This window comes from Oryza brachyantha, chromosome 3 (genome assembly GCF_000231095.2).
Source record: "Oryza brachyantha chromosome 3, ObraRS2, whole genome shotgun sequence".
NCBI lineage: Eukaryota > Viridiplantae > Streptophyta > Magnoliopsida > Poales > Poaceae > Oryza > Oryza brachyantha.
The window spans coordinates 9,901,748-9,962,098 of NC_023165.2; the positions used below are offsets into that span (position 1 = coordinate 9,901,748).

The following is a 60,351-nucleotide window of genomic DNA, read 5'->3' on the forward strand; positions in this document are numbered from 1 at the left end:
TGTTTAGTTCCCAAAAACTTTTTCCAAAAACATCATATCGAATCTTTGAACATCTAAATGAAGCATTACATATATATATTAAAACTAATTATACAATTATGGAGGAAATCGTGAGACGAATCTTTTGAGCCTAATTAGGACGTGATTAGCTATAAGTGCTACAATAACCAACAAGTGCTAATGACGGATTAATTAGACTCGAAAGATTTGTCTTGTGGTTTCCAGGCGGAATCTAAAATTTGTTTTGTAATTAGACTACGTTTAATACTTCAAATATGTGTCCAAAAATTTGATGTGATGTTTTGCAATTTTTTTTGCAATTTAAACAAGGCCATAGTGTGTTGTGTGTTGTTTAGGCCGATCAGTTTTTTTCAAGTAGAGAGAGGTGGATCACCTATTAAGGGAGGAGGTGTTCAATGGCTAGGGCATGATGTTTGATATTTGATCTAACTCCTTATTCCTAAAAAATCACATGATCCTTTCAATGCATCGGAGAGTTGTATAACCCTAAGGACCCGAAGACTCCTTTTGAACACATGATTCTATTAATACCAAAATTTGGTAAAATTATTTTCAAAATATGTGAATAGGAAAAAAGGATCAGAGTGCCTATCAACCAAAATCATATGGATTGGAGAAATACAAGAAAACTATAGGAATAAAATCGATAAATAGACGAATATGTAGAGATATGGGTAGACTATAAAAATGTCAAATAAAATATTTTTTCTACTACGTAAACCAGTAAAATGAAGAACAATACGAGTAGGCTATATCTCTCAACGATTTGGCTCGACATGTCTTATGTTCTTGAGTGGATTGTTCGATCTCCTTCCCTAGTAGGAGGCCTTGTATTTATACCATGGGATACGCTTTCTCCAATTAAAACTCAGGACATCCTGGTCGTATACAAGTAGGATAATCTTGTTTATACATTGATCGGACTACTCGGTAATCTTAGTTATCAGATTATCTTTTGTCCTTCTGTACCCATATCCATGACTAGTGATTGTCTTCCGTATAATATTAGATTTACAGTATTCTCAATGTTTATCTCTATGACTATAAGCTATGGTGTATCTAATACTATGACAACTGTTAGGATAGTTATTTTACTGTTTTTGTCATGCTTATCGCTATGCTAAGTATCAATAATGATCACTAAAGACATATTCGACTCGACAACATGTAAAAGTGGATATTACATATTTGAAACACCTAGAAAATCATCAGCAAGTCTACGAGTACTCCAAACTGAAGAGAATCACTTGTCCCTAAGGGCATGTACTTGCTAGCTCTTTGTTTCAGCTGATTAAACATACGCAAAACAAGAAATGTAGTAGTTTTTAAATTTTCTTTAAAACAACTTCTACATAAAAAAAATTATATGAAACATACCATTTTTTTATTTGAAAACATGCTTCATATAACAGTGAGCAGCCAATGACGTGCGCGAGTTTCTGCAGCGATAAAACGTACCCCTATCCCTTGCTTCTTTCTATAACACAAATCTCTGTCACGATTCAGGGTGGATCGCCACTACAGCACGCTAGGTTGACGAAAGAAAAACTTCGCGCTGCCTGAAAAGCCACCCAATCCAATTCGTATAGATATCACTAGATGAGACCGCCTGCGACTGTGAGACGCGGCAAGCCTGAATGCTGAGGCAGCTGCAAGCCACGGCCCACGGAGAGGAACGGAGCCACGGACCGTTACCGGGTTCCCGGGTCGCGGAAGCAACGACCGGGACCAGCCACTAACCGTTACCGGGTTCCCGGGTCGAGGAATCCGCCTAGCCGGACCCGGTTTCCTCCTCCCCTCTCCAACGTGCGAGCCGTGAGCCTGCGCCGGGCCGGGCCCACTCCACGTCACCCGTGTATATCATCAGCACGGGGGCGAGGCGACCACCTGCTCCCGTCCCCCGTGCGCTAGAGCCTCGTGCACCGGTCTCCTACCCGACATGGTGGGCCCCACGAGACAGTGACTAGACACCGGGTGCACGGGGGAGCGCGACGCGACGCGAACGCTTCCTCCTCTATGCGCAGTGGCATGGCGCGTAAATACGAGCGATCTGGGAGCCCAAAGCTTTTACAGGTACAAGACGAGCCCCCGCACCCTCTCCTCTCCCTCTCTCTCTTCCCTTTCTTCTTCCCTCCCTCCCTCCCTCGCGCAGCAGCAGCGGGCGGCGCGGCGCGGCGCGACGCGACGCCGAGTGGCGCATCCTCCCGTCCCGTCCCGTGATTTGGCTGCCTCTTCGCCGCCCGTGGCAGGGGGAGGGGAGGCATGGGAAACGCGAGCGGGCGGGAGGAGGACCCCGCCGGGGAGGGCGACGTCGAGGACTCGGGCGGGGACTCGTCCGTCCGGTCCTCGGAGCGCGGCTTCCCTCCGTACGGCGGAGCGGGCAACAACGTGCGGCGCGCGTGCTCGGTGGGCGTCGTCGGGGGCGGCGGGGGCGCCGGATCGCCGCCCGGGAGCCCCGGCCGCTCCCTCTCGCCGCGGATGTTCGTGCCCCAGGTCAGATCACGAGATCCCACGCCCTCTCCTCCGTTTGGTGGCTCGTCCGGTTGGCCCGGTGGTTTTTTTTTTTCTGGACGCGTAGTTTGCCGGGGATGTGGGTCGGGGTGATGTGGAGGGTTCGACTGATTAGGTTGGTCTGGCTAGGGTCCAATGCGGGGACTGCTTGTGATCTGGAGGTGTGCAGGTGTCTCGATGTTATCAGAATTCACTTGTATTTGATGTTACTCCTTATATAGATGAACTGTTTGATCTCTGTGCGATAACAGGCTGAAGCATGTACCGTCACGGGATGCCGTTTATCTGATTTGGATAATTAGGTGCCTGCTTGCTAGTTTATATGACTATTTGTGACTACAATGTAGCAGAGAGATCTCCTTCAATTTAGTGTTACTCAATCATGCTCACAGGCTGTGATTTGTTATTTCTCTGTGGTAAATCATTTGAGATTAGATTTCTTTGTAAACTGTGCAGCCCAACAGGGAGCCATGGACGCTTCACTGTGCACAGATTGTAGTGTCTTAGTCTTGTAATTGAGGGACAAATTGTTTTATTTGTAATTCTGGTACATGCTTACAAACGAAATGATTATTTCTACAATTATCAACTATTCCTTGTGTTATGATTAATTTAGATTTTGTAACGTTAATGAGGGAAGTTAGTGGTGGGAATGATGTTTCAGTGGGTTCATCTCAACTGGTTTACTCTAAGCTTTCCTTTTGCATATTGCATATCTGATTTATGGATATTATTTAAGTTACCATTTATAGTACTATCAGATAACAGCAATACATATTTGGTTATTTCCAAATGAAATGAGCTTGGTTTGTACATTCCTATGTTAACTTTTGTTTAAAAAATCAATGTTGTATTTTTGTTAGGTTGGGGCCTGGCTACAAAATGTATACTTCTCTAATACCACAGGTAGATTAGATTGATTTTTAAGTTCACCTTCCTTCAACTTTCCTAAAGTACAATCTGTTGTTCCTGAAGATGGATAGAAACCTGAGTTCTTTTAATGATGCATTTCGTTGTGTTCATTTTACCCTTTAAATCTAAATCTCTGGTCCAAAACATATCTATTTTCAGCCCACTCATCTATTCATGTGAAGCAGTGAAATATTGGTAGCATGTCCCTCCTCTCATGAGTGCAACATTTTGCAGCACCCATACACAAACAAAATGCTTGATCATATGAAATGATTTCTTACTGTTGCGGTTCATAAAACACTGCTAAGGTTTAAACTAGATCTATGAAACTTCTTTAAAAACTTTAAATCCAATATCAATATATAATAACCAGTAAAGGCAACTAAGATGGTCTATTTATTGTTGCTGTAGTCATTTGTATTGAACAACAAATGCTGCTATTTAAATTCCCTTGGATTACTGAATGCTGTCAGAGTGTCACTATTTTAATTACTATGATGATTTCATATCAGTAGCATATGAGCAGCATTGCTGGTTACAGATCAACAGATTAGGTTATGATTGACTGCCCCAAATAAGTAAAATATTTAGTCTTACCTAGAGTGAGTGAATCCTTTTTCTTTTCCCTTCTTTTGACTGAAGTCTTTCTTCTTTTCCTTGAAACTAGCAAAATATCCATGCTTTGCTATGGAACTATATTACAAAATGTTATAGGATTTTTTTATCAACTATACTAAATACTAATATCACTTGTTTGAACTAAATATGGATATGGACTATTCCATAATATCAGAAAATATCATGAGCTAATTTACAAAAGAACTGTAGAAAGCAGTGGGTGGCACCACTAGAGACATTTAAAGTAGTATGGAAATATATTACAAAGCGTTATAGGATTTTTTTATCAACTATACTAAATACTAATATCACTTGTTTGAACCAAATATAGATATGGACTATTTCATAATATCAAAAAATACCATGGGCTAATTTGCAAAAGAACTGTAGAAAGCAGTGAAGTGGCAGATTCACTGCCACCAGCAGTAGGGACATTTAAAGTAGTATAGAAAATAGTTCTGCATAGTTCTTTCTTTTTATCTATTTCGTCATGACATAACAGGCTAATAGCAGTCCACTCCCTTGCTTCATTTAATAAAGACCAAAATTATGTGAAAACCCCAGATTTCTTATTAAATTCTCTGTTATTTTTGAATTGCTTTCAAAATTCTTTTGCTGCTAATCGGGCTGTTTCTGTTCTAATTGTTGGGCGAATGCAATGTTATCTGATCGTCCGATTAATCGCGATTAATCGGGCTGATCGGTCCCCTGACCTCGATCAGGGCATTCTAAACGATCAGGCCGATCAGGTTTCTGATCGTCCGATTAATCGGCGATCAGGGGCGATCAATCGGCCGATCAGATGCTCCAAACGATCAGAATGTTTTGGGACAGCCTGAAAAATCTTTTGTCACTTAGAATTTTAGTTGGACCGGCCCATTATTTGTAGGGTTTCTTTCTCTCAAAGCTAAGTACCATCTAACCCTCAAATAATATCTCTATTGTTGCATATTATGGTGTACATTAAATAGTATATAGAATTATTATGTTCCGGTAAATATGCCGCACTACTGTACCGATCAGCCTCGATTAATCAGACTGATCGACGATTAATCGTCCTGATTGGTGCCATGGCGATCAGGTCCGATCGGCCGATCAGACAACATTGGGCGAATGTCGGTTCAACTTATTTGCTATACTAGCAACAGTGGTCTTTCTTGGTGTATTTTCATAAAATATGTATTTTATATTCTTATGCAAACTCTGGATTTATATTCTTATGTTTCTGTATTTTTTATTTATGTTTTTTCTGCAAATTGGACTAGTCTGTTCAGTTGTTGGGAAATCATATTTCAATTCATTTTCCTCTCATGGTGCTATGGTTCTGACTTCAACAGGTTATATTATTTCATTCTTATGGCTTCTGTAGTATGTAATGCAGATTCTTTTGAATGCAATGGCTGTAGATCATAGCTTGTAGGACGATGCTTGTCATACAATAGTATTTTATTTTTGGACAAGCTTATATCTTGAGTGCATATATTCCAGACCATTTTTAGGAAAACTGAACATATCCATTGGATAGTATTTGCTATAGTTTTTAGTAACTCGTGCAAATCACACCATGACCAAATAGAGTTATCAACACTGATGGTTCTGGGCATGCAATTGGGTTCAACTACTAGGCAGTGCTGCATGCTAGTCATTTGTTAAGAGTCTCTACGCATCTCCTTGCTCCAAAACTCTCTGGTATACTATTATCCAAAGTGGCGGATCTATAAGTTTTCTACAGCCTGGGCAAACACGTGTGTTTGATTTTAGACATTGTTGAACACGGAAAAGGCAAAGCCATCCTAATGGGGTGATCGGTCAGTGAGCCCGGGCAGCAGACCAGGGTTGCCAGGCCTTAGATCTGCCTTTGGTCCAACATAAATATCGTCATTTGTTTTGTTCAGAATGGTTAGTTTGCTTTAATGTGTTGGTATAAACTTTGTCAGCATATTGACTACTACTGTATTGCAGACACCTGTGCCTCCACTCCAAAGAGCAGCTGATATAACTCCAGTGTTCAACCGGATACTAATGAATGAACAAGAAGAAGACTTTGATGGCCCCCCTCAAAAGGAAATTCCTGCCTTGATCGTGTGGACGCTTGGAGGAAAGAATGTATCTGTTGAAGGATCCTGGGATAACTGGAAATCAAGGTACAGCAATTAACTATATTATTCCCTTTTGGTAAAAGAGTACTTTCAGAATGTACCAAACTTGTTTCTCATAGTGTTTATATATACGTTTCAGGAAACCCATGCAGAAATCTGGGAAAGATCATTCGCTTCTGTTGATACTTCCATCGGGAGTTTACCGTTACAGATTTGTTGTAGATGGAGAAAGGAGATGTCTTCCTGATCTTCCTTGTGAAACTGATATCATGGGCAATGCTGTTAACCTTCTAGATGTTCATGTGAGTATTGTTCTTTTGCACTGGAGATCTGAATTATGGCCACGGACAACAGAAAAGGCTTGTTTGGCTATGAAACTGATAGTTCCAATCATTTGTTATGCCTTTTAAATCCATGGATCAGGTTAGAAACAATAAAATAAATGAAAAGGCACTAGGTAGTTTTTGGGCTGAGCACCCAAATGCCCAGTTCTATGAAGTTCTTTTCTGATTCATGTGTAACAGCTTTTGATAAACACCTTAATTTTGTTGTTGGTTGAAATATCTGCACTTGCAACACATAGAATTTTACATAATTTCATTAGCCACTGTTATTTTAGATGAGTCACTGTTCTTTCGAAACAAGTAAATTACTACCTCTGCCCCCAAGAGACTTCATTTATATAAAGTCCTTTTGGCACGGAGGCAGAATGACTTCACCAGGTAATAAGGAATGCAGAATGACTATCTCTGATGACACTTAACAGTGCAATATAGAACTCTTTCATGACATCTTCCTATTTTGCCCCTAAAGTTATGTGTTGTGTTGTTAATGGTGTTATCGTATATGCAGGATTTTGTCCCTGAAAGTGTTGAGAGTGTAGCAGAATTTGAGCCTCCCCCATCCCCCGATTCTAGCTACAATTTCCAGGCACCTGAGGAAAAGGACTTCTCAAAAGAGCCACCTTCTCTTCCATCCCAGCTCCATCTCGGTGTTCTTAACTCACAGAACTCGGAAGAAAGTTGTGCACGGCCCCAGCACATAGTCCTCAACCACCTCTTCATCGAGAAAGGCTGGGGCGCCCATCCACTGGTGGCCCTTGGTTTAACCCACAGGTTTGAGTCCAAATATGTAACCGTCGTCCTGTATAAGCCCATTGAACGATAACGTAGTCACCCCATGAAGTGGAAGTTAGCTTGACAACTCACTGCGGAACCAGCAACGTCGATGCCTCGCTTCCTGTAAAAGCACTTCAGGTTCAGGAGTATTTCCGATAACTTGCAGGAACTTTGGTTGGTGTTGTACATGATGTATCATCATGATGTCTGGCCTCCTGGTCTGTTTACCTCAGAGGGGCCAAAGCATCCTGAGTTTTTACATATCAGCATTTCGTTGTTCTCGATGCTCAAGGTATGAAATGTGTAGAAAATACCACTTAGAACCGTGGAAATCCACGAAATCATAGGTGCCAGAGTTAGATCTTGTGATCCATAGATTCTTAATTATTTTGAACGATCCTGTTGTTTGTTCTTATATGTAATAAAAACAGAGTTGCTCATTTACTAATGTGTGATTGTGTGATTTTTCCGACCTAATGTTGTCAGGCTCAAAAGGCAACTGAATTGTTCGCGCTGTCATTCCGTGCAGCTCAGCTGGAATGCTCTGCAGCTTGGTCACTTCGTCAGCTGCTGTTGTAAGAGCAAAAGGAAAAAAAATAATAGTGCGATCAAATTTGTGCACGCACGCACGACTGCACGAGCAAAGAAAGGATACGAGCGATGGGCGGTGACACTTCCCAGTTCCCCCCACCTGTCATGCCTCTAGAACCGCTACTTGCAGAAGCGTGGCAGTTTTGGTTTGGTTCAATCAACTGGGAATTCTAGAAGGGAACTCTAGAAGGCGTGCCTGCAGACGGCGCACCACCGGTGTTGGGAAACAGTTGGCGACGGTAAAAGCACCAGAAAAGGGGAGGCAATGATGGTAAGAAGTGTCAACTCTCTCCAGTCTCTCGCATCTACGGCCCCCTCCACGATGCTCCTGCTCCATGCTGGTGCCCCTCCCACGTACAGTGCCACGGTGAAAAAAGGGCAGCAGCGGGAGCGCATCCACGTGGGGGTGGTAACCAAGGAGTCCAGCCGCGGCAGAGGCAGAGCAACCCAACCCAATCGATTGGAGTCGCAGACAGAGATGTCAATGGGGAATTACCGTCGGGGATCAACACCTCGTTCCCGTCTCCGTGAAGATAAATTTTTCCCGTCCCCGTCCTCGCGAAACATCACGGGATTTATATTGAACTCATCCCCGATCACTACGAGGATTTTTTCACCGTGGTTTTTCCCGTGGCTGTCGGGCGGCCAACGTGGTGGGGAGCGCGCGTTGGGGGTTGGCCGTCGGCCGGAGAGGCAACAGACCGCCAGTGGCGCGGCGGCCAACGTGACGGTGGGGGAGGGGGAGCGTCGGGCGGGGAGGCAGCGCCGCGGCGGTTGGCCGGCACGGTGGGTGTCGGTCGTCGGTGGATAGTGACGGGCGGCCGGGCGGAAGCGCAGGACAGCGTGCTGGGGCGGCGAGTGGGGGGCTGGCGCGGCGGGGGGCGGCGAGTAGGAGGACAGCCGGTGCGGCGGCCAGCTAGCGCTTCGCCCTCCCTGCCTTGGGCGTCGGCCGTCGGGCGGGACTGCACGTCCGGCGTCGGGCGGGACTGCACGTCCGGCGTCGGGCGGGAGCGCATGCTGGCACGGTGGGGCGGCGAGTGGGGGGCCGGCGCGGCGAGAGGCTGCAAGTAGGAGGGCGGCCAGCACGGCGACCGGCCGGTGCGTTGGCCTCCCTACCTCCCTGGCGCCACTGGATGGGTTGGGTGTAGGCATGCAGCCGGTGGAGACGGGAGTCTAGGGTTAGGTTTAGCCTTATATACTGTGTCTTCTGGGCTTTAATTCTTTGGACCAAACTATATAAATAAAGTCTATATTACGCCCCTCTGATAGTACATACAGGTTCCCGCGGGGAACGGGGCGCCATCCCCGACAGGGATGAATTTGCTATCATTTCCATTTCCATGGATACTAAAATTTAACCATCCACATTCTCTAATAGATAAATTCACCACATAGAATCGAGTATCGGGTCTCCGTCGTCACCTCTAGTCGCACACGATCATTTTAGCGTCCCCGCAGTGGCTGGCTGGCGGCACGCCCATCAATGATGCCTGTCTCCTCACGCCCTCCGTCTGCCGCACTGCCCCGGCCTGTCTCGAGCGCACGCACAGTGCACCCGTCCTCGCGCTCTCTCCCACCACGCTCTGTGCTATCCTCTTCCTCTCCTCTCCTCTCCTCTCCTTTGCTCCATCTCTTTCACCATGATTTGGTCCGGCCCACCGTGGCGCGCGGGGGCTGAATGAACCACGTACAAATAACTCGGTCGGCAGGGGCCCCTCGACCGCGCGCTCGCTGTCGCCATCGGTCGGGTCGCCACTCGCCATCTCCTCTCTCTCCCTGTGCGCGCGTGTGCTGCTGCTCCCCGGGCCGCGACGAACGCGGCGGTACGTACGCGGCTAGTACCAGGTTGGTGTAGCGTAGTGTAGGTGTAGCGCAACGGGAGCAGCGTGCAGCGTGGCGCCAAGGCAGCGGTGAAAACTTGTTTCTGGTGGTTCCTCGCGCCGCGCCTTCTGCGTCGAAAAGGTTTGCGGATTTGTTGTGGTCTCACGCCTTCTCACTTTTCAAGCGAAAATCTCGCCGTGAGTAGGTGCTCTAAAAATCACAAAAAGCGAATAGTGACATGCCGCTCTCTACGCTGCAATTATTGGTGCGCTCCTCGTTCTGGCAACAAATTACCGTCGGCGTTTCATATGAGCAAGTAATAGTAGGTGGCAAGTGGGCTAAATGCTTATTTAAAAGAAAGAGAGAAGAGTATAGAGAAGAGAAGTGAGCTGTAATCTTAAAGCAGGTACAATAGCAGGCTATAAGCTAGCTATAAACATACTTTAACTAGATAAGAGTAGAGAGAAGAGAGGTGGACTACTAATTTGTAGCCAGCTACACATAGGTTCTAAGACAAAATGTGTGTATGACATGTGAGACCATGTATTGATGTTTTGTATGTAACTATTGTATAAATTGACTATTAGATTGACTATAGATGAATTAGAGCCAGTAGTTGGCTATACTATTGAACTTGCTCTTATAGTCAGCTTGAGTACAAGAACCAAAAAGCTATATAAAAAAGACATGTGAATCCTATATTAATAATAAAGAGCTAACTCCTACTTCATATGAGTAGGATAAAAAAAGACTAAAAAAAGTCTTATAGCCAACTTATTGGCTATATTATTAGCCTTGTTCTAAGGTTTTAGAACCGGGTAGCCGTACTTGAGATAGATATGTTTTACCACTACTGGATTATTAGATTATGATATATTGTCCCTGTTTTAAAATGTAAATGGTTTAATATTATTTAGCAAAATATATGATAATATACTATGGCATTTCTTAATAATTGAAAATGGATAAGAGCAAGAGGTTATCTGGAGATAAATAAAATGAATTTAGAATGAAAAATAATTGATGTAATAAATAGTACTGTGAATAGGATTAAAAACCTTATATTTTGGTAAAGATTAAAAAACTAAAAGTAACAACATTTTAGAATACATGGAGCAGTAATGATTAACGTCTTACCATCTAGTCAACACGTACGTTGTCCGATATATTATAGCCGTCGATCTGAATGTTTGGAAGATCTCAAGCGACCAATGAACTCGGTTGTTAGAGCAAGTTCAATAGTATAGCCGACTAATAACTTTAATTTATATATAGTCAATTTATATAATAGTTATCTACAAAGCATATAATATTATATTCCACTGTTATACACACTGTGTCTTAGAGTCCATGCTACAGCTGACTATAAATCCGTAGTTCACTGGTCTTCTCTTTTATCTTCTTAAAATATATGTATAGTCGGCTTATAACTTGCTATTGCACCTGCTCTAAGCGGGCTATCCCATGAACTCAGATATAAACTATTTGAGGTTCTTGCTCGAGTTGACCCACTTATCCTTATAATCATCACTCCTGTATGGTTGCCCGACTGCCTTCGATCGTCTCCTCTATATGCCCCATGCTAGATTGCTGGCCACTAGAGCACATCTGCACATGTCCTCCAACTTCCATGCTAATCAGTATAGGTCCAATATGTAAAGGGAGTGCAAACCAGAGCACACCTCTGTTAAGCATGCCCTCATAGTATATCATTATTGATATTTCTACCGTTATAGATTGTATATATCTCGTAGCCGATCAGTCGCTCGACAATCAACAATAATGCAATCAAATATACAGAATGAAACACCAAACCATTGAAACGGATAAATAGAGACATCATTGAGTTTTCTCGCATCTTTTCATAACCTTTTTCTACAAAAACCTAATGTTGATAATACCTCTCCCAGACCCCCCCCCCCCCCACCCCGAACCGTGAAACCATACAAACCAATTACCCACCCGGCCACCCCTGCTGCTTTGGATAATAGATAATGCAATTGTATTTTCGAAAGACACATCGAGCCATATATGGAACATAACCTGAGGTTATTAGATATGCACGAATTTTAGAAGAATTTCTTATGAAACAGTTTAATTCCTTCTAAATTGATGTAAAATTCCTCCAATAAGCCCTTAAATTTAACACTTTTATTTTTTAAAATGATTTCTTATAAAATTTATTTTCAAACTAGAACTTTTGGTGTGGCGGAAGAATACTATAATGTCAAATTTATTTCGCCATGATATGCGAGTTGACATAACAAAATATTCAGATTTTAAAATATGTTTCATAGGGTTTAGTTCTAAAATTAATAATAAGAAAGATCTAGTTTGATCAAGCTATCAAAAAATTGTAGATTTATAAGCGTGTATCACAAAACATACATATTTAACACCAATCAATTTGTAAACCAATATATTTAAGTCATTGTAGTGTAAAACTAAAAAACTATAACTTGCTAACTTAAAAATAAGAAAAGACTAGTGGAACTCCAAAGCATGTGGTTCATTATAACTTTACAACCAAATATGTAGTTTTATGATAAAATACACTACAACTATAGTTTTGTGATATACAATGTTAAATGCATAGTTTTATAGTAATTTATTTAAAATACCTATAGTTTTATGAAATTTATTCTTTAAAAACAAGAAATAAAATCCAATTTCATGCATGATAAATGTTTTTGCAAGTCCACGCGTTAATTACAACGGTTAATTACCTCTGGTAGTACTCCAACATCAGAGCCATACAACGGTTATCACTGTTAGTTTAACTGACCAAGCTGAGAGAGCGTCCAGCGAAGGAATCGTTCGGCAGCTCGCCCGACATGTCTGTTGCGCTAACAGGGCCGTTACCACCGAGCGCTACCGGACAGGCGGCTCGTCCCTCGCCCGCTGCCGCTGGACGCTTGCTGCCGCGCTCGACTCGCGCCCCCAGGCGCGCTCACGCCAGCACGTATAGTACTCCTACTAGCTTACTAGCTTTCCGTCTGGCCGGCCGGACTCGCCCGCGGGCACGGCCACGGGCTACCTAGCTCGGTACTACGCACGCACGCACGCATCCATCCATCCATCGCCCTCCGCCTCTCGCCCGGCGGCGCAGAACGACCCGACCCGCACGCACCCACCACCCGCGCGTAAACCGCCGCCCGCCGAATCGCTCGCTCTTACAGGTGCCACGCGCTGCCGCCTACTTCCTCCCTCCGTCTTTAAAAAAATCAATTCTTTTATTTTGGTATCCAACGGTTGACCATTTGTTTTATTTAAAAAAATTAAAATATTTTAATCACATTTAAAATACTATTTATAATTTATTATCTAATAAAAATAAAAAATTTAATCATAAATTTTTATAATAAAATAAAGAGTCAAACATCATAAGAAAAAAAAATATTGATTTATTTAAGGACGGAACGAGTACAACAAGTATGCGGGGGACTACGAGTGCGCGCCTGTGCTGCAACGCCAACGGCGCCATGCACGCGGCGGCATAACCGCGGTACCGCTGGGCGGCGGCGGCGCTATGCGCGACGTGACGCCGCGCACGTACCGTGCGTACGCGTGTGGTGCCACGGGCACGGTGTGTGAACCACCGGTGTTGGCGTGTTGCCCAGCCTGCCCGCCACGGCCGCTCGATCGCTCCGTCCGGTGCGGCGCGGTGCCGTACCGGTACGGTTGCCGGTCCAAGGCCTAGGATTCGTTCGACCTCGGAGTGATGGAGAGGGGGCTTTTCTTTTCTGCATGCACAGCCAGGCCAGCCGCGGCCTCTTTTGCTTTTACCCACTGTACCGTATCCATTCCTCCGTCTCTCCTCGTTAAATGCGGCCGGTGCGAGCTTGCTGCTGCAATCCTGGCCTTTTCCTCGCGCACAAAAGCATCGCAACACACACATGATCAAAGCTAGCTGAAGCACTTATCAGTAGTACGTACTACGTACTGGGATTAGAGCGCGGTAGCTAATGTGTAATCCCCAAAAGGGGAGTACTACGTAGCTATATATGAGCATAGCCGGTCTAACTTGAGTTACTGGCGCAGAAAGGAAGCTTGAGGGAAATCGTATGTATACGCAATATCCTGTTAATTACAGCCCGAGGCTTCCATCAAAGTAGACCGGGCCTAATCTACATACTTCATATACTTCCTGAGAAGGTGTAAACTTGAAGCTAAAGCAAAGGAAAAAGAACTGCATATGCCTCATCATCCATGCGGCAGGCTCGGTCGATTAGTAGTAACTAGTACTCCTAACCAATGTGTAGCGAGTGACTCGTGTAATTTCGCCAGCCGGGGCCCCGGCCGGGCAGACCCATGAATTATTCCAAGACACCACTCACGTAAAATCCTGGAACAAATATACCACTGCCAAGTAGTTGTTGCAAAGTTCCACGGATCGACGCACATGATTGCGATCATTATTCCTTAATCTCCACACTAGCTAGGCCCTCCATTAATCAAGTCTGCGTGCAGTAACACCCCCCCTGCTCCCTGTCCTGTTAAATTAATGTCACCTTAATTAATTAACTATTACTCCAGCTGCCTTCACTGCGCTTGCCTGGTGTGCAACGTGAATGCAGCAGCTGCCGCTGCCTTCAAGCTAGTATAGCAAAAGAGGCTAAGCTAGCTGCCACACTGCGGCAGAGTGCAGTTTAACTCGGATACACCCCTCCCCCACTTCGCCCAGCTTTTGTCCCGTCTCTACTAACGCCGACGAATACCGGAGTTGCCCTTCGCATTATTGTGATCGTGCCGGGGAGCAGCGGGGGTGATTGGGTCATTGTGGATCGCTCCACGCGCGGATTATAATGCCCACCCACGCGGCCACGCTGCGCTTCGCTTGAACGTTGGCGGCGGCGAGAGGAAGCGGGGGAGCTAGTGCGATGCAGCCGCCGGAGGCGATGGGCGCGTCATCGTCCGCGTCCGGTGCCCCGCGTCGGCGGAGCATCGGGTGCATGGCCGGCCTCCTCCGCCTGCTCTCCCCGTACCACCGTAGTCATCAACGGAAGCGCCTCACCGCCAAGAATGCCGCTCCGGTTGTCTGCACTCCGCCGCCGTCTCCACCGCCCGTCAAGAAGAAACTGCCGGTGGTGGCGACGCCTTCGCCTTCGCAGGGACAGCAGGCGCCGCAGATGCATCCAGCGCCGACTGCGCTCCGGCGACGGCGGTCCTGCGACGCGCCGCGGAGCCCGACGATCGCGCCTGAGCACCGCCGGGCCAGCTGCGACAGCCCCCGGCCGACGCCACCGGCCATTGTCGCCCGCCTGATGGGCCTGGAGGAGTCCGCGCCGCCTTCTCCCGCCGCGACGACGCCGCGGCCATTCCCGACTAAACCCCCTCCCCCTCCCCCGGAGACCGCGGCAGAGAAGCGGCGGAAGCTGCTGGGCGCACTAGAGAAGTGCGACGAGGACCTCAAGACGCTGCGGCGGATCATCGCCGCCGTCCGCGCCGCCGAGATGCAGGCAGCCGCCGCGTCCGACGTCCCGACGCCAGAAGCCACAGACAAGGGATCATACGACCAGTGGAAGGACGGCCGTGACGCCGATCCCTCGCCGTCGCCGTCGCCGTCACCGCAGAAGCCGCGGTCCGAGGAGCATTACCCGAGTCCTGACTCCGTGCTGGACGCCATCACCTCCCCGAGATTCCCATGCAGGAAGCGGTCGTCTCCTTGCACGGATCTCGATGCAGATCGCAAGCTCAGCAGCGGTATTGCCACCGTCGGATCGAAGATCGTGAAGCCCTCGCGCACGCTTGTTTTCTCGGGTACGTTCACTATGGTGATACTGCTGACGTATACATTTCGTAAAGTACTCCATCAAGTTAGCCGATCTACCAAAGTACTGCAATTAGTGACAAGTCAACATACTTATGTAGGTGACTATTGCAAGATCAGACCATGCAACGAGTTGCACGCCGTCGCCATGTACCACCACCCGGTAGTGGCCATCGAGGCCATACCAAGGTGGATGCCGCCTCTGCTCCCGTCGTCGGAGATCATCAGCTGGCGGCACCGGCGGCGGTGGGGCCTCGAGGCGGCGGCATCCGGGCGGAGCCGCGCGATGGCAGAGAGCGTGGGGGAGGTGTGGGGGCAGGGCGCCGACGAGGAGCGGCACGAGGCCGGGCGTGTGGGCGCGGCGTTGGAGCGCGCCATCCTGCACGACCTGGTCGGAGACGTCGTCGCGGAGCTGCTGACGCAGCCTCCGCCGCACCCGTCCTCGTCCGGCCATGGCGCCGGCGCCGCCATGTGCAGGAAGAGGCTGGTCTTCTGAGCATATGCACGCACCTAGCTAGCTACAATGTGGGGAATGGAATTGAATCGCTACAGCTACAGCTACAGCTAGCGCGCGTGCGAGATCTCCATCTCCATGGGTGTCAGCCACTGACAAGCCCCATGATCCGGCTCATCATACTCGCCTTGAAAGAAAGGATTCGCGACGCATTTGGCGTACGCCGTTGTAGGTGGAGCGCAATAAAAGTGACGCAAAGCTTTCAGAAAATATGGGAACGGCCCCCTGTCACTACCACTGTCCCTAGTCCCCACCGATCGAAGAGGCGACTGCCCAGCAAGCAAGTACTCCTATGCGGCTATACGCACAACAATATTCCAGCTAGAATGTTTAAGCTAGCTGCCATGGTCGTGATAATTAGTTGACCTGCAATAATTGGAGTGATCAGGAATATTACATGGGAGTTAGCATGCTTTAGTACCATTCGATGAATGGTACAGTACAGTTTTGTCTGGATTTCTGAATGTTCAATGGAGATTATCGGTATATATACCTTTCTGATTTTGCAAGGATGCTTTCTTCCCTCGGTAATCCTCAAATACACGGATAAATCCAGAGTAGTATCATATGATGGATGTGTGAGCATGGCTAGCTTGGCATAGTCCAAGAAACTCGAAAAATGAATACTCCACTTCATTTATACTATTGCCTCTGTTCTAAAAAAATCACTTTTAGCTTCTCTTATTTATTCAAAAATATTTTGTTTATTAAGCAATTATTATATCGCGGTTCAGAAAAGTTTGAAAAAAGCGTTAGAATTGAACAATTTAGGAGACAAATATATCGGAATTTTAAAAAATGCTATGTTCTTATTTGTAGGAGATATGTTCAAATGATATCATTTCGGCATGGAGAAAGGAGCAGGGGGAGTACTCCTGTTCTTTGTTTGTGAATTAAACTTGCTCATTCTGTTTTAAATTATAAGTATTTTTAAAATTTTAATCTTTTACCGAAATATAAGAACTTTTGGTATTATTTGCAGGACTCTTTATCCCATAAATTACTTTTTATTTAAGATTCTTCTCAATTTATCCCCATGTACCCTTGTACATCCATCCATTCATTGTTTATTAAAAAATATTATAGTTTTTTTCTCTAAACTTAATTCTTACTTAAATAACATAAAAATACTTGGGAAGTACTAAAATATACGGGGTACTTTTACTTGCAGATTCCGAAGAAAAGAAAAGGGAGATGCCTGGAATTTAGTGTTGGCAACTGATAGCTAGGGGCATGGCAGGGCTAGGCCAGCTGATTGAATATCCTGTACCTATGGCCTGGCTTGCGCTAGACTCTGCTCCATGCTTGCCACGAGCTTTTGCGATAACTTTGCACGATGTCCTCCTATTCAGGGACCAAATATTTACCGTGCCATTGCCTCCAAAAACAGCTAGTAGTACTGGCATTATGCTTGTATATCGTCGACTCGTCGTATGGTGCAGCAAGCGGCCAACCGATGCACTGGCGTACTACTGTTTTGACTGCTTGCCTCGACAACTTTCTGAATGAACATGACAAATGGGTTGAGCTACAATGTTTTTTTTTTAAAAAAAATCATGAACATGACAGATAAGCTGAACAACAATGGTTAAATGCCTGGGTGCTGTTACTATTGCATCTCAATATATTAGGTTGTCTTCCATCTTGATGCAAAGGATGTTAGTTATTAGGACTCTTATGGAACAAATGAATTTGGCGGGAATTTTGAGAGATTAGATTTCTATGAAAAAAAATCGACATGGCCCTTTGGAACAAAGAAAATCCTGCTCCAAATTCCTTTGAAATTCCCTAGGAATACCTCAAATTTATAAATTTAGAGAATTTCAATGTAAGGTCCAACCTCTTAAAAATTTTCTTTCTGTGTACCTCTCTCTATTATTCCTGTGTTTTTTCTACACTCAATCCAAATGATTATTCTATAGTGCTCCAATGTTTTTTCAGTCCATAGGATTCAAGGTGACAGTACAGGTGATAGCGCGCTCTAATGTATTTTTACTATTCTTATTGTATTTTTTAGAACCATGCATTGGAAAGAAGACTTAGTTCTGTTATTATTGCCTTTCAATATACTCACTCAATCCTAAATTATAATCATTTCCAGGATTAAAGTTTTATGCCACAGTATAATCATTTCTGCACTGGTTTTCATGATTTCCATCATTCCAATGACTCCAGAGTCAAGCAAATATTTAGTTAGAGAATATAACTAAATATTCTCCAGAGTCAACTTAGTGCTATCTCCAGAGTCAAACAAGTGATTAAAAGTGACTTTTAACATCTGCTCGGTCTATGCCAAATATCCTATAAATGTTTATATTTTGGGTAGACAAAGCACTAGGTTGTCTTTCATATCGATGGAAGGGTTAGACGTTAGTAGTTAAACTTGAGCATTCTCTTAAGGAAAACTTTAGCGCACAAACGTTCTTCATACTCAGATAGTGCTTCCTTCGTCCCATGATATAAAACTTTTAGGGTTTGTTCTAAACTTCTTTTAAGTTTGATCAACTTGATAGCAAAACGTAGCAACACTTTGAATATAAAATTAATGTACTTAAAAAATATATTCAATGATGGATTTAATAGAATTAATTTAATGATGTAAATGTTGCAACATTTCTTATAAAGTTGGCAAAAGTTGAAAAACAAAACTCAAAATCATTTTATAATATATACAGGAGGAAACTATGTAGCTGCTACTACTGAGGACGTGAGGAGGTAGGATTTTCCACAATGATTTGTTGATTCGAAGAACATTTAGAACTTGTTGAGTTGCCTTCACCAATTTTTTAAAGAGATGTAGGAAGTGTAAATACTGCAATTTCTGGTGGGCAGCAAGATATTGAGTTCATGCCTTGAGGGGACACTAAGAAATTGCCAGCTTTGCCCGAAATCTGAATGCCTACAGACTACAGTAGTACAGTTAGACTGACAAAGTATACGGATTCACTAGTCACTACTGAATAAAACAAGCAAAATTGTGCGGGAGAGCTCCTCTTTGTCGTGACTCACTTTGGTCAGAAAACTCAAAACACGCACCCATATCACAGAATTTGCCCAGCATGGCGTCTCAGTTCTCACAACATTTGCATGTACAACTCAGCTCCAATCGGTTCTTTCCGAGCAAAAGACAAGTGATCCCCCTCACATTTCGTGCAACGCAGTAGAGCCTTAAAGAAACAAAAGTTAAAGGGAAAAAAATAACATTGAAAGCGAAAGTGAGTCGTTCAGTCGAGCCCAGTCCGAGGCTAGATCTGGGCCCATTTACAACGGTGAAGAAGAAAGACGGTGAAGAGTCTTTCGCCGAAGAAAGCTACTGGGATCGCCGTGTTGCCCATTTTACTCGCTGCTTTCGCCGTGCTCCCCTGCCTGGCTGCCATGATTGATGGCAGCGGTGCGATCTGCCTGCATATATAATCTCGCCTTGACCAGATCCCAATCCTTAGCTCCCTGCTGATCATGCCGGACCATCACCAAGCAATCCAAAATCCTCTCCCCCAGGCTTTTCCCAAAGAAAGGTGAAAGGAAGCAAAGCAAGCGACTGCCTTTAGCGACCTCATGTTTCCCGAAACGGTTTTGCTGTAAATACATCGCGTGATTTTTCAAATGTAACCACATTACGCCTATAATATAATTTCTGTGTAATTAATATAATTTCAGTATAACTAGCATGTAATTCCAATGTAACTAACACCAAATTATAAGCATTTAGCATGTAATTCTAATGTAACTAGCACTAAGCTATGAATTCTTTTATTGCATCCTACATGTTATTTATATATTAGTTACATTTATAACTCCGTGCTAGTGCAATTATATATACCTTATAACTAGCATGATTTATATATATAATAGATTGTGCTACAGTTACCAACTCCCGCCACAAATATTTATCATTTTAGATAAAGATTTAGTCAAATTTCTAAAATTTTGATAGCTTTTTGTTATATTAAATTTATAAAATTAAATAAGTTTATGATATCATAACATTAGCTTTAAAGGAAATTATTTTGTATTTAAGAAATAATTAATGGTTGAAATTTAAAAAGTTTAACCAAATCTTTCCCAAAACAACCTATACTATTGGTTGGAGGGAGAATATCCGTGTGATTTTTAATCGCACGATTGATATATAGGCACTTCTCCGAGACTGAGGATGCACGAAGTTTGAAGCTACAAACTGATTTACTCAAAACTACTGCTGTACTGGGCTGGATTAACACACTGGCCCAGGACCCATCAAGCTAGGCCGGATGAACACGATGATGGCCCATCGTCCATCAAAACAATATAGTAGTACGAGTACTATTCACGGTCATGTAGGTGACGTGGCATCGACCGGATTCGCGGCACTGAATAATTTTTCAAAAGTGGAAAAGAAAAATCACCACTCCGCGTCCAGACCGCGTCCGGGGTAGCACGGTAATCTCACGCGTCCTGGAAAACTGACACAGGGCCGGTCCCTCTTTTGGAAGTCGTGGGCAGGTTGACTGTACCACATGGCGGCACGTTCCCGGAATTCACGGACCTGCCCCTCGCCGTTGCACCGTGTGACCGAAATGTCCTCGGCAAGTTGCCGTGTGACCTGCTCGCTCTGATTTAAATGCCACATCAAAACTATAGACTGCCTGGTGCAATGGTGACATGCACGTAAGTCCTAGAGCATCATCAGTTTTTGCCAAAGTTTCCTTTTGATAATGTAAAAGTCTCTTGCAAGTTTTTTTACAAATAAAGATATAAGTATATAACTACAATATAATTATGATGTAATTATATTATAACAACTTGTACACAAGTGATCAAACACATATGTTTTTTACCCTTCGTACAAATCTTGAGGCGATATGTATTTTTTCTATCCTCATAAATATTTCAATATGATTTGATGATTATAAATTAAAAGCTACACTATATAGTTGTAATAGAATTGTCTATGATATTAGACTTGAAAGTTTTTTTTTTGTCCTAATCACTTACGACAGCTTTTTAGCTGTTCATTTGTTTTCCTGAATATGAAGAATCACATGTCCATGGAAAGGACACACGAAGAGCACCATGCAGTATAGGTACATACCATTATATCACATCATAAATAATATGCTTCATTCATCAAAAACACATTATTTCAAACCTACCTAAAAAAAATAAGTACAAAACAACAAAGATTATAATACAATTTGTTTTTCAAAACCCTAACATATTTGTCTTATGCTTTTTAAAATGTCAATACAATAATTATTTAAAAATAAAGTGTTTTTAGGATAAATGAAAGAGACTAACAACAAACCCACACACAAGTCGACGTTGTCACATGCATGGCTTGTTCAACACCAGGCCGCTCCGCTCCGATCCATCTCGTCCTCCTCCCGGATGAGCCAGCGATCGATCGACCGAACCGACCGACCCCCCGCGCGCGTCGCGTCGTCGTGGACCGCATGCCATGTCGCAGTCGGTGGAATCACCCCCGGCCGGCTGCACGTTGCCAACCGCAACGCCAACGCGTCCGTCCAGCCTGTGCCAACGAGACGAGGCATATGGAAAGTACAGCCGCGCGTATCATGCACCAGCGCACGACCGATTGATTGGTGATTTGGTGTTTCGTTGGGCGATCGAGAGAGAGAGAGAAGGGGGGAGGGGTAGTCTGGGGAATTCGCGGGTCGCGACGTTAACGGGAGGCGTGGACGGCGGAACGGGCCGGTCGGGGAGCGGCCCGGCGGGTATAAAGCCCGGCGAAATTCCCCGGACGCGAGGCCACAGATCGCTCCCAGCCTCTCCCCCTCCGACGGTCGCGTCGTCTCGCCTCGACCCCACCCCGCGTCTCGCGCTCGGCTGCGGCAACCGAAGGAAGAGGAGCCAGCGCTAAGCTCCGGCAGGCATGGCGGACCAGCTCACCGACGACCAGATCGCCGAGTTCAAGGAGGCCTTCAGCCTCTTCGACAAGGACGGCGACGGTAAAAGAAACACGCCTCTTCCGAAGCTATTTCCCCTGTTATTGCTGCTCCTGTTAATCAGATAGGCGTGTCGTGGTAGCAGAATATCATGCGCGTTCTTCGCTTGTGAAAACCGAACGAATCTTGCATCCTGTGCAGTACATAATGTAAAGATCTCGCGTTATGCTTAATCTGAAAAAAAAGGAAAATACTCCGGTAATTTTACCGTGCTGTAGAGGTTATTGGGGTAAATCAAATTAAATTAGCAGTGGTGTTTTTTCTTATGTTAAAACTGCAACTGTTGCGATGCGCTGCACGCCGTGGCATGTCAAGATGGGGACCCTTTGTGTTCTCTGCTTTTGCCATTGTATCGCGGGTCCGGATCCCTTAGATCTGACCCCAGCGTGCATAAATTTTGCAAACGTAGAGGACCAGAAATCGATTATTATCATAGTAGATCTGTAGTAATGGAGATTGAGAACTGTTTAGGTGCTGAATAGAGCTGTTCATGTTCAGATTATAAGTGTTGATCAGGATTTGGCTTGACAAATTTTAAGAGTGTATTTTGATATCTGTCTGAATTCCTCTTCATGAAGAGCATGCTTTTGTGCGGATCAAGTGAATTGTTTACTTCTCTGCAAAATTAAAAAAAGGATTGTTTAGTATTTATCATTAAACCTGGACGATCATAGTTTAATTGTCATGACTCACGCTCGACATGTTAATTGACCGGATCGGATGCACTTTGATCCGTTCCTTCATTGTTTTTGGCTGGAAATGTTAATTAATACTAGTTTAACAGTCACTAGTGATGTGGATTTGATCTGAAATACGTCTATGATGTCACATTGGGCAGGTTGCATCACAACCAAGGAGCTGGGAACCGTGATGCGTTCGCTGGGGCAGAACCCAACGGAGGCCGAGCTCCAGGACATGATCAACGAGGTGGACGCCGATGGCAACGGCACCATCGACTTCCCGGAGTTCCTCAACCTGATGGCCCGCAAGATGAAGGACACTGACTCGGAGGAGGAGCTCAAGGAGGCGTTCAGGGTGTTCGACAAGGACCAGAACGGCTTCATCTCCGCCGCGGAGCTCCGCCACGTCATGACCAACCTCGGCGAGAAGCTGACCGACGAGGAGGTCGATGAGATGATCCGTGAGGCCGACGTCGACGGCGATGGCCAGATCAACTACGAGGAGTTCGTCAAGGTCATGATGGCCAAGTGAGCCGCCTCTGCCGACGACGGCATAGTACCCCCGGGAGGAGGAAACCGTGCATTGCCGTATTAGTAAGGGATGCAACCCTGGTTTCCCTCGTCTTCCCTGATGAAGAAAACCGAATCGTACTAGCTGTAGTTGCTGAACATTGCTATTGCTATCTCTCCAGTCTCCTGTGTGCCATGGAACTTCCTTGCTTGGTTTTCTGTGTGAATCTGTTAAGGCTTGCTCCGATCTCTCCGAACCCTGAATTGAATTGCAGTTGAGTCCGTCTTTTTGTAGCACTGTTTTTTGTTCGTCAGATCTGCTCGGATCATTTTAGCATCATCCATCAATGAACAGGCAGCTGCTTTCCATTGTCCTTATCCTTTGGCATTTTGTTTTGGCTGAAAAGTCAGGTCGCATGTGAAGCATCTCCGAGTTGCTGGTTTGCTAAAAGTTCGGCCGGGTTTCAGTTGGACCAGGAAGTCAGGGCCTCGGCTGGTTGTGGTTGGTAGGTGGTTCTGAAATTGCGATTCGTTTTGGAGATGTGTTTGTGCAGACGGCGTCTCTGACCGACCTCTCGTTGGAGTGGCTATCCTTTTCGTCAGAGGGGGCGGCCTGCTACTTGCTCGCGCTGTCGTCTTGGCTACTTCTCTAATTTTTTTTTAAAAAAACATTATATTGAATCTTTGGACACTTAAATAAAGTATTAAACATAGATGAACCAAAAAACTAATTGCATAGTTACGAAAGAAATCTTGAGATGAATCTTTTAAGCCTAATTAGTCTATGATTAGCCATAAGTGCTACAGTAACCAACATGTGCTAATGACGGATTAATTAGGCTTAAAAGATTCTTCTCACGGTTTGTAGGCTAGCCGTGAAATTCGTTTTTTCATTCGTGTCTTTAAACCCCTTCCGACATCCGGTCAAATATTTAACGTGATACTTTTTCTAAAAATTTTCTCCATAACACCGGCTAAAGTGTTGGTGTTGGCAACTTGGCTGAGACTCGTTCAACTGGTGCCGCGAGCACGTGGTTTTGGTAAAACTTGGATGCGAACGAACAGAGGGGGATTGGTCTGCGAACAGCGCGCGTCGGCCCAAGTGAAACCAATACGCTCGTTGGGCTACAGATCTCACGCCCAATTGACCTATGGATAGCACGAGAAACGGAGGGGGGACTCGACGCGTTGGTCGGGATCGGGATAGGGACGCGCAGCCGCGCCGGCTGCCGGCAACTGGGCCGCCCTACGCACGGACGAAACGTAGTAGCGTTTCGGCTGGTTCGCGTTGCGTGGCGGAGAGGCCGGCCGAGGTGCCGGCGCCGACCGTGGTGGACGCCGGCGGGGCTCGCCGAGTGCGCGCGCCACGGCTCGCGTGGTGGCCGTGCGCGCGGCGCGCGGGGAGGCATGGTTGCGCCACCGCGTCATCTCGTCTGCATGCTTCCTTATCGTTACATAGGTAGTAGCAAATCTTTCTCAAATTTCATCGCAAAACTAGCACACAATATCATCCATCCCTTCATGGCATACTACTTTTTTTGTTGCCGGGTTGGCCGAAAGGGCGACCAACCAATTTCACTAAAGATTGGAAACAAAAACGTGACGAAGCTAAGCAAAATGTTTCTAAACAAACTGACTGGCAATGCATTGCATTGCAGCACTGATTGGTGTACCATTACAAAGCTTTCAGAACGGTACAAGACTTGTGCACCTCGCTTTAAACCGCTTCCAAGGCCACAAAATAAATGAACTAACCGGCGACAAGCTCATCCACAGCAGGCCTCGCGCCTGTTGTTTCATCGGAGCAGCCTACCTATCAACGAACCTTTATCTCCTCTCTTTTTTTTTTTGCTCCATCTTGCCTTTTCCCTTCTTGCAAAAACTACTCTACGGTGAACACAATTGACCATGGCCGAGCTATGTACACGACGAACCGGTGCCCCGGCTGCTGAAAGTCATGGCAAACCACCTCACGCCGCGGCGCCGTTGCCTTCGACCTCGCCGTCGCACTTCCAGACCACGTCCTTGAGCTGTGTCGACAGAGTTCTGTAGAACTGTTGTTGCATAGAAGAATTAATTTGGTTAAAAAACGGCAGTAAAATAGCAAGGGGAAATGGATAAAATTTCTAGGTTATGAAAGCACTTTGCAAAGGAAGGAGTGGCTTCATCCTTAATTTGCCATGAATATAATCGCTCATTGCTAATGCCATCTCTTAATTAGCATATGGAGTACTATGGCGTATGGAAATGGATATTGTGGCAGAGTAGGTCAAGACTGGTACCTTTTGGAACTCCAGAGTGTCCCCCTTTGCCTTTTTGAGCTCAACCACATGTAAGGATGGAGCTACTTGGAAAACCTATTATTCATCACAAAACAAAATCTGAATGAACAGTGGTTCCTTAATGTTTTCAGTATTTTGTTGGTATGGGGTTTCAACTTACCTCAGTTGCAACATTGAGATTGCCTTTTCTACCTGCTTTCAGGTTTTCCATCCGCATCTGGAATGAACAAACACAAACTTATTAGGACTCAATGGAAGTGGGTAGTACGAGCTTTATTTCCTGATAACTTGATGCATGTGAGAGAATTTTTGCAATGATTATCTATCTAGCCAGTAAAGCCATATGAATACCTTGTAATTTTTCTTTTGAATATCAAATCCAAGTGGCTTTGCAGCTTCTGCAATCTTGGTGATAATTTCTTTTGGAGGACACTGTGAGGTGAATCTTGTCTCTCTTTTATACTCCTGTAACAGTATTTGCACTAATAAGCCCACTGCAACGATGCTTTGCTTTTAAATGCTTCATAAGCAACAAAGTGGTTTTGAAAAATGGGGGAACTACAATATTGGCAGGGTTATAATATACTTGACGACTAATTGGAGCATAATTATCTGACCTTTTTTGCCTCAAACAAATTGTCCAGATTCAGTGCCTGATTCAGTGAAATGAGTTCAAATGCATTCATTGAGGTAGGCTGATCTTCAGTTTCTTCTTTGACATGCCGATCCTGGTAATCGGTAAATGTATTAAAAGAATAGTTAATCTTCTTTCCTATCACATGATGCTGAATGCTTTAAAAAATATGTGTCAATTGACTCACTTCAGAGTCTCCAAAAGCAGCATCGACATCATCAAAACTAGTTTCATATTTCTCATCAAATACAGGTGGTTTGTAACCCTTTTTGAACCAAGGATCTTCCAGTATTTGAGGAATGGTGATCCGCTGCTCAAAATTCAACAACGGCACAAGTCAGGTAAATTGGTGTTCAGTGACTCTTTTTCTTAATGTAAAGAAATTTTATTTCAATGTGAAAGATCCACTTAGTCATACATGCATAAAACAGCATTGGTTGCATGACTCATTATTGCTTGCTTAAAATGCTTGTAGTTCTGTTTAGATATGATTTAGCCTGTTTCCTGAGTCCTTTGAGCAATAATATCTCAAAAATTATATGAAACTTACAGTTGTAGGGTTGGGATCCAGAATTCTGGTAATCAGCTTCTTAGCTCCAGAAGAAAACCAAGAGGGGCAGGTAAACTGAGCTTCAGAGATCTGTGATTGAAAAGGGAGTAAGAGTAAATAATTGGCATTCACCGAATCTTGGTGGTTTGGATAGTTTTGTATGTATCACCTTTTTATAAAGAGCGATGATGTTTTCATCCTCAAAAGGTAAAAACCCAGCAAGCAGAACAAAAAGGATTACCCCACAGGACCAGATATCTGCAGCTGCCCCATCATAGCCTCTGTCCTCAATCACCTACAAGCACGTACCAAATAACGTGTTAGGAAAACAAGGTACTGTAATAATGCCAATATGTAATCAATATGTACTATGATGAGGGAAAAAAAAGATTACCTCTGGAGCAACATAATTAGGAGTTCCACATGTTGTGTGAAGCAACCCGTCAGCCTGTATAGTTGAATTCAAGCATATTAGAGCACTGATATTTTAAAGTGTAATTTTACAATTCTTAAAAAGGTACTGGCAGGTATCACATTTTCTAGACTTTTTACCACATACCAAAATTCTATATAAAAATTTGGCACCTACAGATATTTTCTCAGGGATCGTAAAGTTTCTCTAATTTAAAAGGCCAAACAAGAATAGCAATGCAACTATCATTTAGAACATATCAAACTGACTTATCATTACGATACCTTCACTTGCTCGGTTAAAGCACTCAAACCAAAGTCAGACACTTTCAGGTTTCCAGAAGCATCAAGCAGCAAATTTTCTAACTGCAAACGCATGCTAAACATCAGCATATACTCATAACAGTTGTTCCTCACTTGCACATGAATACATACATGATCCCGAGGTTAAGCCTTTACCTTCAAGTCTCTGTGGTACACACCCCTACTGTGGCAGTAATCAACTGCATTGATAAGTTGCTGAAAATATTTCCGTGCTTCCTCCTCCTTCAACCTTCCATTAGTTGCCTTTGTAGTTGGTACATAGCATCAGTTAAAATCAACAAAACAATGATAATATACCATGAATCAAATCCTTTTTACATGTTTTAGATCATATGTTTGGCACTTACAATGATTTCAAAGAGCTCTCCTCCAGTAACATATTCCAGAACAATGAAAATTCTTGCTTTACTTCCCATAACCTGAGGTAGAAGTCAAATTTCAGTCTAAGGTTATTACACTGTTGGCATGAATAAACAATATTTTTAAGAGGTACAATGCAGTGATAAATCAGGAAGTGCAGATTAATTTGTGACTTTACCTCGAACAGCCGAACAACATTAGGATGCTTTACTAACTTCATAGTACAAATTTCACGCCTAATCTGCATTGAATTCAGAATGGTATGAGTACAACAATATATAATAAATACTTTCTTCCTTTTAAAAACCGTATACAAGATTTCCACCCTGAATTGCAGATATGTAAACAAAATATGTGTTCTGAGTTCTGACCACAACTTGTGTCTAGTGTTATTCTGCGTCTAAAATCTCTGCTCTTAGAACAGTAGAATGAAGAGTCAAGCCTATTAAATGGAATTCAGAACATGAACATCCATTTGGCACAAGCAGAACATATCCTGAAATGTACAAAATGAGGTCCTTTTCTTTACTTCAACTTTTCATGAAGTTGGAAGCAATTAGAAACAGTATAATGCACCAGGAGAACATACTGAGTTGGTAATATGACTTCAACTGGAAGATCACCTATTTGGGTATATCTCGGTGTCATGCAAATATGTAGTCATGTGGACACACAAATCATTCTTAATTGAAGTTACATCTTTCTATGCTCCCAGCCTCCCATGGTGACACGCACATCCAAGGAAGAAAATTGTTTCTTCAGTTTTGTTCCTTGATACAAAGATGCAAGTTGGTTGTAGTAAACACTAATGAACTGAAAATCACAGATTACAGTTACGAATATGATCAATTGTGTTGGAAGTATATATCTTTTTGTTTTTTTTTTCCGGAGATAAACTTTGTTGACTATTACATATGATGGTAAGCTCGGCTGTGTGGTTTACTGAAAAACGATATAGGATGCATCGATTCTTGACCACTATAGGATGCATCGATTCTTGACCACTTTATTTCTATGGATATGTGAATCACTGAAAATGATTTAGGACACTCACAACGATTGTAGTACAGATTTTTGGCCACTTTGTTGACTAACAGAGGTTAATCTGATATATGTACTAATGATATGGATTGGCACGGTGATTGCTAAAGAACTGATGCAATGCCTTATATGGGAATCGTTAAGAGAATTGCTCCAAAAAAATTGTCTGAGAATGACCTGTTCAACCAATCTGTGCTTCTGAACCTTCTCCTTGTCAAGGATTTTGATGGCAACTGGCTCGTCATTTTCGGTATTCTTTGCAAACCGGACCTTTGCAAAGGTTCCTTCTCCGATGGTGCGCCCAAGCTCATACTTCCCTACACGACGCTTCACCTTTGGAGATAATGCAGCTCTCTTAGCCCTATACATCTTCGAACAAATGAAGGTTCCTATGAACCTTCAAGTTATTCAAGCACCTGGAATTTTCAATAAATCAGGCTATGAAGATCATTAAATTGATATTGAACGATTCGTCATTCAAATAATCAGGGGACAAACACTTATAATTAAATCAGAAACATGAGAGAAACACAGAGGATGCTCTCATATCTATTGCAAACGAGAAGTGATATTACAACCTGGAAAACTGAACTATGGTAAAGAGATTGGATAACCTCTATTCACTATAGTATCACAGATACAGCAGAAATCTTGAAGAAACGATTCACACGGACAATTCTACTGAAGATGGGTATCAAGGACCAGAGTTCAACATCTCTCCTTTTTAATAAGGGGAAAAAATATGGGCAATATTGTATCCAGGTTGGTAGCAAAGCATTGATTAAAACATCTTTTTGCCAAGCATTGGTTAAAACATCTTAGGAAGTTAGAACGTACTAACTGCTTGAGGACCCTTCAATAGACTATAGCTGACAGAAAAAATGACGACTTGACAAGCAATAGTTTACACAGATTCATCCAGAAAGTCAGAATTAACTAGGAGTCTCGACATATCGACAAATTCAGTTATTCGTCTTACTGCAATTTAGCCATTCCATTTAAAAACCGGAAACTTTCAGTCCCTGACATTTCATCATTTCATGAAAAGAATATCCTTTCAAGAAGCGTTCTGCAACTCTGTATGTTCGTCATTGCCAAAAGAAAAGAAAAAATGGAGAGTGAGGCAATCATTTGTAAATTTGAAAATTTAGCACCGGCGACAGTGAACAACACCTGATGAAAATATATAAAATGACCAGACAACTCCGAAAACAACGGCGCAAAATTCACTTTGACTTTATCCACATAATAGACGGTAATGACTGATGACAGAAGCTGAGCTGGAGATGCAGCATACTCTGAAAAAAACACATGCGCCTGGCCTGCAGCCGAAAGGCAAAAGGACCAGCACAGAAGGGAAACCTCAAGTATCTTTTTGAATGACTGCATCACTGAAAAAAACCTCAAGATCCGCAAAAAGTACCCAGACTTTTGCAAGTAAAACATCGATAGCATCCGACAGAAGCACTGCCATATGTGCAGCCATGCAGGTCCATGGAGATGCCATCAGATACTTAAATGCAAAAAAAAAAAAAAAATCCCCCCAAAAAAAGCCCTTCTGCAGATACGTTTTGCTGAAAGAAAAGAAATCAAGATCACAAAGACAACTGATATCTGAAGGGAGAGGTCACAATGAGCTGGAAATGCCAAGAACCATGTAAAGAACCGAAATGCAAGAGAAACACCTGTGCCTAACTCTTTCCCCACCGCTCGAAAGAAACACAGAAAAGAATTGTCCAAACAAGAAAGGACCTAAAATCGCCGGAACGCAAAATTCGAGCACCAGAAGAAGGCGAATCCATTCAGGCAGACAGGCACTAATCAAGCTTACCTTCAACTCCGAGACCAGCCGGAGCAGCAGCAGCAGCAGATTCAGGTCTCTCTGCCTCTCTCGCAAGGACACAGGAGGAAACGGAGCCAGGTCGGAGGAGCTACAGGAGATCGCAGCCGGAGGTTGGAGGGTGGATTGGAGAGGAGGCCGAGGGGGGCTGGTGGTAATAAAGGAGGTGCAAAAACGCAATGCAAGCATGTGGGCGGGTGACGTGTCATGTATCGCAATTCGCAGAGGTGGCAGCAGCAACCCACCGGAAAAGGACAGCGTGGCGAGGGGGGCAGCGGCACGCACAGAGCGCACCAGATGTTTGTTTGTTTGTTTCTTTCTTTCTTTTGCTTGCGGCGCCACTTCTATCTCATCGGCTCTCAGTTCTTCAAAGGCTGCATGCCTGCATGGCACACGAGACGAGACGTCCTTGGGGTCCTTGCCATTGCCACGATGATCCTCTATCTTTTCTTCTGTTCTACGTGGCAGCGGATCTGGTGAATGATATTAGAGGATCTGAATAAATTAAATAGAGTTTTAGTTTTTCTTTCTATCAATGTTTGCTATAAATTTTAGAAGAGTCTTCGTAGGGCTCTAGTGGTTTAAACGGGGTAGAGGGGGCTCGAGCCCCACCGTCCTCATGCCAAATCCGCCCCTGCTCTGTGGCAACACGAAGAAGGTGACTAGGGTGAGCGAGTCCGATAGCTCCAAGCCTTAGGCAAGCACGAACATTCGTATGCGGCCGACTATGTTCGTGCTTACCCGATGAACACATACTGTGTCATGCACCCTATGTTTACACTTTTTCCGATTATACCGAGAAAAAAAAACTGAGGTAGATCAGCGAACATCACTAAATTCTTGCCAATCCAAGTGTTTTTCAATGGTTTACGGGGAAAAAATTGCACAATGTGTTTGGTAATGCAACCATGTAGTATTAATTTGGGCAAGCCCTTTAAATTTCGTGGGGTGTTCGTGTGTGTTTTTCATAAAAAAAAGCAAAACAGCATTTTTTAAACAAAAATATTTATGAAGCAAAATTATATATATATATATTTTTAGGGATCTAAAAGCCAATACTGAAAAATAAACTTCGATGAAAAAAATATCAAAATTAACTCCAAATTTAAAATTTAAAATTTAAATTTTGGCTTATAAGCATAAGCAAAAGTAAAAAATACGGTGCATATACAATCGTAAACGCTCATATACACACTATAAATACACTCGACGTAAATCCTACCCTATGAGGTTTCAGTAAAAACTGATATGATCGACAGCTTTGTCTACTAACAAAAGAATAATTAGCCCATAAATATACCGGGTGATTGTTTTGTTTTATGAAAAAAGTTAAACGACATAGTTGCAAATGTAAATAATTTATAAATAAAAATTTATATATGTACTTTTAGCTATCTAAAAACTAATCTAAGACGGAAAAATAAACTTCGGTGAAAAAAATCTCAAAATCAATTCTAAAAATTGAAGGTTGAAAATTTAAAATTTGACTTATAAATATACTCATAAATGAAAAGATAGGAGTGATACATGTACATGTCAATTCTATTACTTAGTGCATGTTTGTTTCCAACTAACTTTTTTTTAAGTCCCTGTTACGTCGAATGTTTGGACACTAATTAGAAGTATTAAATATAGACTAATAATAAAACTCACCCTATACTCTGTACTATTTCGCGAGACGAATCTATTGAGCCTAATTAGTCCATGATTGGCGAATGTGATGCTTCAGTAAACATTTGCTAATCATGGATTAATTAGGCTTAAAAAATTTGTCTAATGAAATAGTCTTTATTTATGCAATTAGTTTTGTTATCGGTCTATATTTAATACTCGTAATTAACGTCTAAGCATCTGATGTGAAAAAAAACTAAAAGAAAGTCGCTCATCCAAATAACCTCTTAAACCTAGGAATAGGAATTAAAATCACCAGCAGTTGCCAATATGGCTGTAAGCTTAACAGTCATTCTAACCATCGTTGGATCAAATAATAGATATGTAGATGGAACAAAAATATTGGCAAGCGAATTACTGCATCTGGGGGACCCTGTAGCATGTACTGTAGGTATGTAGCGGAAGCCTGGTAAACAATACTTTCAGTAAATCTTGAGCGTTGGAATTTTGATCTAACGATAGTAAAGACTCGAGACACTACCTGAACTTGCCGTCCATGTTTAAACTGCATTCGAATATGCTATCCTTATTCTAAACATAGATGAGTAGGTTCAACCAGGGTTCCCCTTACTGCGCAAGCCGTTAAAACCGTGATACCGTGCTTTCGCGGATTCCGCACGGTAACCGCAAAAACCGTGATGAATTTGAATCCAAAAAATTTGAATTTAAACTCGTGCGGTTTTCGCGGCTTAACTGCGCGGTAAGCCGCGAAAACCATGGTAACTGCTTGCTAGAACAACACATGAGAACAGCGGTTACCGCGGCTTACCGCGCGGTTTTTAGCCGAAACCGCGGTTACCGCGAGGAGACCGCGCATGCGATGTCAAATGAAAAAAATTTAAAAAAATACATGAAAAATAGAAAAATATTTTGTGACTATATTTATGACAATAGGATATGTTATAGGGAAAACAAGAAAATTTCACATGACATTTTCTAAATTCTTGATATTGCAATATACAAACATACACCGGAATATCAACCTTCACCAAATAATTCACTCCAATAACAAGTAACGACAACTTCATTTTGATTGTTACGTCACAACTATACCTACTACTCATTATTACAAATAAAACTATTTTACAAATAAAACTATACCTACTAGTTGTGACGTAGCAATCAAAATGAAGTCGTCGTTATTTGTTATTGGAGTGAATTATTTGGTGAAGGGTGATATGCCGGTGCATATTTGTATGTTGCAATATCAAGAATTTAGAAAATGTCATCTGAAATTTTCTTGTTTTCCATATAACATGTCCTATTATTATAAATATAGTCACAAAATATTTTCCTATTTTTCATATATTTTTTTAGATTTTTAAAGTTTTTTTCATTTGACATCACATCCACGGTCTCCTCGCGGTAACCGTGGTTTCGGCTAAAAAACCACGCGGTAAGCCGCGGTAACCGTTGTTCTCATGTGTTGTTCCAGCAAACAGTTACCACGGTTTTCGCGGCTTACCGCGCGGTAAGCCGTGAAAACCGCACGAGTTTAAATTCAAATTTTTTGGATTCAAATTCATCACGATTTTTGCGGTTACCGTGCGGGATCCGCGTAAGCGCGGTATCACGGTTTTGACGGCTTGCGCGGTCAGGGGAACCCTGTCAATGACAAAATGTCACGGGATAATGTCACTGAATCTAAATCCATGTATCGGGGGTGCATATATACCGTAGATTTTGAGATGCATATGTTGTATGGGAGCGTTTCTACCTGTAAACTAAAATTTAAATATTTAATCTTTAATTTAGTGTAGATTTGAGAGTTTTTTATCATAATTTATTCCATAGCCATAACTTTTAAATCTCTAAGAACATGCATATAAAAGTTTTATTATAAATTATTTTTTATTTATAAATACGTTGTTTAGTTTTTTATGCAGGCCAAACAATCATTCCATATATGACAATAAATCCAAAGAGCTTTTGTCGTGGGAATTTTCTACGGGTCATAAGTTGAATAGCATAGCAACTTGACCAGTAACATACTAGTCAGTATGCTGGCCCCTCAAAGTACTGGTTTTGGTCGTGTCGTTGGCAACAAAAAGGAATCAAAGTGTGGTGATCTCACGGCAACCGATTTTTTTTTCTACCGCTCTAAACAGTTATTGTACTACCGTTTTGTTTTGCTTCAACGATGAAAATGTGCTCATCGCTGGTGAAGCGTGGCACATCGACAAGCCACAGAAGACCTCGGATGGGAAGCATGGCAAGGAGCACAAATACTGCAGATATGCCATGCAGTCAGAAATGGATTAGCGTTAATCAGCTGCAAAACTTCTGACAGAGATCACACATTGATTATATCAACAAGAACTGACCGACTTATGGGACCAAATTAATGTGGGGGTCATCTGTAGGGGTGTAAAAGGAAAACACCGAAGGGTATATTTTCAAATGAAAAATAATTTACGAGTAAAATTTTTATATACGTGTTCATGGTGATCTAAAAGTCAAAGTCAAAACTGAAAAAATAAAATTTAGTAAAAAAACTTAAAATTAACTCTAAATTTAAGATTAAAAAATTCAAATTTTGGTTATATACATAACCAAAGACACAGGACACGAACTAGGATGTAGTTTGGACTACATATCGAGGAGGGGAACAAACATTGGATAGTACCGGACGCTCACACCGGCCAGCAGTTAAGTCGCTTGATCCAAATGCCAGGCTCTTTTCTAGTCAAAGAGGAATGATAATTATTTTATCGTTACATAGCTATTTAATAGTGTAATGATATAATTAGCTACCGTAAAAGTGAATCTACTCAGAAAGTTAAGTTAAGATGAACTTTTTTATAGAAATCTTTTGTAAAAAAATATATCGTTTACAGTGCAGAAAACACATGCGTACAAGCCAAGAAAGAAGTTAACAATAATATGTAGCACACATAGGTTATTGTAGCACTTATGACTAATCATGTTCTAGTTAGGCTCAAAAAATTCGTCTAACGATTTCTTCTACTCTGTAATTAGATTTAATGCTCTTATATATTTAATATTTTATTTAGGTGTTTAAAGATTTAATGCAATACTTTTGAGAAAAGTTTTTTTTTTTAACTAAAGATCTCGCTCTCTACGAGTTGAGAGGAGATAGCCTTCCCCATATACCGGAGGAGAGGAGGAGAAAGCGACACGTGGAAAAGAGACAATTTTTTTGTTCCCGTCGATAGATTGGGTGGATCAACTTTTTTTAACTGTTGGAATTTAATTTGTACTAGTAGCTATCTATTGGAAGCATTGATCTGAACTAAAATTCTGATTGGAGAACAAAAATAAGAATTATGAGGATAGGTTTTTGAACAACTAATGATGATGCTCTAACATTAATTCAGACCCACGGGTTCCCAAATTGATTTCGACAAAGTGCATATTTTCAGATCGAAGATCCAAACAACGACGCACTATCTGTATTGCTCACAGAAGGGAAAAAAAATCATCGGAAGCACCTGAATTACAGCAGATGATGCAGTAAAAATTTGTAGCTCCAATGCACAAAGGCAACCTATTTCGAACGGCGAAAGTTGTTCTCGAGAAAAGGCGAAAGTTTCTCACAAGCATGTCAGCATCTCACATGGCACGGCTGCACCTTAGAGCATAGTCTCGCTGGACCATGTAGCCGCATCATGCATCGCCAACTAGGCGCATATCAGTTATTAATTTAGACGTTAAGTTACATTCATGACGTCTGAACTCGATTGCCAGTGCTTATTCCCTCTAAAGTGCAAAGTATTTTAAATTTGGTATCAAAATGTTAGTATTTCTAGTACTATTTAAAATATCATTTATTTTATCAATCATTTCTTATACACAATTATTTTATTTTAATATAGTATTTTTTAAAATTTAGTTCTGTTAAAGAATATAAAAAATATTTATATTTTAGAACGTGAGTGAGCTGTTACTAGTTACTAGTTTGTTCCCGTACGTAGGGAGAAAGGGCTCCTCAGCACACAACGTGCAGCTCCATATCCTCATGCTAATTCAGTCCGTGTTATTAGGCCAGCCAGCTGCATGCTTCTCGCAGCTGTACATAGGTATACATGGTGTTCGGCTTATAAATAAAAATATTTCCTGGCATTCCGTTGCGATCTAGTGGTGGTCATTTTCCTTTTTCCTGTCCAGCCAAAATTGTCACTTATTTCTGGCGTGTGCGCTGTGATGCTTTTGCCTGCCATTACTATGTCGAGACCTCTTCTCATCTGTACGTACGTACGTACGGGAGAGTGGGCTAGCTGAAGACAGCAACTTCTCCGAGCGAGCAAGCAAATCTTCTCTGTACGCTTGTGCGATCTGTGTCGATGTGTGTATAATACGCATAGGAGCACGAGATGGAAATGGAACGCAAGAGCGAATGGAGAAGGGTGAGACAGGGGAGTCCGGCCAGAGATGAGTGTTGATATTTTTGGCCACGACAATGCTTTGCCTTTCTCCAGGTCGCTACCAAATCCTTGTCGATTACTATTACTATTTGCTGGATCGTGGTCTAGGAAAAGATGGTGGTTTACAGTTAACCTAGTTGAGAAATTACTGGAGATAAATTCGTGAACCTGAAGGGCCATGCCGCCATGCACTTCACGCTGAATCACATCTGCACTGCAGGCACACTAGGAAGCTTCCTCGCAGCTGCGTGCATGGCCCTGAGCGCCGCAACAGAATGCGTGGCGGTGAATCGAACGAACCTGACGAGTACTACTGAAGCTCCGTCCATATCTTTTATTTCCGCTCTGGCATTTTCCCGAAGAGAAAAGAGAAAGGAGCGCATAATAAAAACTCGCGAACGACTTGTACTACATGGACAGGTAGTGCATACGTAATGGCTTAGCTATTTAGCTTGATCATTTAATTTCGTGTCTCGACAGATCGAGAGTGGGCATTTCGTTTCGAGACACGGCACCTAATCAATGATGATGCTCGTCAACCCAATCCAAGTGCAGCAGCATTGCCAAAACACAGCATGAATAGCTAGCAAGCATGGTAGTGGTTACACATAACGTGATCGGCTACGCAGAAAGCGGGTCAGGCCCCACGCCCAACCCAATACGCGTACGAGAACAAGCCGCCCTTTTCGCCGGTTGATATGCGTCGCGAACTCGCGCCGGTTAATAACTGGACGCACGCACAGGCACAACACAACACAACGAACCCCACCCGACCCGGACCCGGCCACCCCGAACCAACACCGACTAAATTAAGCAAGCCGAGGACGTCGCGCTCGGGCCGGATGCAGCATCGCGTGGTGGGGATCGCGAGGAAGCTTCCGCGCAGCTGCGCGGGGGCGCTAACGGACGACCGGCGTGTGGCCCCGACGTCACGCAGCGCGCAAGCGGCCGCGCGGGCGAAAAGGACGTGGGGCCGGCCGCGCTGCACCTGACCACACGGCCGCTCGGCCCTCGCTTGCTCGCTTGCCTGCCTATCAGCCTATCAACCCGGCGCGGACGCCTACGTATGCGTCGTACGGACTCGCAGGAAAAGGCGGACACGGCTCGTCGTACTTATCTACTCCGTACTCCCGTGGTCATCTTTTCACTTCCGAGAAAAATATTTAAACAACATAGAAAAATATTAAAATATATTTATAAACAAAAAATAAATTATAAAATAAAACGTTTATGCATGTGTTATTAGCTATGTAAAATTAAAGTATAAAAAAATAAACTATGATAGAATTAACTATAATTTTAATATTGAAAATTTAAATTTTGGTATTTGAGTTTAAGAGAAACGAACAGATGACATGGATGGCTTATCTCGGTCGCCGGTTGGCACCGTGCGGCCGTCGGCTGCGTGGCGGTGGAGACATGGTTTTGTCTCGCATAGCATCTCATGGCTGTGGCTAGCTGCGGTAAAAATTGAAAACCGTTGGCCCCGCTGATCGGTCGGTCCATCGGTGAGACGTGTCCTCTGATCGGTTGCATGCGTACTTGAGTCACAAACCTTTTCGGTTGCAGCCACGCCGCGCGCGCAGCCGAGTAGAGTCCGCGCTTCGACCGAGCTCTGCACGCTCGGAAGGGAAAATATCGAACAGCAGCTAGTGGGTGCAGCATTGCAGCCAGATGGAAAAGTCCCGTCCGAATTGGTGCCCGCCGGCGCCAAGTGCTACCTACCACGCACACCGTAACCAGAAAATCTACCGGAATCTACTCCACCGCCGGTCTTTGCTGGCCGTGGAGCCGGGTGACGGGGAATAATGTGGACCAAAAAGTTCCTCTCCCTGCATCGATCTTAACTTTGCAGTCTGCTGCTCACACAGATCTGGGTCCTGTTTAGGAAACAACGGCAACTTCCTGCAGAGTCTACGTAAGAGCAAGTTTAATAATATAGCTAATTCATCTATAGTTAATTTAATAGTTAATTTATACAATAGTTATCTATAAAACGTATACTATATGGTTCCACCTATCATACATACTTGTGTCGTGGAGTTCATAATGTATCTTACTATGTTGTTTTTCTCTCTTTTCTTATCTAATTAAAATATATTTATAGTTAGGTTATAGTTTGCTATTGTACCTGTTCTAAGTCTAGAGTTTCTCAAACTAACATTAGCTTTGAAATCTTGTAAAATTCAGAAAATAAATCAATAACTAGGAGCTGAAAAGATCAACTTTTATATACTCTGAAAAGCTAATTGCTTATCGAGATCTTAAGCTCTTTCAAGGGTCCGAATCGGAGATTAGATCCAGCCAAGCAGCAGCAGCATCACGCTAGCCGAATGTGCCAACGATATGGGCCGACTGGAACCTGACACCACGCGCAGTCTTTTTTTCGCTAAAGACGCACGTACAGTTGCATGCATTTTATTTTTACGGCCATTGCAGTGGACAAGACAGCTGCCACCTTAATCGTACGAGAATCCCCATCACGTCATCATGGCGTTCAAATATCAACTTGGAAAGACCATCGATCCTTAGGCCTTTTTTAGTTTTTATTTTTTTTCAAAAATATCACATCAAATCTTTAGAAACCTAAATAAAGTATTAAATATAGATAAAAAACTAATTGCACAGTTACGAAAGAAATCTTAAGACGAATCTTTTAAGCTTAATTAGTACATGATTAGCCATAAATGCTACGGTAACCAACATGTGCTAATGACGGATTAATTATCTCGCGGTTTCCAGGTTAGCCATGAAATTCTTTTTTCATTCGTATCCGAAAACCCCTTCCAACATCTGATCAAACATTTGATGTAACACTTCTTCTAAAAAAATTTCGAACTAAACAGCCCCTTAATTGCCCGGTTATTAGCGTGGGATGCGGCTCTTTTGACTTAAGTCAGAGAAACGCCGGTGGTTGACTATGGTGACTATGGGCCTCACCATCGTTTATAGACGCACATATCAGTCACTGTGAGTGAAGTCTGAGGAGCATGTTCCATTAGTGGAAGCATATATCGTTTCTTGTAGTTTGAGCTTCACTGCATTTTAACTTGACCAGGAGCTTCAGTTGGAATGGAGCTTCAATTTATGCTAGAATTTCTTGTTCAGACACACTACACTTGATGCTTGACAGCTTATTTTATTGAAGATCTTTTGTCGTTCGCTTTAGTTCGGCGGCAGGTCGGTTGACCATCCTGTTTTGCTGCCCATAATCCATTCTCCAACCATGCATGATACATTTCCTTTTCTTTTCTCTAAAAAAATCAACTGTACATAGCTTAAATTTTGTCTGCTCCCTGAGAAATCTCTTCATGATTCTCAAAATCCCTGCTCTACCTATTTTGAACAAACAATTGAGCAGATATTAAAGAACGCGAGACATCATTTACGGTACAAAATGGTTTGGTGCTAGAGCAAACTAATCATGCCATACGGACAAAAGCTTCCAAAGAAGCACGTCCAAATCACATCCAAAGCATGTTCCATGAGCTCAAGCAATTAATACGGTGTCCACGACTTGAAATACCTGTTCCATTATATATAGGCATATAGAAGTTGTCCGTGTAATAAAGTTACCCAAAAAAAATAAATAATGTGTACACGTACACGTGCAAGAAGACGACGAGATCATGTTGGGATGATACAGAATCTGGTCAAATTAGAAAATTTTCGTTCTCCATTATTGATTTTGTGCTGGTAACGTGCGCTGTCGCGTGCTTTATATTAAGAGTTGTTGCTTTTCTTAATGGAATTTCCAATTGATTGATAGAAATCCTTTGCCAGAAAAAAAGAAGAAAAAATTCGCAAAAAGAGAGAGAGAGAGAAGTGAAGAAATGCACTAATTTGAGGAAAACAATAAGCCATGGATGTCTGTTGGGCTCAGTGGCCGGAAAAGACATGGAGCTTTTCCGTTTGGCTTTGAGGGCCCACATGTCCAGCAGAAGAAGGGTAAGCCACATGGACCTGGACCTGGACCTAGACTGGACTGGACGTGCATTGCTACCCTCGCGCAATCATGTGTAGTACAATGCTGTAATATGGGGTGGCAATCTTTTAGGATATCCCAACCCAGTAGCATTGACTAATCATGTCAGTTCATGAGACTGCCAGTAGACCATTCACCTCTCAATCCAGTATGTCCTCAGCTTAGCCCAAAAAACAAATTCATATAGTCATTATGTTTACATAAAATATGGTTCCCCAAAACCTGTTTGAGACATTAGAGCTTCATAGAGCTCCAGCGGTGTCTTACAAGACTACCACCTCCATAGCCACGTCAATTCCAACAAGCCGTGACCACTTGCCACATACTGTGATAGGCGTGACCGTAAGTAGGGATGACCGTTTCCAAAAATAATAATATAAAAATGATACATTTCTGATCATTACCGTTTCTAAAATTTAACATTTTCAGTTTCTATCTAAACTTTATTGAATTTCACGCTAAGTAGTGCAATTCATAATTTTTCATAAATATGAAAATTTCTCAACCGTACCGATATCGTTTTCGAAAATATTATTAAAATATAATACCGTTTCCAACTGGTGTTGACCATTTTTATCCCTAACTGTAAGGGCCACTAGCCACGCATGGCGTTAGACATGGCCTTACTAAAACATCATATTAGTCTATTTCATATTTTTTTTAATAATTAATTAATCATGTACTAATCTATTTTTATGTTTTCCGTGTCAGGTAATTAACTTATCCCCCTCCCTAAAGAACGCGGCCTAGGTCCCTCTAGACGCATCAGGTTCAATTTACCATATGATGGCAGTAGCAATAACTCAAAGTAAGTCCGTTTAGAAAAGCTCCTGAATATGTTATTAGCGAATACTACTAATATGAAGAAAATTTTAAATTCTGAATTGTTCATATTCCCTTCCAAAGTACTCCCTTCACTTTTTTTTATTTGATGATATTGACTTTTGGTTCTACGTTTGACTATTTATCCAATTGTTATCCTAAATAGGATTTTCTTTTTTTAACTTCTACTAGTCCAATTATTTGCAACAAAAATAAATAAGATGAATAATCAAATATAGTTCCAAAAGTTAATGCCGTCAAATAAAAAAGAAACCAGAGAGAGTACTTTTGGCTAAAAATGGGTGGATTTCTGTGTATTACATACATGATTATATTGTGGTACAAATTGACATTCTAGAAATGCTTATATCCTTGCAACGGAGAGTAATTGGTTCTCACTTTAAATTCTAAGACTCATCGATCGTAGAATCCATAAATAAAATAAACCAGTAACCTTGGGATTCTGACAAGTTGGATACTCACTGACTTGAATGAAATAAAACTCATTTGTCAAACTCACCATAAGCATAAAGAAAAGGGAGGTTTATCTTTGTTTGAATAAAACACTGATATTCAAACCAGTCCCAATCTGAAGTAAATATAATATCCCAAATCTGGTAATAAAATAGAATTGCAAATAAATAAGGCGCCACCAGCATTGCTCTCCAATTTGTCTGTTTTCACCCCTTCTTTTGTAAAACTCAAGAGTTGCATTTCCAGCTTATGTCATCACAAGCTGCCAGCTCATATAGACGACTGGAAAACATTAGTGAAGAATAATGTATCATTGTACATAATAATGGAATTTTTGTTCTGTCTTGTTCCCTTGTATTTCTAATAATTGGCTGAGCAATCATTGACAAGCTTCAGCACAATTAAAATAAGCTAGATACAGGATATACACATTGATAAGGGATTACAGCATAAAATTGAGAATTTTTACATTAGTTCAAGGCCAGTCTTGCCTGGTGAAAAAAAATGGAACTGAAGTCCTTGTTCCACACTTCCACAACAAATGGTGAACCTACCTCATCAATAGTCTATTCCTTCTTGGTTTTGCTTTCATCTTCTTCTTGCTCCTTGATATTCTTGGGTTTAGTTAAGTAGGTGACGATCCATACTCCTAGCAAGGTTGCTTGGAGGGGTGCAAGCCAATATACAAGTAGGTGGTCAAATGTTGTGTGATCTCCTCGAGCATAGGCCCAAGCAAAAGCCTGTGACATATAGAAGCGGAAGGAAAATTATTAGAGATTTCAAAAGGGATTTTTACCATCATGAAGCAAGCTACAATGCATACCAAGTATATTTCTTTTTGAAAATGTATGCCAGTAAATGCCAAGTTGATGCGATTAAGTATGCCCTCGTCCTAATAGCCTTTTGCAGCATAAAATCTGCCTAATTTCATTGCCCCTCATATGGGAACTAGAAGAATGCATAGATATACATACAACAGTATACCATATAATCTAGCAGAACGAGATTACAGCCAAAATGAAATTAGTTCCAGCACATATCCGTGGATAATAATTCAATTTGGTTCATATGGAGGATAGGACATGTGATTGCAGTTCAGACTCTAACTTCATTTCTAGATAAGTCAAAACCTCAGCACTTAGGTATAGAAAGGACTTACAGATGCGGGATTCATGATTCCTCCAGTTATATCTGAGCTGAGGATATGAAATGTCATTTTCCAAATGCTTGAGATCCATGTTTTCATAAAGAACCCTTTCATCTCCTTCTTCTTCAGAGTCACCGACACCATAACAACCATGAAAGTTGCCAACCCTTCAGCTAATGCTCCATGGTGAACTCCAACGCTTAAGCGAGCTCCTTTACCTACATTTGGCAGAGCTGTTCGGATGAGCTTCACTCCAAGAATTGACCCAAGCACCTGATAAAAGAAAGTCACAACAATTATTTTAATGAACATGAGAATCCACAAATCAGTATGTCTGTAACAAACAGGCCGCTCAATCATAGACATTGCCAGCATCACCAATCTTTACTCCCTACAAAAGTATGATACAACATGACATCTCACCTCCACCATCTATTAGTTAGATCTAACAACAATGTCCTTCCATCATATCCTAATTTCACATCAAAAGTAACATATCTTGTGTGCTGCCTTCTTCCCTCTTTCATCCATGGTGCCGCAAGACTATTTTCTCAAAGAATTGAATGTGATAATACAGAATTCACTCAGATTCTCATTAAAAGAAGCATTTTTTTTAGACAACGGACCAATTTTTATTGACCCAGCTTTCCGGAGAATGCCAAACTTAGTTCACACATGTATAATGTGCATTACATTCGGAAGCCATGTAAATGGATTGCTACAACAAGACTGAATTGTGTTAGGACTAAATGTATAATGTATTAAAGTTGACCAAATTACCAGATGAGGTTATACCGTTCTGTGTAGAACAAATCAAGCAGGTAAAAAAGATTTTGCATATCAGCTAGTACCAAAATAAGATAGGGAGGGGGGCATAACCTGCGCAGGGATCCGTACGAAGACGGTGAACAAGTAGAGAGAGGGGCCGCCGCGGGACGCGAGAGCACCGGCGAGGACGGTGAGCGGATTGTAGGAGGCGCCGCCGGTGAGGCCCTCGAGCCAGGCGAAAAAGAACATGTAGACCAGGGAGAGCGCGACCTTGGCGGCGTCGGCCTCGGGGCGGCCCCCGAGGCCGAGCACGCCGTACACGGCGAGCTTCACCAGCGCGCCAGCGCACACCCACATCGCCGCCAGCACCAGGTCGCCCACCACCAGCCACGGCCGGATGCGGCCGCGCGACGGCGACGGCGGCGGTGGAGCGGGAGACATGGTGGGGCCGGAGCGGGGGACGACGAGCGCGCTCTCGCGGTGGTCGCTCACTGCCGGGATTAGGGAGGAGGGCGAGCGAGAAATTTGGGTGCGCCCCCGCAACGCTTTAATTTTGGAGTACTTTCTAAAATTGAGTTCTTAAATTCGAGAGCGGCAAGGATTCTCCGCGTGATTAGGACAAGAAAAACGAGTGCTGTTCACTTGAGGTTTGTTCACGGAAACAGCGGAGAATACTTCTAATTTTTCAGGGAGAAAATGCTGGTATATACGTCCGTTTTTTTCTGCGAAATTTGTCAGAAACAAAAGGAAAACAACTCGATATGAAATCGAAAAAGAAAAGTATAGAACGGCAAAACATGTTCGTTTCTCTTGCAATGATTCATTGCAAAAAAAGATTATGAAACCGAAAAAAAAAAGTACAGAGCGGCAAAAGATTCCGTTGCCGGGACTCGAACCCGGGTCTCTCGGGTGAGAGCCGAGTATCCTAACCAGCTAGACTACAACGGATACTTGCCAACATGACACATGCAAAAGTACAAAGATGAATATATTTACAAGCGAACAGCGCATAATCCTGAAAACATGTACACCAAATTCGAGGACTTCGGCTGTTTATCTAAACAGGTGAGCAATATTTATAGTACTTCTTTAGTGTGTGTATATATAGTTTTATTCACAAATTCGTATTGTATTCACATGCTTGGATGCAAGCTCGACTCCGATATTCCTGTGCCGCTGTCCAAGAGGAGATCGAACGAGGTGAGGGAGTATGGATCCACTATGACACCCATCTGCTCGGCCGCGTTGGTTATGGGGCTTGCCGCTGGCACCACCTGTAGCATTTCACACCAAAGTTCCATGAGACAGGTTACACACATTGCAGACACTGTGACTACGAAATCCACGAAATAACCATTCATCATCTCGCATTTGGAAGCGCTTTTTTCTTCAGAAAAATAGTACCACTGAAGTGAATACAACAAATGTAAGCAAACCTTGTCTGGCTGTTGGAAAGAGTTCTCATCCCGTAGCCAACCAGATGTAAGCACCGTCTTTATGGAGCCAAATGCCTGAATGCTATTCTCCAGTCCAGTTACAGAAACATTAAGATTAACAGCTTTGTTACCAAAATTGACAACCTGCGAGAGAAAATTGCTGGTTGGTTATTTCAATTTCAGTTGTCTCAGCGATGTTCCGGGTAGAGAATAAAAATACCTTTATTTTCAAGTAAGTGTTTCCATCATTAGAATTCTGCCAAGTGAGAGCAGACGCGACCAATTGATCATAGTTTGACACTTGAATCGTCAAGGGATGAAGTGTCGCACCACTTGAATCCTTGAAGAAGTAGAGCATCCAGTAGTTTGGACAACCGTAGTGCTGCCATGAGTTGAAGACTATGGCATCTGGACTAAACCTATTCAACAGGGAATGCCATCATCGGTGGAAACACAGTTATCATGAAGAACTACTACATATGTTCTATATCTGGTGATACTTCTACAGTTTGTCTATGGAGTAGCCGAGTATATCCAAAATTCAACCTGTCTTTAGTATATGTAGCAGGATGAGGAGATTAAAGTGCAGATGAAAGCTTGATTGGAGTGCCAATTTACCTGCGATCGTTGTCATTCACGAAGAGTGGAGCACAACTTGCCATCTCGACCACATCACTGCACAGAAACAGTTTGCGAAACAATTAAGCTTCCAACAAAACTACAAAAGCAAGCATCACCCAGATGCCAAAACTAGAAATGTCATAAAAGAAGCAAAGGACCTATTTTTCTCTAATCCAATGAGGAATGCAGCTTCTGCGAGAGCAGCTACTAATGTTCCTCGGCCAGCATCATTTCCAGTCACCGCATATTCACTAACAAATGCCTGCCAGTACACACAAGGCACATGACCAGTCATTTGAAGGCATAAAAGATGAGACAGTAATTGATAGACAATACCTTGGGTCCACTGCGGGGTGTGTTATCAAACATTCTTGTTTTGGCAAACATATCACCAGACGATGTATAAACCTACCACAGAGAGAATGTCAAAAATCACCTAAGGTATTCTGAAATAAGATGTGATTTTTTTTCAAGTGAAGACTGAGCAATACAGTAATTACATGGACATCATATAGATCAGCAGGGTTGACTGGTGAAATGGAAGATATATCACAGCTTGATATGATTTTGATGTCAGGGTAAGATGCTTTTATTGCAGAATAGAACTTAATGTATTTCTCTACAAAATGTGACAAGCACATAGTTTATCAAGTATAAGAAACATAAACAATATGTTGCTTTGAAAAGGTACTTATTATGTTGTCAGACATGAGAGAACAAAACCTTTGTAGTACGGCTTTGAGCATTCTTGATTCCCTATTGAAATATAGTAAAGAGGAAAGGGCTCTGGATGTCCCATGGCTGCACGAACTGAACCCCATGTAGTCTCAGGGTCTCCCCTTGCAAATTCAATGCCATTAACAACATCCTGCAACATGGCATGCATGAAGAGATTGAAGGAAGAAGACATAAGATGGTTTTTGTGTACTTTGGTAAGTATAATGACAAAAATATCTTCAATGGATCTATGTACTATTACTACAGGAAGTGCTTCCACTGAGGTAATATCTGTCATATTTTGCATAGTGCAACTAGGAATGACAGAATTGGCAACTATGAAAGAAACAAGGCATCATGCTGAGATTTGATTTTTTTTTCTTCATTTCCAGCTCTCAGACATAAAAAGTATTTGCTTTGTGGACATATGCCGTTTCTCAAATCTCAACTCTCGAACAAGATTGTGCTTGTTCCGGTTCCTTTCTGCTCTTTGTAAGCTTCTATTCTGGGATAAAAGTAGCCAATAGGTAGCCTTCCTTTTTTGTAATTTTGCCACCTTAATACTGTAAAATGGTTAATTCAAGCATGTAGATAAAATGCACTTTGCACATGCAAGAGCATAAGCAGTTTTACTTAAGATATCAGCACTTATGTTATCCGAAGGACCAGTTTCATAATAAGCACAAACCTTTACAAAAGCAGTTATTGTTGCAGATGGAATTTGTTCGTTAAGGCTGGCCCCTGCGACGTTGAAAAGAATATGAACGCAAAAATCAAGGGTATATTACACCTCAAAATACTCAATGAGACTTATTATGCCTTTGTTTACTTTCTAGACACAAGACTTACCATCATTGATCACCCAAACTGGGCAGGCACCAAGGTCTTCTGCCAGCTACAGCAACAAAACAACGTATATCAGCTTAAAAGTTGGTTGCAATTATTTGGCTACTTTCAGTTCTGAGCCAAGCTGGAGCATTTTACTCACTTGAAGGAACTCAAAAAATCCTAGTCCATCATCAGTCCAATAATCCCAAACATCATTAAAGTGACCAGGTCTCTCTTCCCAAGGTCCAATGGTTTCACTCCACCGGAATGCATTCAGTAAATAATTTCCCATGACATAGTTTCCACCTAAAGAAAATAGGGAATATGCATACATGCATTATCAACACCTAGCAAACTTAGTATTTAGCCATGATGGAAATTGCAATGCATTTTCTTAGTTGATCCTTGCTTAATAATGAATAATCTGGACAATAATGGAATATATGCATGTATGAACTATCAAGACCTAGCGAACCTAGTATTTAACGGAACTCATTCAGTAAATAATTTCCCATGACATATTTTTCCACCTAAAGAAAAAAGAGAAAATATGCATACATGCATAATCAACACCTAGCAAACTTAGGCCTCGTTTGGATTGTAGGAATTTCAGAGGAAAATTTCCTTTGCCCACGATTTCATAGGAATTTGAATATTCATTAGAAGCTCTTTTTTATTTTCCTTTGAGAAGTCCAAGGCAAATCAATGCTTGTGACTTCAAATTATCATAATCTAAACATTCATGAAAAGCAACAAAAACTATATTGTATACTTAATTAGCAAGAATCATGTGTTTTATCTATTCTTGTGTTGAAACAGCATTTATATTTTTCCTGTGTTTTTCATATCCAATCCAAACAATATCTATTCTTACGTTTTTCCTATTCCTGTATATTTTTCATTCCTGCATTCCAAAGGAGCCCTTAGTATTTAAACATGATGGAGATTGCAATGAAATTTCTTAGAATATACATGCATACATGCATTATCAACACCTAGCAAACTTAGTATTTAACCACGATGGAAATTGCAATGCATTTATCTTAGTAGATCACTAGCTTGTTATTTTTGAGTCTGCCTGCCAGTGTAATACCATACTAGTGCAAAATACAATTTTGACAAAAAGGGCTAAAGTGTGTGCAAGATACATGCATTTAATGCTCTACAAGTCAAAGTGATTGCTTGGCATATAAGCATAACATTGAGCATCATTCTAGATATGCTCTTATAAATTAACAAATGATTCAAAACTGAGACATAATAATAACAGATTCAGGCACTTCAATCAGAATCACATGTAAGCGAGTACTAGGCATAGGTAACATAAAACATATAGACGACAAACCTGGAAACTTTAAAAACCGAGGCTTTAGATTTGCTAGCATAGAGGCAAGATCTTTACGGAAACCATGACCCTGAGAACAAAAATGATAAAAAAGGATTACCGTTAAATCAAGAGATCGAAACTCCTTAGCACGTTAGTTGACTATAATTTAATATATTTTCTATCTCTTCTTCTTAGACTATCAATTCTCAGTGCTAAAATGCAAATTTGTGATGATTGTAGTTACAGCTTGCATATTAAATGTACACTAATATAACTTCATGACAGTGACAACATAATCTTATCTAGTGAATATTCTGGGTCCAGTTGTGGCATGTTTGAATATATTAGTCCTACCTCTGTTTCTAAATGTAGTTGTTGACTTTTGGACATAACAATTTGACCATTCATCTTATTCCAAAAAATACGCAAGTATCATTTATTTTGTCATGACTTGTTTTACCATTATAGGTACTTTAAGCACGATTTATATTTTTGCATATTCCCACTAAATTTTTTAATGGATTTGGAAGCATCATACATTTTAAATGTCATGTCCAAAATTCAACATAGTCATACATTTAAAAAATGAGGGAGTATGACAAGACCAGTGACAGGCAAATATTAACTGCATGGTAGGATTTACTGTTGTTCTGTTCTTCACTGCTTCTCATAACCTGTGTTGTATGGTCATATAGTGGTGCATACTGTTTCTACCATAATATCACAAAGCAAAAGGTAGAAGCATGATAAATAAGTTACCATATAAGTGTCTGATGGCATAACTGATACTTGGTCAAACCAAATTATGCCATTTTTGGTGGTTGTAAGTTGCAGTCTTGAATTAGTATTTCTTTCACCTGACTGTAAATCAAACTCAACCTTTGTCCATTCTGCAAAATCTCCCTTCTCAGCCCTACAAGAAAATTTGACATGCGTCATTCATTTCACTACAAGTGTCAAAGAGGTAATAAATTGAGAATTTTCAGTAACTGAGCAATATGACATTTCTTACGTGATGGTATGAGTGGCTAGATTTTGAAGACCATCTGAACTTGTCAAAGAAATTGCCAAATCCACTGAATCTGATGACCTAATGTACATGCTAACTTTATAAATCTTTGTTTTCTCAATGTTCTGCAGAAGAGAGAGCAAATGAACAATAGAAATCATTATCATTATACTGGAGACAGGTTTACATATTTATATGTCAAGGTGGAAGGATGAAGAATAGCCATGTTTCATATAATGGTAATAATGTGTGTCACTAGCAAAGTAGCAAGTAAAGACCACAGGGGATGCAAAGTTATCTACCAAACACATAAATGCAAAAATTCCATGTTTCCTTTCAAAGATATTCAATAGACGATAGGCATATGAAAAAAAAATTGAAACTACCCCATGAGATTCAGAAATAAACTCTTGGTACTTGTGTTAAATAAGATCATACCATGCCCCAGAAACCAGGATTATAGATACCAACACCTCCTGAAGGGCAAGCATTAGTTCCACTAGCTCGACAAAGCACTTCCATCCGAAGTGCAATTGGGTTACTGGCAAAACAGGATGACCTGTCTGTTGCCACAATAATATTTGATTCATCTCCAATTATCAACCATGGGTCAATATTTGAAGGAGTATTAATGCCACCAGCTTCGAAACCTGAAACTTGGACAGTTAGAAATTTGCACATAAAACATAACAATATAAGGACAAAGAGCAATCCAGGGTTGAATCTTTAAACCATCCACTAAACGAGATCTGAATAGCCAGTAACCAGACCTGTATAGTGAGTTAAAGCAAAGGATAATCATAGCCCTAATTTCTCTGGAAATCAACTATAAGCAATAGCATGTACACGGAAACAGTTTGATGATGGAATTATAAAACTATTTCCAGTAATACAAAAGAAAAGGCCGAGACAATAAACATTTTATCAGATAAACAGAACTGCCTGTTATATTTCTCAAACCTAAGACAGCACACTCCATTACCTCTGTTGCTTACAAGCTCTGCCCACAGTCCACCAGCCCCAGCATGGTTGAGCTCCTACAAGTAATATTAACAAGAATCGTCATCTGAAAAGTACTAAAAGTAAGTAGCCCACAAGTCTATTCTACATTTTCTGTTGTCGTGGTCTAAAAAGTTGAATTAAAACAGTTAATCAACGAACTGCTTTTACTTACTAGTTTCAAAGCAAATTAGTTCTCACCTGCAGTAGTACTGTACTTTATCAAAATGGATATTGGATGTGTTGCATTTTTACAAGTTGTGAATCATGCACAACTAGCCATCAACCCATGCACATGCACGTCCTTTTTTTTTTCCTTCTAATTTTCCAGTAGGATTTGTCCGTATTTTTCAGGACATCTGATTTTCATATATTTTACTTGGATTTTCGTGTATTTGTTTTTAATCAGGTGTCAGGTCCAGCAACTACTTTATTTTATTTATATTCTTGGAAGTTGTACTACATTCTAAAATTTTTAATACCCAAATTATGTACAAAGATATATAGTTTAGCTATCATATATTTTCTCATAATTGTTTTCCTAAATTTAGACTTTATTAGTTATACGTGCATCTTACAATTGATGTATACTTTTTCATAAAATCCGTTGTCCCTTTAAATTTATTAATTTCTAAACCACACGCCATTCATCATGCGTGTATATGATGTACCTTTTTTCCCTGCATCTGGTCGTGTACAGAAATACAGGAGTCATCAAGTACGCAGAACTCAGACCCGGGGGGCACACTGACACACATTGCAAGGCTGAAAGCAAGAGTCCGGATAAGACAACATCTGTCGTTTATCCCTTTTTCATCTAAATTGACATTTTTAATATATATAATTCATCTAACCTGTGGATTAAATTTTAAAGGAAATTAAGATGATAGCCTGGATTAATTTTCTTTTTCTTTTCTTAGTGCATAGGACTCTAATTCTTTCATTTCTTCTACAATGTGGCTATATATGACTGTTGATTTGTGTTGGTACATGATTGCACAAGATTTGATCTAAATCACTGATTTATAGCATTATAAAATTTAGATGATCAGTATCTTGTCTTTTTTAGATTATGTGATAATTTCTGGAATTTATGATTTACATGGGAATTTTTAGCTTTTAGATTAATGTGGTGGCTTCTAGGAGAGCCTCCAATTAGTATATGTAAAGATGTGATGCCCCTTCTACAAACGATGCAGTTGATAATAGCTGACACTAAGGTCAATAGGGGTGATTGTTTGGCTTAAAAAGCCGGACGGCATATTTACAAACAAAAAATAATTTATAAATAAAATTGTTATATACGTATTCTTAGCAATCTAAAAGATAGGGTTGAAAAATAAACTTCGGTGAAAAATCCCCTAAATCAACTCCAAATTTAATGTTGAAAAAAATATCAAATGTTGGCTTATAAGCATAAACATGAACGGAAAGATGAGGGCGAATGTACACAAGTGCAGGAGTATACTGAGCTGGAATAGCAGATTCTTTGGCATTATTGAAACATTCTTCTTATTGCACATGGCTAAAAAATGAAATAACTACTCAAAAACTTGTATAAATCAAAAGTTAAACAGTAAGCTCACCTCAAAAAAGATTCCGAACATTTTGTCAGGGATCGTCTGACCATTCTGGGGTGAAGCATCTACACTAAACTGAGCAGTTTGGCCCGTGACCGTCCCAACAAAGAGCACCTGGCACAGGCCGCAAACGAGAACCAGCATATGGAACAATGAGCAATCCAAACAACCTCTCCGAACGCCCATCCTGACCTGTCACAGCTGAAACCAAAGCAATAGCTCAATACAGGTTCTATGTGCACAAATACATATACTGCGAACCCAAGAGCGTACAGTAATTATTATGGACAGCAAGACAGCAAGAAAACGAGAGAATAGCTCAGATCAGTACCGCATGAGTAGAAGTAAAGCCAACAGAAGACGAGAGAAGAAGTTAGCAACAGCAGGTCGCTGACACGAGCATCGCAGGCAAGCAACACAAAACCGTCGTTTTCTCCTTCGATGTAAACTTGTAAAGCAATACACCTAGGAAACACTGACCGCGGTTTCACTGTGACTAGTTCCTGGTAGGACCAGCTAGCCCTTTCCTGGCTCAAATTTGTGCCCATCAATGGTAATTATGAATTGCGACCTTCACAAATTCATCACACTTGACCAGAATAACCATCTTTTCGCTTATACTTATATTTATAAGTTAAAATTTAAATTTTTAACTTTAAATTTAGAGTTAATTTAGAGTTTTTTCTTGACTTTTAAATAGTTAAGAATATATATATAATTTTTATTAGCAAATTATTTATCATTTACAAATATGTCATTTAATTTTTTTTTCATAAAACACACAAACAATCAGCCGCCCTACACCCACAGATATTTGGATGAAGTAGTGCATGTGACCAGGTGTGAGTTGGCTTACCGTAAAAGAAAATAAACGGATACTACTCCGTCCCCAAAATAAAAGCATTTCTAGGTTTGATATTTGACCATTTGTTTTATTTAAAAAATTTATAAAAAAGTTAAAAAAATAGTCACCTATAAAGTGCTAGTTATGTTTTATCCTATGATAAAAAAATATTAATAAATTTAAATAAGACGAAGAGTAAAAAAATTATAAAAAAACTCTCAGAAATTTAGGACAAAGTCGTACTCGGATAGTACAGCAAGAGGGCATTTCCGCGGATAGCGAGAAACCCGTGCCACATACTGTAGACCACTTGACCCGTGCCACGAGGCCATCTTTTGCAATAAAACAGGATAAATCAAAATTTAAATTTTTCTAATAAGAAAAATGAGGGTAGAGAACTGTACAATAAATGCACAGCTAAGTGCGCCAGCGCATCTCATCACTCGGTCTTCCCTGCCGGCGTGCATTGGGTCGAGGCCGGCAGACCAGGCGATCGGGGGACAATGCTGCCGCGAGATTGGTGGATGCAGCGAACCTATAGTTGGCAGAGTGATCGAGGATGAAGACGTGCGGGGTTGGCGCCGCCATGACGCCATCTTCCTGGTTGGCGTGGGCGGGGTTAGTGCCGGCAAGCCGGGTGGAGGCGAGGTCGGGGAAGGAGACGGATAAGGTCGACGCATCCGGTGGCAGAGAGGTTGGGGACATAGCACTTATTATGAGTTCGGTAGCAGGGGCGAGGTCGCCCATCTGCTCCCCCCAGCCTGGCCGTCGATGCTGCTCGGAGTGAGAAGATAGAGGGAGGAAGAGTTGGTGGGGGATGGGGAGTAGTGGGAGGAGCCACTAACCTGAACCTCCGCCGCCTCCATGTCTGGTGTTCTGCCGCCGGAGTAGAGAAGGGGAGGAGCCGCCGGAGTAAGTAAAATGAGAAAAGAAGGGGATAGAGGATGAAGATAGGGGCATTTCGGTCAAAAAATGGAATAATCGTCAAACAGGCAAGCGATCACATATCTCAAATACATATAAATCGTAACGTCATGTCTTAATTACGTGAATTGTAATGTTGTATTTTAAAAGTGGAGAAATTATCTCGAACTTACAAAATACTTGTACATCAGGAAGAATCTTGGTACATGACGCCTAGAAGCTTGTCGGACTTAAGGCTAATATCTAAAAAAACAAAAGATAGAACGATTAAACTAGACGCGTAACTAACCAACAAAAAGTAACTCAAGCAGAGGGAGGAGGGGGGAGTAGAGAGAGAAGGGGGCAAGACCGCTCTGCTCTTCTAAAAGATCCCCAAAGATAGCGACACTGGAGGTCGACCAAGACTGAGATCTCTAAAAGTGGAGAAATTATAATGACATGATCCAATAACATTTTTAATGTGCTTTTTGATTTGCGTACATCATTTTAAAATAGATAATAGATGGTCATAGTATTTTCAGAAAAGAACGTGTCCATGCTTCGAAAGGTCTTTTTAGCGGCTCTAGAAATTTCTCACTGTTCTTAGATTTTAAGGGTACATATCATGAGGACTGTACACAAAAATACCCCCTATCCATATAGGCAATTCTCTTCGTATATTTGTATATGAAAATAAGTTTTTATATATGGTTTTATATCACATACCACATATATTATTGAAAGCGGTTTTGTTTATAGCTCATGGTAAGAATGATATTTTGGTTTTGAAAAAATAATAATTGATAAACTTAGTACATCATAAGAGGGGAACATGAACATTGGTTAGTCGTGCCAAATTGCATGCACTGCAGATGTGAGGCTTGATGGAGTAACAGCCTCGTTTTTTTTCTTTACTTATTGTTTATGTTTATAAATTTAAATTTAAAATTTTAACACTAAATTTGAAGTTGATTTTAGGATTTTTTTACATAGTTTATTTTTTCAGTGTTTTACTTTTAGATCGCTAAAAACATGTATATAAAATATTAAATAAAAAATAGTTGTTAAGCTAGGAAGTTTAATTTAAAGCTTACGATACATTGCTCACGTTGAGGGGGAACCAGAAAAACTAGCACAAGAAAGACGAGTTCGCAATCACAAGCCACGGTAGTTGGGTGCTTAGCTAGGGGTTCGGCAACAGAAAATTCTTATTATATTAGCGGTCCTACAGAAAATTCTATTATATTAGCTAGACATTCATCCTATAGTTTTTCATGTATGATGTTGAAACAGAGAGTTGACACCGAAATATTTTCTATACGCAACCTGCATAAGTTTATGCTAGGTATCTTGACAGGCAATTGCTAAGCAAGATGAGGACTAATAATTATCTAATGCTACTTAGATAGGAGACGTCTTAAACAAGCTTACGAGACTCCTGGGGTAAGGAGGAACCATCTTTTTGCTTCATATTATGCTTATAAGTCAAAATTTAAATTTTTAACCTTAAATTTAGAGTTGATTTAGGGTCTTATCGTAATTTATATTTCAAACTTACCTTTTTAATTGTTAGGAACACATTATATAAAAGTTTTAATCATAAATTATTTTTCGGTTGCAAATTTTCCTCTCCCTAAAAAAGCCAAACCATCGTCCAAGAGACTGGTTTTGTTATGCATGATTTTGTCAGCACGGATGTCAACACATACATGGATAAACAAAAATAAAAAAAAAGGTTCCTCTTGCTTTGTTATACCTAGTACCTTCTAAAAATAATAGAACTAATCATCAACCCGCGTATTACACCGTAATAGACGGGCTAGGGTTAATAAAATAAATATTATAATTTTAATCATATACTAAATACATTAACTAATTTCAAATTATAGCAGCTTACATTAAAAGAAGAGGTTATTCATATCAGTTACCCCTCCATTCACAAATAATTTAAGTCTAACAGAAATCATAAAGATCAAGGAAAAACAATTATTTTATCAACTGACCATTTAAGCTTAGGAATATTGCTGCGAAAATGGTACCATCATTTATTCCTTCTAGCCTCTTATTCCAAAAATTGTGATTTCCGACAAATAATGCGTGTCACAGGCCACAACGGTCACAGGCCAGAACGGCCATAACATCTACCAAACATGTAATTAACTGCAACATCATGTAATGAAAACTAGGTTAAAGTCTACGGCTTTTTAGGACAAAAAAAAAGCTTATACATAGTTCATTCTTGGACAAAGAAGTACAGCTTTCTAATAATTTCGAGGTAAATAAATTCTATAATATAATTTTGTATTTGCTAATCCCAAATTTCGAATTTATTAAATGAAATGTCCCTAGTATTTTTAATGACATGTTTGTTTCGTTTGAAGGGGAACCAAAGACAAGTCAAAAATCAAATTAATATGTAAACCGAGGGCGTACTATGTGTAGTTATTATGGACGGCAAGACATCAAGAATACGATATACTATATAGCAATTAGCTCAGACCAGTCACCAGTACAGCATGAGTAGAAGTAAAGCCAACAGAAGACGAGAGAAGTTAACAAACAGGTCGCTGACATGATCATCTCACTTGCAGTTTACTCCTTAGAGTTTACAATGGATCGCGGGCAAGCAAGACGCAACCGTCGTTTTCTCCTTCGATGCAAGCAATACACGCAACAAGTAGGAAACACTGTCTGCGGTTTCATCTGTGACAACCTAGCCCTTTCCTCGCTCAATTTTGTGCCCATCAATGTTAATTATGAACTGCCGCCTTCACAAATCATCACCCTTGGGAAAAGTTAAAGGTGCTGTTTGTTTCTATAAGTCTTAGGACTAATTTTTAGTCCTAATAACATAAGTCTCTTTTAGTCCTACCCTATTTGTTTAGAGGGACTAAAACTTCATTAAATGACCTACTCTATAGTACACAGCACATATATATAGCTATAGGTTTAGAGTAGTAGAGTAGGTGTATTATAGGCCTTTAGTTATTTTTGGCACCTCCCCTAGGGACTTATGGAACTAGATAGTTTTAGTCCCTTTTAGTCTCTCCTGTTTAGTATTTTAAGGACTAAAAGGAACTAAAATGGAGAGACTTATGGATTAGCCCCTCCAAACAATCAGCCCCTAAGTTTTTAAGATTTTTTGAGCATGTAACGTTATCAGATTTGCAGAGCATACCACAAGATTTTACAGTAAAAGCAAACAAACGGAAACTCGGATAGTGCAGTAAGAGGGCATTTCCGCAAATAGCGGGAAACCGGTGCTGCAAACAAGACCATTTGGCACAAACAGTGAACTGCACAATAAAGGTATTTTTGGTTTCCGCTATGTTGGAGATGGCCCAACTTGAGTTTGGTTCGGACAATCATCCTTTACTTGTTTGTTACAGTGTATTTATTTTGTCTGGCTATGTAGAGAAGTTATCTAGTTGCTTGTATTTGAATTAGCCCGTCATGTTATAGCGAGAAACACAGCTCGGGTTTATTTTCACCCGGCAATATGACTTGCTTTTTCATCAACAGAGAGCTCTCTGACAGTGAGCTAGGCAACCAATCAATCGAATGCTGCATGCACAGGCCCTGGCACTGGCAGAGGCCACATACAAGAGTACCAAATACACCCTAAATGCACAGGCAAGTGCCCCAAGCCCCCAATGACTGATGACTCCAAGAGTAACCCTAAAGCAAAGCATACGCTAATTCCCCTCCTAAACATGATGCTTAACCAAAGCGTCGCCTCTGAAACAAAATCGCGCACTCGAAAAAGCAAAACTAGCACAAAAAAAAAATAGAGCAGTCGCGAGAGAAATCGAACGAGGGAGAACCTTTTCGAGGGCCGCTGCGCCACCTCGCCAGTGCCGGATTGAGGCGAGGGGGGCAGCGCCGGAGGCGGCATTTCTAGGGCGGCCGGCGCCTCGACGTCGCTGTCCAGGGCAGGTGGCCGTGAGGGACGCCGGCGCCCATGGGATCGCGATCGAACGGGTGGGGTTGGCGTTGGGGGAGGACCGGGACGGGAGGGAGCGTTGGCGTTGCTTGCCAAGCCAACCTGCTCTGGCCGCGAGCTTATCGCAGTGAACAGGTCAACTTGCGGATGAGTGGGATTAGGAGCTTGGATCGGCGAATTAGTGTTGAGATTAAGGTGAAATTTCGATTTTTGGTTTCACTTCCTTCAATTACCGACGGGATGATAGAGATGAGCACCAATATAGTTTGGTTTATACTTATTATAAGAAAACAACGTATAAGTAGTTAAAAATAATTTATGTATAAAACTTTTACCTCCGTTTCATAATTTAAGATATTTGACTTTTTTAGTTGTATTGTTTGACCATTCGTCTTATTTAAAAATTTAGTATAAATATAAAAAATAACAAGTCATGCTTAAAGTTATTTGATAATAAAATAAGTCACAAGCAAAATAAATAATATTTCCATAAAAGTTTGAATAAGACAAGTGGTCAAATATTGAAAGAAAAAAGTCAAATATCTTACGTTATGAAACGGAGGGAGTATATATTTATATTGAAATATCCTAAAGCAACGGTGTAAAATAAATTATGATAAAAAACTCAAAATCAACTCCAAAATTAAGTTTTAGAATAAACTATACGAATTGCAGTGACACGTTTCAAAACCAGAGAAATTATAATATTATGATATAATTAATCATTTTTGGTGTACTTTTCATTTGTGCATATCATTTTATATAGATGGAAACATCTTATCTCCTGTTCAACCGAAAATCAGTTGTGAGTGTTGGTGTATGGCCCAAGGCCCATGAGACCCATGTATATATATACCCTCTACCCTTATAGGGTTAACCTGAATCTAATCACAATTTGAAACATGGTATCGAGCTAGGGTTTTCTATTGATGTGTGGCCCAAGGCCCATGTATATATATACCCTCTACCCTTCTAGGATTAATCTGAATCTAATCATAATTTGCAACAGTGAGCACATAGAGAACATACAACTTATCTTTGAACAAGTAGAAAAGCTATTTGTCATGAGACAAGGTGGCAGGTAGGACTAGGAGTGCTCGATCCTGAACTCTGTTGTTGCATGGAATAAAGAGTGACAAGGCAAACTAGCAAGAAGACAAGTAGCTCCTCAAGTGATGAAATTGACTAGGGGCTAAGAATCATATCAATTACATTATTGAGGAATATGCTTTCAAGATGTATGGAGACCAGTACTTCTGTGAAAGTGATAGCTCACAAAGTGATCTAATATATTATTCAAATTACCATTAGACTTATCTGATCTCCCAGCCTTTAAAGGAATGATCTTATACTTCCTCTGTCTTATAATAAGTAATTTTTTTTGCATTGTTTATGTTTAACGTTTAATTGTTTGTGTTATTTAAAAGAATTATGTTTAGTATTTTATTATTCTTATTAGATGACAAAATATGAGTAATACTTTATGTGTGACTATTTTAAGAAAAAATCATATTTTTTAAAAAATAAGACAAACTGTAAAACGTGTGATATAGAAATCCAGAAATACAATTATATTGGTATGGATGTAGGAACTTATTTATGTAAACATCTGGATATAAAAACTCATCACATTCATTGTACGAGGGCCGATGAGATGAAAGACCATAATATAATTGTACTTGAATTCACATTTAACTAGAATAGATAGGAAAAGTTACCTCCCGCTGTCTATTTTCATTATTGTTCGTGACATGAGTTCACAATAATAGATAACAGATGTTACATAGTATTTACCGAAAAGAATGTGCCTTTCATATTACTTCACATGTATGGCAAAAAAATACAAAGGATGAAGAGAAAGTGTTTTGGCTATAAAAGAATTAGATAAATAATAATTATTAAAACAAGGGGAAAAATATATGTCCTCACAAAACAAAAATTATATGTTTCATCATTAGTTGACAGTTTAATCACTCCCTCTAGTTTGATAATTTTTATCATCTTAGATAAGGTTAAGGTCAAATTTTTAAAATTTTGACTATTAATAACTTTAAAAATGTGTATTAACGACACTGAAACAACATATGTAGATAATCTTTAAAAAACTTCCATATAAAGTAAAAACTATTTATTTATTATATATATTACAATAGAAAATCTTAATCAAAGATGAATTTCAGAGACTATGTCGTCGTTGAAAATGACAAGTATTATAAGACTAGAGGGAATGCAATTTAAGGTATGCAAATACTTTTGAGTGTTTGGGCTATAAAAAACACTTAATTTTGTAAACATACAACTATACTCCCTTCGGTCAAAAATAATTATGTTTAGGACTAG

General features: G+C 41.1%; 5 protein-coding genes and 1 non-coding gene across 8 annotated transcripts; 3 read left to right on the plus strand and 3 right to left on the minus strand.

The window, feature by feature from the left end:
* The first annotated feature begins 2,163 nt into the window (after positions 1-2,163).
* LOC102709062 (SNF1-related protein kinase regulatory subunit beta-1-like) lies at positions 2,164-7,726 on the plus strand. The gene is made up of 4 exons (XM_006649933.3): positions 2,164-2,514; positions 6,025-6,206; positions 6,301-6,463; positions 7,014-7,726. The coding sequence occupies exons 1-4, from the start codon at positions 2,284-2,286 to the stop codon at positions 7,326-7,328; spliced, it is 891 nt and encodes a 296-aa protein (XP_006649996.3). The 5' UTR covers positions 2,164-2,283; the 3' UTR covers positions 7,329-7,726.
* Positions 7,727-14,548: 6,822 nt separating this feature from the next.
* On the plus strand, positions 14,549-16,476 carry LOC107303898 (serine/arginine repetitive matrix protein 1-like). Its single transcript, XM_015835181.2, has 2 exons — positions 14,549-15,451; positions 15,563-16,476. The coding sequence occupies exons 1-2, from the start codon at positions 14,572-14,574 to the stop codon at positions 15,955-15,957; spliced, it is 1,275 nt and encodes a 424-aa protein (XP_015690667.2). The 5' UTR covers positions 14,549-14,571; the 3' UTR covers positions 15,958-16,476.
* A 5,228-nt stretch (positions 16,477-21,704) lies between these two features.
* LOC102709348 (calmodulin-1) lies at positions 21,705-23,485 on the plus strand. The gene is made up of 2 exons (XM_006649934.3): positions 21,705-21,923; positions 22,759-23,485. The coding sequence occupies exons 1-2, from the start codon at positions 21,848-21,850 to the stop codon at positions 23,130-23,132; spliced, it is 450 nt and encodes a 149-aa protein (XP_006649997.1). The 5' UTR covers positions 21,705-21,847; the 3' UTR covers positions 23,133-23,485.
* Positions 23,486-24,728: 1,243 nt separating this feature from the next.
* On the minus strand, positions 24,729-30,668 carry LOC102709631 (CBL-interacting protein kinase 31). Its single transcript, XM_006649935.3, has 15 exons — positions 30,544-30,668; positions 28,890-29,128; positions 27,850-27,912; positions 27,659-27,730; positions 27,447-27,554; positions 27,273-27,353; positions 26,971-27,024; positions 26,746-26,871; positions 26,577-26,666; positions 26,214-26,336; positions 26,010-26,120; positions 25,744-25,857; positions 25,553-25,609; positions 25,393-25,467; positions 24,729-25,164 (listed from the first exon to the last, which is right to left on the minus strand). Exons 2-15 carry the CDS (start codon positions 29,079-29,081, stop codon positions 25,081-25,083), a joined length of 1,350 nt encoding a protein of 449 aa, XP_006649998.1. The 5' UTR covers positions 29,082-29,128; positions 30,544-30,668; the 3' UTR covers positions 24,729-25,080.
* Positions 30,669-42,052: 11,384 nt separating this feature from the next.
* LOC102710190 (alpha-L-arabinofuranosidase 1-like) lies at positions 42,053-58,055 on the minus strand. 3 transcript variants are annotated; one of them, XM_040521724.1, is made up of 21 exons: positions 57,893-58,036; positions 56,072-56,228; positions 52,328-52,522; positions 50,725-50,779; positions 50,181-50,392; positions 49,746-49,867; positions 49,493-49,646; positions 48,752-48,821; positions 47,567-47,712; positions 47,428-47,473; positions 47,267-47,319; positions 46,585-46,729; positions 46,362-46,480; positions 46,198-46,269; positions 46,020-46,123; positions 45,859-45,915; positions 45,461-45,659; positions 45,241-45,384; positions 43,916-44,131; positions 43,049-43,309; positions 42,053-42,629 (listed from the first exon to the last, which is right to left on the minus strand). In XM_040521724.1, the coding sequence occupies exons 3-21, from the start codon at positions 52,505-52,507 to the stop codon at positions 42,456-42,458; spliced, it is 2,529 nt and encodes an 842-aa protein (XP_040377658.1). In that variant the 5' UTR covers positions 52,508-52,522; positions 56,072-56,228; positions 57,893-58,036; the 3' UTR covers positions 42,053-42,455. The 3 variants fall into 3 exon arrangements, with proteins under 3 accessions (XP_040377658.1, XP_006650000.1, XP_015690842.1); XM_006649937.3 differs by lacking the exons at positions 42,053-42,629; positions 43,049-43,309; positions 43,916-44,131 and adding an exon at positions 44,660-45,078 and having other exon boundaries at positions 57,893-57,992; XM_015835356.2 differs by lacking the exons at positions 42,053-42,629; positions 43,049-43,309; positions 43,916-44,131; positions 56,072-56,228 and adding an exon at positions 44,660-45,078 and having other exon boundaries at positions 57,893-58,055.
* TRNAE-CUC lies at positions 44,680-44,752 on the minus strand. The gene has a single exon. It is a non-coding gene; the product is annotated as a tRNA-Glu (tRNA).
* Positions 58,056-60,351: the final 2,296 nt, after the last annotated feature.

Bases quoted from the DNA above. Each gene is read 5' to 3' on its own strand.
- LOC102710190 (XM_040521724.1), bottom strand. From the start codon at position 52,507: ATGGGCGTTCGGAGAGGTTGTTTGGATTGCTCATTGTTCCATATGCTG. The intron at 49,647-49,745 runs GTAAGAAATGTC...ATTTTCTTGTAG, and splicing joins CTAGCCACTCATACCATCAC to GGCTGAGAAGGGAGATTTTG. The intron at 46,481-46,584 runs GTTTTGTTCTCT...CACATTTTGTAG, and splicing joins CTCAAAGCCGTACTACAAAG to AGAAATACATTAAGTTCTAT.
- LOC102709062 (XM_006649933.3), top strand. From the start codon at position 2,284: ATGGGAAACGCGAGCGGGCGGGAGGAGGACCCCGCCGGGGAGGGCGAC. The intron at 2,515-6,024 runs GTCAGATCACGA...ACTGTATTGCAG, and splicing joins CGCGGATGTTCGTGCCCCAG to ACACCTGTGCCTCCACTCCA. The intron at 6,464-7,013 runs GTGAGTATTGTT...TCGTATATGCAG, and splicing joins TTAACCTTCTAGATGTTCAT to GATTTTGTCCCTGAAAGTGT.
- LOC102709631 (XM_006649935.3), bottom strand. From the start codon at position 29,081: ATGTATAGGGCTAAGAGAGCTGCATTATCTCCAAAGGTGAAGCGTCGT. The intron at 25,858-26,009 runs GTCAGATAATTA...ATACTGTTACAG, and splicing joins ATTTGTTTGAGGCAAAAAAG to GAGTATAAAAGAGAGACAAG. The intron at 25,165-25,392 runs GTACCAGTCTTG...ATGCAACAACAG, and splicing joins ACACTCTGGAGTTCCAAAAG to TTCTACAGAACTCTGTCGAC.
- LOC102709348 (XM_006649934.3), top strand. From the start codon at position 21,848: ATGGCGGACCAGCTCACCGACGACCAGATCGCCGAGTTCAAGGAGGCC. The intron at 21,924-22,758 runs GTAAAAGAAACA...CACATTGGGCAG, and splicing joins CTTCGACAAGGACGGCGACG to GTTGCATCACAACCAAGGAG.
- LOC107303898 (XM_015835181.2), top strand. From the start codon at position 14,572: ATGCAGCCGCCGGAGGCGATGGGCGCGTCATCGTCCGCGTCCGGTGCC. The intron at 15,452-15,562 runs GTACGTTCACTA...ATACTTATGTAG, and splicing joins GCGCACGCTTGTTTTCTCGG to GTGACTATTGCAAGATCAGA.